The 72,089-nt window shown below is 41.6% G+C and overlaps 2 long non-coding RNA genes and 1 pseudogene across 2 annotated transcripts in view; 1 reads left to right on the top strand and 2 right to left on the bottom strand.

The window, feature by feature from the left end:
- Positions 1 to 17,210: 17,210 nt before the first annotated feature.
- On the bottom strand, positions 17,211 to 24,739 carry LOC131904622 (uncharacterized protein C2orf78 homolog; annotated as a pseudogene).
- A 21,961-nt stretch (positions 24,740 to 46,700) lies between these two features.
- LOC131895086 (uncharacterized) lies at positions 46,701 to 48,293 on the top strand. The gene is made up of 2 exons (XR_009375095.1): positions 46,701 to 46,854; positions 47,642 to 48,293. It is a non-coding gene; the product is annotated as an uncharacterized LOC131895086 (long non-coding RNA).
- Positions 48,294 to 67,732: 19,439 nt separating this feature from the next.
- LOC131895081 (uncharacterized) overlaps positions 67,733 to 72,089 on the bottom strand; it is a 4,778-nt gene continuing 421 nt past the window's right edge. Inside the window, exons 1-3 of the long non-coding RNA XR_009375093.1 lie at positions 71,587 to 72,089; positions 70,395 to 70,447; positions 67,733 to 69,333 (exon numbers count right to left, since the gene is read on the bottom strand). The exon at positions 71,587 to 72,089 is cut by the window's right edge and continues 421 nt beyond it. This is a non-coding gene — a long non-coding RNA (uncharacterized LOC131895081). The remainder of the gene's footprint in view (positions 69,334 to 70,394; positions 70,448 to 71,586) is intronic.

Here is a 72,089-nt window from a genome sequence, read left to right as displayed (position 1 = left end):
AGCCATCCAAAGTCAAGAAATTTAATACAAAGAGGGCATGTGCAAGCAACATCCTTTGGTTTCCCTTGATAGGGAACAAGGTTTCCTGTGAGCTGAGTTTACTAATAGTGTTCTTTAAGGTTTGGTGAGCCCGTTCCACAATGCCTTGTCCCTGCGGGTTATAGGGTATTCCGGTGACATGCTTTATCCCCAATTGCAAGCAGAATTGTTTAAACTTATTGCTGGTGTACCCCGGGCCATTATCTGTTTTTATGCATTTTGGCTGCCCCAGCACAGTGAAGACATGTAGCATATGATTAATGACATCCTTAGTGGCCTCCCTGCTGTGAGCAGAGGCGCTGATAAATCCGCTGAAGGTACCAATGGTGACATGTACATATTTTAATTTTCCAAAGGAAGTGACATGGGTGACATCCATCTGCCAAATTTGTCCTGGAACAAGACCCCTAGGATTTACCCCATAATGGGGCTCGGGCAAAAATATCAGGCAATTTTTGCAGCTTTTGACAATTTCCCTAGCCTGTTCTCTAGTGAGTGAGTACCTTTGTCTCAAGGTTTGGGCATTAAGGTGATGTAATTGATGGGCCTTGCGGGCAGCCGCGACCTGATCTTGTTCTAGAAGCAAGATCAAGGGGGTCCGTGTAGCGGTGTCCGCAAGTTCGTTCCCCAGTGCTAGGGGTCCGGGCAGGCCAGTGTGAGCACGAATGTGCCTGATAAAAAAGGGCTTTGACCTTTGGCGGATCAATCTCTGAATTTTTGAAAACATCTCAAAAGTTGGGGTGTTTGATTGAATTACTGGCACCATTTCCAGGACCTGCAGTGCTCCCACCACATATCTGCTGTCTGAATACAGGTTAAGGGGGCGTGCCTCAAATGCTTTGAACACTGCTAGGGTGGCATAAAGCTCCACCAATTGGGTGGACTTAAAGGGTGTTTTTATAATCCTTTGTTGCTGGTTATAAACATATGCAGCTTGACCATTCTTTGATCCATCTATAAATACTGTGCAGGCATTGGGAACTGGCTTTAACTTAGTACTTTTAAGAAAGAGGAAAGGGAGTGAAAGAAAAATATTGTAACAACTTATCACTAGGCATCTGGGTATCGAATTTTCCCGTGTAAGAACAAACAAGTGTAGCCCATTCCAGGTAATGCATAGATAGCCATTCTAGGTTTTCTTTATCATACAGGATAGTAGTAATGTCAGGTCCCTTCCCAAAATATCTAGTGGAGGTTCTTATTCCCAATATTACTAATTGGCACACTAACAGGGGACATAAAGGAAGGACTTTCCTTTTAGCAACCGGGAGGTGTACCCAAAGCAAGGGTACAGACTCTTGCCACAACAGGCCAGTAAGTGCAAACTTGGTAGAGAAGACCACTAAATGCAGGGGTAAGGCAGGAGAGAAAAACCCGATGTGTTGTCGGGTGATGGCTAATCCTATTTCATCAAGTACCCTTTCTGCCTCCGTGGTAAGGTGTCGGGGAGAGAGGGGGTCAGGATCTCCTTTAAGGATATCTTCGAGAGGACGTATGTCCCCTTTTGTCATTTTGAGGTAAAGTTGTAGCCATTGGATGTCCCCCAAAAGCTTTTGAAAATCATTGAGGCAGAGAGGGTATCTCTTCTGATCTGAATCTTTTGAGTATAGAGGAGCTCAGGGTGAAGTTCAAACCCCAAAAACAGAAAAAGAAATTATGTTTGAATTTTTTCTGGGGCGATATGAAACCCTCTATCTTGTAAGGCCCATACCAACTTCTGTGTTACTAGATGTGTTCTTTCCACTGTCTCAGCAGCGATCAACCAATCATCCATGTAATGGATAATATAAGCCTCAGGAAACTGTATTCTAATTGGGTCAATGGACTGGGCCACATATTTCTGACAAAGAGTGGGTGAATTGGCCATTCCTTGGCACAGAACCTTCCATTGAAAGCGTGGATTTGGTCCAATCTGATTAGTAATGGGAATAGAAAAGGCAAATCTTTTACAATCAGCAGTATGAAGGGGAATAGAAAAAAAGCAATCTTTAATATCAATAATTATTTTGGCATACCCTCTGGGAATGGCTACAGGCGAGTGTAGCCCTGGTTGTAGCGCCCCATTGGTATCATAGTTTTGTTAACTTCTCTAAGATCCTGTAATAACCTCCATTTTCCAGTCCTTTTTTTATGACAAAAATAGGAGTATTCCATGGGGAGATAGAGGGTTCGAGATGCCCTTGGTCTAATTGTTCCTGCACTAACTGAAGGGCAGCTTGGACCTTCTCTTGAGGCAAGGACCACTGGTCTATCCACACTGGGTCATCTGACTTCCATGTTATTTTGTTGGCATGGCGTGCAGAGAGAGCAGTGGTCTTTAGGAAAAAAGGTCCGTAGAACCCGTACCCAGTCCTTTTCTATCTAATTTTTGTTTAGCCATAATAGGTTGTGTGGGCCCTTGCTCATGCCTCCCCAGACCTTTTCCTGGTAAGAAGCCTGTTTTTAACATTATTTGGGTCACTTTGTCATTAGGGCTCATCATGATGACCCCCATCTGAGTCATAATGTCACGGCCCCACAGATTGACCAGTAATCCCTCAACTACAAAAGGTTTTACGGTCCCTGTGTTTCCCTCAGGGTCCTCCCATTGTAATATTTTTGAACTCTGAAGGGTATTTTGTGTTTGTCCTATCCCCTTTAAATGGGTGGCTGTGGGCTCCAAAGGCCATGCAACTGGACAATATCTTTTCGAGATAATGGTAGCATCAGCACCAGTATCCAGAAGGCCAAGGAAGGGTTTCCCGTCTAACAGAAGTTTTATAGTGGGTCGGCTTTCAGTCAGTTGTTGTACCCAGAATATGTCAGATGAGCCGGTATGAGAGGAACCACGGGAGGGATTTTTATGTTGAAATTTCCTGGTTAATGGAAGTGGTAGGGCCTGAGCTATTCGCTGACCCATGGGGATAGTGACTGGGCCTCGAGAGGCTGAACCTAGAAATTTTATTTCTCCATCGTAGTCGCTATCGACTATGGATGGGATGATTGTGAGCCCCTGTATCGAGCTGGAAGCTCGACCGATGACAAGGAAGAACATGCCGGGTGGGGGAGGACCAAAAACCCCGTTTCTATCACTACCGTTCCTTCTTCTGGAGTTACAATCCGGGTGGTGGAGGAACAGAGGTCCAATCCTGCGCTGCCTGGGGTGGCTCTAGATAAGCTTGAGCAAGGTGGGTTAGATTGCCCTGAGGACATGTAGCTTCCTGTTGCTGAGGGTGGACAAAAGAGTTGTTGGTTCCTGACCGGAGAGGGGATGGTCGCTGCGGAGGAGGGCCCTGGACCGGGGCCCTCAGCCCGTTTCCCTGGACCGCAGTCAGGGGCTGGCCCGCACTGTCATAAATGGAGTGACAATCGCTAGCCCAGTGCCGTCCCCGCCTACATTGGGGGCATACCCCAGGGGCTGGGCCGCAAGGGTCAGAGTTGGGCTTGAGGGAAGAAGTCCCGGGATTGGGGTTGGTGGGACAATGGCGGGCAAAGTGGCCTGGGGCTCCGCATCTAAAACAATTTTTTGCTCCTCCTTATTTTCCGGCCAAGGGCTGAAGGACAGCACCTATGGCTAGACTGATGGATTTTGAAATTTTGTGTTCAAAAGAGTCTACTTCACCGCACAGCTTAATCATGCCATTAAGGTCCATTGTTTTAGTTTTGCCCCTCAAGGCGGCTCTGCAGGCTGCATTGGCATTCTCTAAAGCCAGTTGTTTAACCATGATGTTTTCAGCACCATCCTCTCCCAAGATCCGCTCAGCGGCTTCCAATAGTCTAGCTACAAATTGAGCATAAGGCTCATTAGCTCCTTGTATTATCTTGGATAGTGAAGTGCTGGCCGACCCCATGGAGGGGATGGCCCACCATGCCGCTAGAGCTGCCTGGGAGGTTTGTGCCAAGAGTCCTATCGACAAGTCTCTTTGTTTATTTTCCGCGGTGTAACAGCCTCGCCCTGTCAGTTTGTCTATGGACCAAGAGGCCATCTGTGGGCTACGTTTATTTAATGCAGCCTGTGTTTCAGCCCTATCTATAAATTTGGCCTTCCAAGTCAAATGTTGGCTACGAGTCAAGACTGATTGGACAATCTTATTCCATTCATGGGGAAGGAGACTACCCCCTGTCCAAGTCCTTCCAGGACTGAGATGGTAAACGGGGCATTAATGCCATAATTTTTAACAGCCGAATGTAAATCCTTTAGATGTTTAAGTTTTATTTTCTTAAAAATATGGGAGCTCTGTGAGCCACGACCAGTATGTTCTTCTGGTTCTCCCCTGTCATCGGCCGGCTCGTCCTCGGCTTCTTCCTCGGAGCTCGAAGCCGCATTATCAGTCTCCCCATCATTTCTCTCTTTGTCCTTTTCTTCCTGGTCATTGGAGGAGTCTGGCTGTTCCATTGGTTCCTCTGTTTCCCCTGACTGCCCTGCCTCCCCAGTACTTCGAGGCTGGCCAGTCGAGCGAGTCATTACTGGGAAAGAGAGGGATACTGTGGGTGCCCGCCTCTGAGTACCATGCTTTTTTATGCTTACTTTATGAGGTGAGTCTGTATCGGTGAGGTCAGCCTGTAGAGTTTGAATCTGGTGGGTGAGGTCCTTAAGCTCCTTTTTTAATGAGAGGACCTCCTTTAGACTACGGACTTGACTTAAAAGAGATTCCTTAGTGCGAGCAGGCTCCGGACCCCGGGTAGTGCTGAGGGGATCTAAGGGGGCAGAAGGGACAAATTCGGGTGGAAGAGGGGGAGGCCATTGTAAGACATTTGACCCTCTGGTGACCGGGAGGCACCCCGTGTGGGCCATCAAAGTCTGAGATCTAAATGGATCGTATTTCTCTCTCTCATAACGGCTGCCTCCTCCTCTAAGCTGGCCTCTGAGGTGGGGTCTAGCCAATGATCACCCTTGTCTTTGTGGATAACAGGATACAGAGACTTAACGGGAGGGGGAGATTTGATTAAAAGGGGGGCCCAAGTCCTTTTCCAATACAGGCTCATAAATCAGAGAAGGAGCGCGAGAGCCAGTCTCCCCTGTGGCCTCGTTGATGAGGCTGCACTTGCTTTCGCTTTGACCATCGGTTTTGTCTCGTCTGTTTGTGTTGGCTACGGCGTTAACTCTCTCATTTTTTTGACCTGCCTTACCTGAAGCTATTTCACCCCTTTTTTTCTCTGGAACTCTTTCATTATTCTGACCTGCCTTAACCGAAGCTATTGCAACCTTTTTTCCTTCTGGACAGGATACATCATTTAATAGGTCCTCTGCGAGTGCCAGTAAATGTGACACTTTACCATCCTTTTCTGAGTCTTTTAGGATATCTCTTATTACTCCATAGAAACTGAAAAATGCATCAGGGATATTTTCCCCTTCTTTGAGCATCTCATTGATATCTTTTCCTAGTTTATTCCAAGTCAGAGGGTGAATGCCCAGACCGTTGATGACCAGCCAGGGACATTTCTCCTCCACGAAACAGAAAAATTATATTAAGTCTTTCTTTTTTACTCTTATTCCCCTCTCCCTGAGACTATCCTGCATCTCTTTTATGAAGAGAGCTTCTTTAGACAAAACTTTGCCCATGGCTTATGGGACGACAAGTCTTACCTCAAGGTAGCCCGTGTCGCACGAGTGATGCTGTCCGGCGCCTCTACCAAAATATGTATGTCCGGCCGGACCTTCTTTCATCTGTCGTCCGGTGGGTCGCCGTGCCTCGAGTACCACGTTGGGCGCCACTTGACCTGTCCAGCAGGTCGGGTTATTCGAGGGTCTCGATGAGGGAACCACCTGAAAGCCAATGGGGGTGAGAGAAGAAGGAGACCAGGCGCATGAAGAAAGACAGAGTCAGTCTGAGTTGCGTCAAGGTCTCGTTTATTGGCAGGATGTTGCAGCTTATAAGCAGGATTTCAGGCAGGGAAGGGGAGCAGGGAGAGTGGAAAAATTTTTTTGAGAAGAAGTCAGGGTGGTCAGGGTAGGGTGTTTCTTTGGTCCCAGGCTTCTGCAGCTGGCTGATTACAGTTTATGCCAAGTGGTTTATCTAAACGTACATTTTGTGGTTAGGCCAAGGACGCCCTGTTTTTGCAAGACTCCATGAAGCAGAAAACTCAAGACACAACAGTCCTGGGTCAAACAGTCCTGGGTCAGTCTCCAACATGAGTTTTTGCTTCATACATCCACATCTAAATCATGGTGCCTAGTGCAAGTAACTCATCCACCATTCACTTTTAAAGAACTTTGGTATTTAACAAGTTCATTACTGTTGATTTGGGTGGAATTATTTCTTGCTGTATCAATGGTGTTCTATGTCAGGTGAGAAGACCTTTGTTTCTCCCGCTGTAGGAATAGACATGGTTATGGAGACACACATGTGATAATACTTGTGCTGGCTAAATTTTCAGGAAGATATTGACAGAAACCCACATGCCATGCTAGTGAGCTTCCAAAGTCCATAAATCAGAATAGATAGAAAACATGCATGTAAAATGTTGACTTCTGAGAGCAAAGTAAGCACATGCCATGCTGTGTTTAGCAACACATACAGGATAACCTGGGTATATGTTTTTATTAGAGATAATGTGCTAGGGTCAGAGATTGCTTGCTCATTCTGAGCCCTCTCAGTGGCCTGGTTTGTTCAGAAAAAGAGAGTGAGGCACCTGCTTCTTCAGTGTTTTTGTGGTGTGTATCAGATGTGTGCATAAACTCAAGTGAAGGGGAGACAGGGGCCATGCACTTGTATTTGTTTCAGTGAAAAGAGGTTGGGTTAATGTTACCAGACTCCTAAGAGATGTTATGATCCACAATGGCCCCACAAGAGTCATGAAAACTAGGAGTTAAAGAGACTTGTCATAGAAGTCTATAATCTAGAATACCAAGACTTTTTTAATTTTTAAGATAGGACTTTGTATCCATACCTACCCTTATTGTGAATTCTGTTCTAGTGAGGAATATGTAGCTCTAAGGGTTGGGATCTTTTCCAGGTGTAGAGGACTAGACTTGTCCTCCTTCTTAGAGAATCTGGTTAGTGTGTAACTTTGCAAGAAGCCTGTCCCCTGATAGAATAGGCAGTGGTAGGTCTTCACAGACGCTAGGTACCCTGTTAGGAAATCTGTCTTTCCTGGATGGTATCATTATATCCTCCAAGTGCCTGAAGATTTGGGACAGGATCTCCAAGAATAGTAAAAGTAAATTAAGAATTTGAAGATGGTATCCTGCATGGGTGGAAAGTGTCTCCCTGAAGACATATGCCTGCTAAATGTTAAGTGCCAGAGGTGGGCTTAAGCCTCAGGAGGTGTTGGGCAAGAAGGTCCTTAGGACCTTCCAAATTATAAAAGCTATTTCGATCCTGTTGTAAGTTATGAGCCAGAAGTAGAATAGTGCCAATCTGAGTTGCAGGATATGAAGAAGTCTGACTTGCCCTTAGCTGGAACCCACTTTCTGATAGCCAGTTGGCTGGCTTTCATAGACCAAGCAGGCTCTTCCATCATTTTGGGAGAGAATGGTCAGGAAGTGTCCTATTAGGTTGTTGGCTGCCTCCCCCACATAGTAAAATGTCAAGAGAGATGTATACACTAGTACAGAGAAGGTACATTTGTTAGGTATATTCGCAACAACTCTCCAATTTGATATGTGTACACATGCACAGAAGGGAACTTTTTTTTATTTTATTTATTTGGAATACAATTCAGTTCTACATATCAGCCATGCATTCCCTTGTTCTCCCCCCTCCTGCCCCCTCACCTTCCCCCCAGCCCACCTCCATTCCCACCTCCTCCAGGGCAAAGCCTCCCCCGAGGAAGACTGAGATCAACCTGGTAGACTCAGTCCAGGCATGTCCAGTTCCCTCCTCCCAGGCCGAGCCAAGCGACCCTGCATAGGCCCCAGGTTTCAAACAGACAACTCATGCAATGAGCACAGGACATGGTCCCACTGCCTGGATGCCTCCCAAACAGATCAAGCCAATCAACTGTCTCACCCATTCAGAGGGCCTGATCCAGTTGGGGACCCCTCAGCCATTGGTTCATAGTTCATGTGTTTCCATTTGTTTGGCTATTTGTCCCTGTGCTTTATCCAACCTTGGTCTCAACAATTCTTGCTCATATAAACCCTCCTCTTTCTCGCTAATTGGACACCCAGAGCTCCACCAAGGGCCTAGCTGTGGATCTCTGCATCCAGATCCCTCAGTAGTCGGATGGGGTTTCTAGCACGACAATTAGGGTGTTTGGCCATCCCATCACCAGAGTAGGTCAGTTCGGGCTGTCTCTCGACCATTGCCAGCAGTCTGTTGTGGGGGTATCTTTGTGGATTTCTGTGGGCCTCTCTAGCACTTTGCTTCTTCCTATTCTCTTGTGGTCTTCATTTACCATAGTCTCCTATTCCTTGTTCTCCCTCTCTGTTGTTGATCCAGCTGGGATCTCCCACTCCCCCAAGCTCTCTTTCCCTCGACCCTCGCCCTTCATTACCCCCACTCATGTCCAGGCTATTCATGTATATCTCTTCCATTTCTCCATCATTGGGCGTTCCCCGTGTCTTTCTTGGGGTCCTGTTTTCCAGGTGGCCTCCCTGGTGATGTGAGTAGCAGTCCAGTCACTCTTGTTCCACATCTAGTATCCTGCTTTGAGTGAGTACATACCATGTTTGTCTTTCTGAGTCTGGGTTACCTCACTCAGGATGATTTTTTCTAGATCCATCTATTTGTCTGCAAACCTCATGATGTCATTGTTTTTCTCTGCTGAGTAGTATTCCATTGTGTATATGTACCACATTTTGTTTATCCATTCTTCAGTTGAAGGGCATCTAGGTTGTTTCCATGTTGTGGCTATTACAAACAATGCTGATATGAACATAGCTGAACAAGTGCTCTTGTGGTATGATTGAGCATTCCTTGGGTATATGCCCAAGAGTGGTATAGCTGGATCTTGGGGGAGATGGATTCCCAATTTTCTAAGAATGTGCCATATTGATTTTCAAAGTGGTTGTACAAGCTTGCATTCCCATCAGAAGTGGGGGAGAGTTCCCCTAGCTCCACATCCTCTCCAGCATAAGGTGTCTTCAATGTTTTTGATCTTAGCCATTCTGACAGGCGTAAGGTGGTATCTCAGAGTTGTTTTGATTTGCATTTCCCTGATGATTAGGGATGTTGAGCAATTCCTTAAATGTCTTTCAGCCATTTGAGTTTCCTCTGTTGAGAATTCTCTGTTTAGTTCTATAGCCCATTACTTAATTGGACTGTTGAGCATTTTGATGTCTAATTTCTTGAGTTCCTTATATATTCTGGATATCAGTCCTTTGTCAGCTGTGGGGTTGGTAAAGACCTTTTCCCATTCTGTAGGCTGTCGCTTTGCCTTGTTGACCGTATCCTTTGCTCTACAAAAGCTTCTCAGTTTCAAGAGGTCCCATTGATTGATTGTTTCTCTCAGTGTCTGTGCTATTGATGTTATATTTAGGAAGTGATCTCCTGTGCCAATGCGTTCAAGACTCCTTCCTACTTTCTCTTCTAGCAGGTTCAGAGTAGCTGGATTTATGTTGAGGCCCTTGATCCACTTGGACTTAAGTTTTGTACATGGTGATAGATATGGATCTATTTGCAGCCTTCTACATGTTGATATCCAGTTATGCCAGCACTTTTGTTGAAGATGCTTTCTTTTTTCCATTGTGCACTTTTGGCTTCTTTGTCAAAAATTATGTGTTCATAGGTGTGTGGATTAATGTCAGGGTCTTCAATTCGATTCCACTGGTCCACATATCGGTTTTATGTCAGTACCAAGCTGTTTTAATTACTGTAGCTCTATAGTACAGCTTGAAGTCAGGGATCGTGATGCCTCCAGAGGTTGTTTTATTATACAGGATTCTTTTGGCTATCCTGGGTTTTTTTGTTTTTCCATATGAAGTTGAGTATTATTCTTTCCAGGTCTGTGAAGAATTGTGTTGGTATTTTGATGGAGATTGAATTGGATCTGTAGATTGCTTTTGGTAAGATTGCCATTTTTACTATGTTAATCCTGCCTATCCATGAGCATGGGAGATCTTTCCATTTTCTGACATCTTCTTCAATTTCTTTTTTCAGGGACTTAATGTCCTTGTCATATAGGTCCTTCACTTGCTTGGTTAGTGTTACCCCAAGGTATTTTATGTCATTTGTGGCTATAGTAAAGGGTGATGTATCTCTGATTTCTTTCTCGGCTTCTTTGTCCATTGTATATAGGAGGGCTACTGATTTTTTTGAGTTGTTGTTGTATCCTGCTGTGTTGCTGAAGGTGTTTATAAGCTGTATCAGTTCCTTGGTGGAATCTTTGGGGTCACTCAAGTATACTATCATGTCATCTGCAAATAGGGAAAGCTTGACTTCTTCCTTTCCAATTTGTATCCCCTTAATCTCCTTATGTTGTCTTATTGCTCTGGCTAGAACTTCAAGTACTATATTGAGTAAATATGGAGAGAGCAGACAGCCTTGCCTCATTCCTGATTTTAGTGGAATTGCTTTGAGTTTCTCTCCATTTACTTTGATGTTGGCTGTTGGCTTGCTGTAAATTGCCTTTGTTATGTTTAGGTATGTTCTCTGTATTCCTGACCGCTCCAAGACCTTTATCATGAAGGGGTGCTGGATTTTGTCAAATGCCTTTTCTGCATCTAGTGAGATGATCATGTGTTTTTTTCTTTGAGTTTGTTTATATGGTGTATTACATTGATGGACTTTCGAATGTTGAACCACCCTTGCATCCCTGGAATGAAGCCTACTTAATCATGGTGGATAATTGTTTTGATGTGTTCTTGGCGTCTGTTTGCCAGTATTTTATTGAGTATTTTTGCATCAATGTTCATGAGGGAGATCGGTCTGTAGTTCTCTTTCTTTGTTGTATCCTTGTTTGGTTGAGGAATCAGGGTAATTGTAGCCTCATAGAAGGAGTTTGGTAATATTCCTTCTGTTTCTTTTGTGTGGAACAATTTAGAGAGTATTGGTATTAACTCTTCTTTGAAGATCTGGTAGAATTCTGCGCTGAAACCATCTGCTCCTGGGCTTTTTTTGGTTGGGAGACTTTTAATGACTGTTTCTATTTCCTTAGGGGTTATTGGACTATTTAAATAGTTTATCTAGTCTTGATTTAACTTAGGTATGTGGTACCTATTCAGAAAGTTATCCATTTTTTTAGGTTTTCCAGTTTTGTGGAGTAGAGGTGTTTGAAGTATGACCTGATGATTCTCTGGATTTCCTCATTGTTTTTTGTTATGTCCCCCTTTTCATTTCTGATTTTGTTGATTTGAATGCTCTCTCTCTGTCTTTTGGTTAGTTTGGATAAGGGCTTGTCTATCTTGTTGATTTTCTCAAAGAACCACCCCTTATTTCATTAATTTATGTATTGTTCTCTTTGTTTCTATTTTATTGATTTCAGCTCTCACTTTGATAATTTCCTGGTGTCTATTTTTCTTGGGAGACTTTGCTTCTTCTTGTTCTAGAGCTTTCAGGTGTGCTGTTAAGTCACTAGTGTGAGATTTCTCCCACTTATTTATGTGGGCATTTAGTGCTATGAATTTCCCTCTTAGCACTGCTTTCATAGTGTCCCATAGGTTTGGATATGTGGTGTCTTCATTTTTGTTGATCTCTAGGAAGTCTTTAATTTCTTTCTTTATTTCTTCCTTAACCCATTGGTGATTCAGTTGAGTATTATTCAGTTTCCATGAGATTGTAGGGTTTCTGTAGTTTTTGTTATTGTTGAAATCTAACTTTAGACCATGGTTGTCTGATAGAACACAGGAAGTTATTCCAATTTTTTTGTATCTGTTGAGATTTGTTTTGTGGCCAAGTATGTGGTCAATTTTAAAGAAGGTTCCATGGGGCACTGAGAAGAAGGTATATTCTTTTTTGTTAGGATGGAATGTTCTGTAGATATTGATTAAGTCCATTTGAGTCATGACATCAGTTAAATCCTTTATTTCTCTGTTAAGTTTTGATTTCGGAGATTTGTCCATTGGTGAAAGTGGGGTGTTGAGGTCTCCCACTATTAATGTGTGGGGTTTTATATGTGGTTTAAGCTTTAGTAATGTTTCTTTTACATATGTGGGTGCCCTTGTGTTTGGGGCATAAATGTTCAGAATTGAAACTTCATCTTGGTGGATCTTTCCTGTGATGAGTATGTAATGCCCCAGAAGGGAATTCTTATCATGTAGTATAATCCACCTTAAAATCTCTTGTGAGTGAGGAGGTACTAGGTCCCAGTTGGAAGATAATTGCTAATGTTTTGTTCAATGGAGTGTCTGGGTCTCTATATATCCCTTCTGAGCCTTGCCTTTGCAGGAGATTAATGTAGCTTCAGGTGCAGATGTAATTGTTATAGTCTGCTCCTTGCTGTTCTTCCTTTGGCATTTGTTTCTGTTGCTGATGGAAAGAGTTGTTATCGTTTAGGTTGCTGAGTCTCAGTGGCTGCTGTTGTGGTCAGATGGCAGGCTGGTACTCAGAAATGGACCATGCACAAAGCAGTCCATCCAAAGCTCAGGGATTGTCCTGCAAGTAGGAGCCCAATCGAATTGAGAGCTAGAGCAGTGGGGTAGAATAGAGTAGCATGGCTTTCTATTCCAAAATCAAGTGAACATCCCATTGTGATGTCTTAGCAGTGATTACCTCAGATGGATGGAGACCTTAGAAAGTAATTGAACAGATTAATGCAGTGATAGACAGGTCTGTGGCTGTGAAGCTTAACTGTACATAGTAGAAGGAGCCATAGAGAGTCATAATAACTTGACTTGTCATTCTAAATGTTACTTGCATTTGAACACCAGGCCCTGGTGGAAAATGGTGTTTTGGGAAGCTAGAGAATAGAAGAAGTGGAGAGTTAACTGAAAGTAATGGACTTCCATGTATTGCTTCCACAGGAAATACCAATAAGTTGGTGGGTATAATGTGAAGTATTCTACCTTCTATGAATTTCAGTGTGGAGAGCCTTTAAACACCAACACCTGGTCTTCCACATATCTCATCCTTACTATTACAAGAAATTGATCATGTTATTGCTTTGCACATCAGTGTAGTTTGCCGCATTTTTCAGGAATATCTATGTTACGGCCTGATCTTGCTTTAGTAACAGCAATGGATAGGGAATATGTGATGTCTACACACCATGGAACTCATTTCAGCTAAAGTGATGAATGCAGTCAAGGTGATTGCAGGAGAATTCTTTTAACTTGAGATAATCATATTGTACCAAGTGTATCCAGCCCCAGACAAATATCTCCTGATCCTGTCTCTATATATCAATCCTAGATTTTACTTACCTACATGTTTCCATTCATGACATTGGAGGCAATTTTGTGGAGCAGAACAATTGCTAAGATTTGTGTTGAGAGTTAAGGAATGAGTAGGTGTAAGTAACCGAGTTTCTGGGCTCAGTATACAATGTAATGTTTTAAGAAAAACGTGTTCAATGAATAGTACAATGAAAATTAATAGTCACTGAGAAGAATACATAAAAGAAGAGCATTGTATTAATGCTTTAATAAGAAAAATGCTTCCTGATATTTATTTAATAAGGGTTGTTCTATGAGATCCTTAATTTGAAAACAAAATTAAAATAATAATATCAAGATTGGAAGATATCTGTCCAAATGCCTTTCTTTTGTTCCTAAGGTGTAAAGTGAAGCACAGTAGTCTCATGGCAGTGTCCAAATCTCTAGTTAAAGCCACGCAGAGAGAGAGAGAAAACCAGAGGCCTCCCTAAGCCATTGCTATTCATCATTCTGTTAATCGAAAATTGTCCCTGTGAGGATCATTGCATACAGAAGGTGGGATCTTTTCATGCTGTCTTTGTTAGCATTTTCTAATTGGGTGACTCTGGACATAGCCTTTATTAGAATGGACAATTTGGGGCCTACACAGTAGTTGGGGTTTAGATATTTTTAAGATATATACATGATGAAACTCTATGGACAGCTTGAATACAATCGCTCAGCAAAATTGTGATGCCCTACTTCTTAGAAGTAGAAAAGCAATAAAAACTTTACCACAAAAGCAAAAAGTCCTCAACATAGCATAAGCCAACCTCATTAGAGGTCAGTGCTTCACAGACATTGTAGCAAGCACAGCCTACAACTGAAACAAAACAGATTGTCAGAAAAAAATGAATCCAAGTTAAGTTCCAGTTGTAAACACTTGCAGTTAAGTCTCTTTAGATTTTAGGTATGTACAAAAAATGCACCATGGATTACAAATGGTCTCTTCATCGAGCCTTGCTGGGAAACATGGTTATCCACATGTACAGAAAGAACCTTGATTCCACTTGGCTTGTTGGAGAATTCCTTTAGTCCCAGTGCTCTTGAGGCATTTGCTGAGGAGGAGGCAGAAGCAGAGGCAGAGGCAGAGGCAGAGGCAGAGAGGCAGAGAGAGGCAGAGAGGCAGAGAGAGAGGCAGAGAGAGAGGCAGAGAGAGAGAGGCAGAGAGGCAGAGAGGCAGAGAGGCAGAGAGAGAGGCAGAGAGAGGCAGAGAGAGGCAGAGGCAGAGGGAGAGGCAGAGGCAAAGATCTTTGTGAGTTCAATGATTACTTGGTCAGTGCAGCCAGTTCCAGGATATGCTGGGCTATGGAGAAGGTCCCTGTCTCAAGAATCTAAAAGTGAGCTAATAAATAAATGAATTCTGTTTACTATATGTAACCCTGGAAAAAGATAATGCCAAATGCCTCAGAGGCCAAAGTGTAACAAACTCTGTTACTATTAGAGCACAGAGTAGCACAAAGAGTTGAAGGTTCAGGAGATGCCAGTTTTCTTCTCTCCCTGCTTCCACAGTGAGTGACAGACCATCACAGATCCAGCATGTGCATGCTGAGGTTGGTTTGAAGCTTTTTAAAGGTATCATGGCTGAGCTCAGGTAGATCCTGCTTCCTCTTGTTGTTGAGGACAGTGGGCTTGTCTTCTGCCTTGACTCTGTGACTTGATGGCCTCAGCTCTCACAGCTTTCTTGGAGTTGTTTTCTCTAGTTCTCTTGGTCTGGTCTTGCTCATGAACCCTAGGTCTGCTGGGCCTACAGAGTGTGGCTTTCTGAGCTTTGCCCTCTATTTGCTTGGCCATGTTGTCAATAGCCCCTTGTCTGGCCACAACACTGGTCCCAGCCTCTCTCCCTCCACCAGATCCTGACATTGGATTCTGCCCCAAGTAGCTCCATAAAGCAGATTAGAAACTTTCTCTTCCTTCATCCTCAACTGGTTTAAGGGTGTGCTGAGGACACCTTATCTTTACTGGGCCTGATTCCTCCTGATGACTATGGAGCCTTTGCATTGGGTGGCTGTGGGAACCTGGAATTGGTTTAGTTCAGAGAGGGAGTTGATCATTTGGGGAGGTGAACTTCTGCCATCAGTGTAGTCATGTCTGCAAGTCTATGCTGGAGGCCAACACACTGTGCATGTCCCAGGCTCATCCTGACCATGACTGCTGCTTCCCAATGTGGCATTGTCAGAAGCAAGCTTCTGCCCTAGGCTCCCAGCATCAGTGAAGTGCAAGGGATGCTGCATGTTGAGGTGTGCTGAAGGGAGGAGAGATGGGTCTTGTTTCTCTTTCGTGCACTCATAGGCTTCCAGAGGCATTGACAGATTTGCTACCATCTCATGCAGGTTGTCATTCTCTGTTTGTTCTAGGCATGGAGCTTGTGGAAATGTCAGGAATTCTGAAGGCTGAGGGGGTACTTAATGACTTGCCACCATCAACAGGTGGTGTCCTCATCTGGTAATCCAGGGTGCAGGAGAAGCAGAGATATGTTCTGCAGCTGAGGGAGTGTCTGGCTTGAGGTGTGATTCCCAGGGAAGTCTCCCTTTGCACTACTGAAAAAGAGTCAAGGAAGGAGTCAGTCCCTGGTAATTGAGATGTCCCCTCCTCTCAGTGCACCTCTGCACTTAGGCCTCTACAACAGCTGGATGACATTCTTAGGATCTCTGCCAAATCTGCAGATATTTAGAAACAGCAGTCTGTGTTGAGTTCCAGTTGTAAACACATTCAGTTAAATCTCTTCAGGTTTTGGGTAGGTACCAAAAATGCACCTTGGCTTACACATGTCCTCTTCATCCAATCATGCTGGGAAACCTGGATATCCACATAGACAGAAAGAAACTTGATTCCATTTGACTCTTTGGAGCATTACTTTAGTCTCAGCACACTTGAGGCAGGGTCAGTGCCTGGGAAATTGCAGAAGCAGAGGCAGAGTCATAGACAGAGGCAAAGGGAGTGGCATAGGTAGAGGCAGGATGATGATTGTGAGTTCAAGGGTAGCCAGATCAAAATAGTTAGTTCCTGAACATGCAGGGTTATGGAGAGAGAACCTGTCTCAAGAATCTGAAAGCAAATTAGCAAATCAATGCGTTATGTTTCCTATGTGTCACCCTGTCAAAGAAATGCCAAATGCCTCTGAGGCCATAGTCTGAGTAACACTGACAGTATTAGAGCACAGAGTATGCCAAAGTGTTGGATGTTTAGAGACAGCCCAGGATGGAGGAAATCACACGTCAGAAATCTGGGACGTATTTGACAAATGGTCTCTTGGGGAAGTAAAGCATTTGTTGCCAGAAAAAAAAGAAACAGTTATTTGAGAGGGGGTCCTAGAGAACAGGAGGACATCTTTGCTATTGCTACCCCTGTGAGAAGATTAATATTTAGATTATTTAGAATTAGATAAAATACATAAATCATAAGAAAGAAGGCAACCCAGGTAGTAAAGTGCAAAGAGAAAGACAGTCCTCCCCTATTTCATAAAAACGAGAGTTTGGACATACAAAGATTCAGATGGAGGAGGAATCAGGGAAATGCATAGTGACCCTCCTAGATGACATCCAAGGCCAACTAGAAAAGAAATGACAGCCACCACTGAGAGAGTTCACATAAAGGAATGCTATACAATGCTGAGGATGGAAAGATTTCCAGCCTGATTGGATGTCAGTGTGGAGAATCCTCCAAAAGCCTAAACCTGGCCCACCCCATGGATCATATATGTCTTTCCAAAGAACTCAATATATTAGAGAGGTACTTGTCCATCAGTGTTGACTGCAGCACCGTTTCAAGAATATTAGGGAACCAAGCATGGTGTCCAACAGCATTGCCATGGGTGAAGAAAATGAGATGTTCGTAGAACGTGAAGTCTTTTTCAGCCATAGAGAAAATGAAGTTATGTTGTTTGCAGTATGTGGATTCAACTGAGGCTCATGAGATGGCTTAGTAGATAAGAATACTTGCTTTTTTGCAGAGTCCCCAGGCTTGCTTCAGAGCCCCTTATTGTGGCTTTCAATCTCTTAATTACAAACTTCAGAGATCCGATGGCCTCTTCTGACCTCTGTGGGCACTCCACACATTTGTTCCACAGGAATTCAGGTAGACAAACAAACACACAAACACAAAATAAAGTATTAATGGGTGATTTCAAAGATGGATACAACTTGAGACAAAGAGTAAACAAATGAAACCCTTCTCAGGAAATTGTTCAACCTTGTATATTTTCTCTTTAAAGTATGTCCTTGATGGTGCATATATGGAATCCTGTATTTCATGTTATGAAATTTCAGGAGGAGCTCTGCCCAAGACTAGTAATGGTTAAAGGACTGAAGTGAGTGATTCAAAATGGGAGGAAGTGTGGTGAGAACAGGAGTGTGTTTACTATAACAGTATACACTATAGGAAACATACCAAGTTCAAAAACCAGTATAATGAAAATAAAAGTCAAAATAATTTTATAACCAGTCCAGGTTTTAGCTAATTACTTTTACCTTAAATAAAAATACTACCAGTGATTTATAGCATATGATATATTAATATATCACATATTACTACTTTGGCAACACAAATGAATAACAGTAAAGGTACGAAGAAACAATCAAAGTCTTCTATATACTTACTCATGGATGAAATATCCAATTTTAGCATCTCCAGTCACTTTTAGTGTCTTCAAATATTTACAAGTATAGAAACTGTCCGACCATTTATTTAAATATTCTTGGATCTACACATTAACCTGCTTAACTCCATATGTACCTATTTATGTACACATTCACCCAAATCTTTAAGTCCAACGTATACATGTATATCTGGGTCAATGGCTCACCTTGTCTATGTTGAATAGTACTGTGTTCCAAACTCCAGGCCAGCCCATACATGACATAGCCAAAATATCTAGAAATTTCCATATCCTTCTGCCTCTGAAGGAAGAGCTCTGGTTTTCCCAGAGAGGTGTACTTGGCAGCATTCTCTCTCTCCTGTTGAGCCTGCCTCTTCATGGCCTCCCTCTCTGGTCTCTGCTCTTCTGTGATGGGCTGTGAGATGACTGGCCCTGGAATGTGGACTTTCCTCCATGGAATAGGTTGGTGGCTGAAGTCTTGTAGCAGATATTGGATTTGAGGTTTGGGGGTTGATGGGGCCTTGTTCTTGTCAGCAGAGGCAAGCTCCTTCTGGAGTGAAGAGTGAGATGATGCCCTGTAGGGTCCAGGCCTAGAGGCAGCTCGCTGAGGCCCAGTGCAAGACTGGATGGGGTTGGTTATGTTAGCTCGTGTGGCACTGGTAGCAATAGGCAGAACTGGCTTGTCAGAGGCCATCAAAGAAGTGCTGGCAGGAGCTGGTTTAGATGGATTGAGTGTGGTACGCAGAGCCGAGTGTGAATGAGGCCTCACAGGGTGTACTGCGGGGCCCGGGGGGCCCTGCATGAAGCCAGGGAGAGAGGCTTTCTAGAAACCAGTCTGGCTTGCCGCTTGTCCAGGGCTGGAAAAGGCAGAGGTACTAACTTGACATTCCCAGGTGGGGGCAGCTCATACTGGGATGGAGATGGACACTCCCTGTGAGCATTGCTCTCTGGTCTCTGAGCATTGCTCGGGGTTTTACCAGGGCCTCGGCCATCACATGGCACATCCAGAAGGGATGTGGTGACTGGACCTGTCCTGGGATCTTTGTTGCTGCTGAGGTTCAGCTGAGCCTAGGAGGAGGAGATGCCACTTTTCTTCTCACTCTTCTTCCCCAGTGGGTGAAAGACTTGCACAGATTCTAGCATGTGCATGCCGAGGTGAGTTCGAGGCTTTTTAAAGCTGTCATAGCAGAGCTCGGGTGGATTCCTCTTCCTCTGGTTCTTTGGCTTGGTGGTGTTGTCTTCCTCCTTGACTCTGTTCCTTTACTGCTTCAGCTCCTCTGTTTTCTTGGAGTTGTTTTTTCTGGTTCTCTTGGTCTTGTCTTGCCCCTCAGCCCTAGCTCTGCTGGGCATCCTGGGTGTGGCTTTCTGGGCTTTGCCCTCCATGTGCTTGGGCATGTTGTCAATAGCCCCTTCACTGGACATAGCACTGCCCACAGCCTCTTCTCCCTCACCAGGTCCTTGAATGGATTCTGGCCTGAGAAGGTCCATCAAGCATCTCAAGACTTTCTGGCCATTCTTTTTCACGTGGTCCAATTGCACACTGATGATGCTTTCCTGACCCTGATCACTCATGATGTCTTTGGATTGGGTTGCTGTGGGATCTTGGAATTGGTTCATTTCAGTGAGGGAGTTGAAGATTACAGGAAGGTGAATATCTGCCACCAGTGTAGTCATATCTGCAAAGTCCATGCTGGAGACCGTCACACTCTGCAGCATCCCAGGCTCATCCTGACCAAGGCTGCTGCTTCCCAAGGTGGCATTGTCAGGAGAAAGCTTCTGTTTTAGGCTCCCTGAATCAGTGTAGCTCAAGGCCTGCTGCATGTTGGCATGTGCTAAAGGGAGAAGTGATGGGTCTTGGCTTTCTTTTATGCCCTCATAGGCATCCAGAGGAGTTGATAGATCAGCTGTCATCAAATCCAAGTCATTATTCTCTGTTTGTTCCAAGCTCAGAGCAGGAGGCAAGGGCAGGAATTCCAAAAAACTGTCAATGGGGGCAGTTAATAACCAGACCCATGGACAGGCGGTGTCTTTTGGACATCCTGGGTGCAGGCAATGCAGAGGTCTGGACTCTGCAGCATAGTGTCTGGCCTGAAGTTGTGAATCCCAGGGATGTCTCCATTTTCACCACTGAAAAAGAGTCAAGGAAGAAGTCAGTGCCTGGTAAGTGAGGTGCTCCCCAATTTTCAGTGCACCTCAGTACTCAGACGCCTACAGCAGTGGGGAAGGCTTTCCTATGAGTTCTGCTTGAGTAGCACAGGCAGCATATCTGTTGGAAGACTTGTGACCACTGTCTTATTTCTGCTAACCATGTGATATCATGTTTTCTCAGATGTTTGTGTTTTCCTCATTGTTTGTGTGTTGTGTGCATGCATAGTGATCATGGGGAAGTGACAGAATTCCCTTGGGGTGTGGTCCTCCCTTTTCTTTCCCATGTCTCTGTAAGAGTGACCCTCATTTTCGTGAAAGTTTGGTATCAGGCAACTTGTCCGGTCCACAATTTTCAAGAACTTACCCTTGTCTTCCAACTCTTGGCATTACTCAAATGCCCCCAGTTGCCTGACTTCCTAAATGGGTTCAGGTATCCAAACCCAGTTCCTCACTCCTGCAAGGCAATCATTTCTACAACCCTGGATTTCCTCCAGCTCCACATTTCACAGTCTTGTTTTAATGATATGAAAATTGGGTTCAGAAGGTGAAATGTTAGGTTTGTGTGACTCTGTGGTAGAGAACATATCATAATGATCATGCATAGACTTGGCTCACTTCTGAATAACCATTGCAAAAAAAAGAAGTGAGAGAGAGGGACAGAGCCAATGAAAGTGTGAGAGAGAGAGTGTGTGTGTGTGTGTGTGTGTGTGTGTGAGAGAGAGAGAGAGAGAGAGAGAGAGAGAGAGAGAGAGAGAGAGAGAGAGAGAGAGAGAGAAGCTTTGCCCAACTTAGCAGTTGTACACTGGTACACCGGGTATACTGGACTCTCAATGCACTTATGCTTGTAAGAAAGTGGCAGGGCCAGCACTTGGAATCTGCGAGTAATACTTCTTCTAGGACAGATTTGGAGTTGCACTGCTCTAGAGTCAGAATTGAACCCAGAGAAAATAAAGTGTTCCCAAACAGAAAGGCCTTGGTGTCCTCTATAGCACTGAGCAACAGATTAGGAAGTAGGTGATTGACACAGCCATATCTGAATGGAATGGCAGAAGTCATAATGCCAGAACTGCTGCTTGACAAAGATCCAGCAAAGCTGAGCCACATGATGGCTGCCATGCCACCTTTGGTTTTCACCTGTTACACTTTTAATGGGGCACTTTTAATATTTGTACAATTTGGGTATGTTGCATTGATAGAAAATTCCTTATGAATCATTTATGCCTTCTCCCAGGCATGCTGCTTCTAAGCTTACCCAGTAAAGTCCTGAACATACTATTCCCCCCACACACACTTTGAGGGAGATATCCTTATCTACTTGAAGGTCTTCTTTACGCCTTGGATGTTGTGACACATAAAGAAGCCAGAGGTTTCTTCAAGAGGCTATTAGATATTCTTGAAACATCTGTCCCTGTACTTACACAGGGACAAGCTATTCAAAACAAAGTAAAATTAAAAAGGCCAACAAGATTCGGTGGGCTAGAGGAATTGTCCACAGTTCAGATTACAAGGCTCTTCCCACTGTACACTCAGACAATTACATGACATACAACTCTGCCCTACATAGAGACATATTGATAAGTAAAGTATGGAGTGGAAAGATGATGAAAGTATGAGGTGTTACAACCTCCCTGTCTTAGAAGTTAGCTCATGTAGAGCCACTATAATGTCACAATATCAAGGAACAACAGAATGCCAGGATTAAACATACAGACAAATTCTATAAGGAGATAAATGTGAACATTGATTGTATTATGTCAGAATTTGAATAATAACTGCAGCATCTTTAGCCTAAGGATTTCTCCTGGGCACTCTGACCACTAAGAGTTAATAATACATTGCTTGGGACAAGACAAAATGCCCAGGATGGTTGAGGATTTTGTTTTGGTCTAGTGCCCTTGAAGTAACCAAACTAACAGGCCTGAGCACAGACTATCATATGCCTCTAGATTATTAAAAATAGGGCTATGGGGCTAATGAGTGAGAATGATTAATCTGTTTATTAATGATGTCAAAACCTGAGAAAAAATGATTGGAAATAATAACTCTGTTTGATCATAGTTTACAAATGATGACTAAAAGATGAGCAAAAGGAAGTGTCCAAAACCAAAAATGATGATCCATGTTTTGGAACATCATGAATGTCTGCTAAGTAAATTCTGTATAAATAAAGAAAAACACTCTGGCTGCTAGTTAGTCAGGCTACAAGATTCTCCCAACCACCATGGCCTGGCTCACTTCCTTCACCGCTGACTCCTTACATTCTCTGCAGAACCCATCCACTGCCAAGGAAGGCTTCCCGCAGGTGATTGCTGTGTAACGGTGCATGGGACTGATTAGCTAGGTCAGTGACGTGTGTCTGTGGTGGTGTCCTTGGACATGTCTTAATAGAGGATGGGTGCCACTCATTGCCCTGCATTGTTAGTCATTACAGAGACTGAAGATGGGGATGGTGAGCCAGGCCAAGGCTGAGCTCTCAGGACTCCCATCCTTTCTCCCTGAGGACATCCACTGCTGAAAGGTCGAGCTGTGTCTGCTTTGAGTGCTGATCTCACTCCTCCCCTCCTGGCTTTACTCACCTTGAAGACTGGTGTCTGTCATGTCATGAGCAGGTGTGGGATATTAGATGGCAGAGGTGGAGAAGGGTGTTTGGACATTTGTTGGCTGAATCTCCTTTGGCATCATCACAATCCCTGATGCCTGATCCCCAGAATAGGACACAGAGCTACAGGCCTGCAGGCACTGCCTGAGTTCTCCAGCCATCAGAGGACCCAGGCTATTGAGGTCATAGTAATAGACCTGGGTGCCCTCCTGGTAGGAAGGTGCCAGGTTGTATCCTTGATTTGGCACCTGTGGTGGTGTGGCCTGAACAAGGCTGGCAGATAGTGTTGGATAGGAGAGGACTAAGGCAATGGGATCTAAAATAGTATCACCCTGGGCTGTCATAGACAAGGAGGAGAATGTGGTATTCTGGTCAATGACAGTTACAGTGAAGTCCTGGAGTGCAGCTCGCCTCCTGTCAATGCTTCCCGTGGGATCCCACTGGAGAACAACTGCATAGGAGAGTGCTGAGGCAGAGCTCTGGCCCTGGTCAGTCAGTGTAGTCACCATGGTTGTGCCAGCTGGTAAGTAGGGGTGGGCACTGTCCATGAGCTGATGGCAACAAATGCTGGAGTCTGATGTCAGGAGCCATGCTGAACCCACAGCTGGGGTGGAGACTCTGAAGAAGTTGCACACACTTCCTGCTAAAGGTGTGGCATTCCTCAGCACAGGCACAGAGGGCTGCAGAGCACATTCTGTCCCACAGAATGGTGCACTTTGGAAATTTTCTGTAGGAAGCAAGAGGAAAGTGGGAAGAACAGTGAGATGGAATCTGTGTGGCTTCCCATGAGGATCTTTGTTATCTGCAGTTTGTTCTGTCTGGGAGAGTCTGAGACCTATTTTCCCTCACATATCCTAAACAAGTGGTTCAGAATGATTCTTGGTAATGGATAGGATGACACTCATTTGATGAGCTGCCTGTTCTTCCTGTGTGGGCATGCACTTCCTAGTTTATCCACGTTGACCCTTGCTCGGACTAGACAACACCCTTCTTTGCCCTGCTTTGTCTTGTTCTGATACCTGCTGTGGTACTGCCTCACACCTGTGTCCCAGAACAGAAGTGTTTAGTGTAGGAGAACCTTAGACAGCTTCTCATGCCTGTGCCTTTGTCTTGTTCTGTGCAGAGATTCCTCTATGCAGAGAGAGAAAGTCTCTGTACCTAGATCAGTCTGACCTTGAAATCACACAGACTGGCCTGCCTCTGCATCAGAGTGCTGGCATTGTAGGTTCTTTCCATGTCCACCAGGCTTGGCTCTACTCTGAGCTTTCTTAATGAAACGATGTATCAGGGATTTCATAGATAAGAACTGTATTCAGCTAAGAATCCCTTGGTCATCTAGCTCCTTCTGTTCCCCACTACTTTTTTTGTAAGTCATTACCTCTTACTTTTATATAACCATTCAGCTCATATGCATATATGACTACATGAATACAACCTGCTGATAACATTTCATGTTGATTGCCTGTGTTTCATGTGATGTCTTGCGAGTACAAATGTATTATGGAGTTCATCTCTGAATAAGATTATTTCTTAATTTAATAGTTGGTTAAATTGATTCTTCAATGAACACTTCCACAGTAATTGTTAATTTCTTGTAACTCTCCTAGTTGGGAATCCTTGTGAGAATTCTTGCACACACTGGTGTGTCAGTTCTTGTCCAGAGAACAACTGATTGTGGATTACCCAGCCCATGTTGATAATATCCAACACAACCAGTGTTCAAAAAATGTGAAGGATGATGTGGAAGACGGACTGGATAGAGTGTAAGAGCCAGGGATCAGAGCTGGATATTGTTTTCTATATGTGACAGGAAACCTTTACCTAGACTAATCTCAACAGTGTGGCTGAATAATAATGGGTTGGGATGTGACAATGTCTTGTGTCTTTTTATTTAGTCTGTGGTTATCTGTAACATTCAGTTTGCAACTGCCTTTGTGTACATCAGAGTCATCTCTGCAGTGTTTCTTCTTTATTTCCATGTATTCTAACCCCAGTAAGAACCAAATCTAAATGTGACATTCAATTCTAGGTAACTGTATCAGCATCAATGGTATCCCCACTAAACCAAGATTTAAAGTATAGTAAAAATAAGGGGAGAAGTGAACCAAAGAAATGTTTTAAAGTTTCTTTCCTTACCTGCCATGGTCGGAAGGAGAGTATCAGCAATCCACAGTACAATTGAGCAAGAGAAATGGTTGTCCTTGTTTGATCAGCTGACCTGAGTGGCAAGTGTGTCCAGTATCAGACAGCATTTACTGGTCACTGGTCACTGGTCACAGGTGACCTGTGATGATGCAAATTTGTTTACAGGCATCACCATGACAAACCCAAGAACCCACCAGGTGACGGTAGAGTTGGAGGGAGAATGATGTCATAGACAGGGCAGCAGCCAATGGGAAGGTCGGATTCTGAGCTAACAGATGGGATTGGTTAGAGAGAATGCCAGGAATCCAACAGTAGCCACGGAGGCTGAGGTGTGGGCTAGTGAAAGAGGCAATCCTGGCATGGAAGTCCCCCTTTCATGAGGTTTAGTCCAGGGTATTGGCAGAGCTTCTTATAAGGTTTATCGATGAAGCTGTGTCTATTGTTCCCATGAGGTGTCACCTTCTAGCATAGAGTGTCCCATCATCATACACTGTACATACAGTCAGTAGCATTGGGCAAGAAAGAGAGGAACACCTTCGTGAAGGAAATGTGGGTGTGAAACTGTTTCACTTGATCTGATTTATGAGCTGTCATCCTCTGTCCATGACCCAAGGAAGAGATCAAAGGGTTCCTTTCTGACTGTGTTGAAGAACAGGGTATTGATGCACCTTTGATGATGAACTCCAAGAATCTTCTATTTTGGTTTCTTCTCCTAGAGGCCGTCTTTAGTCTGTGTTGACCCATGCAGGACTCACATCTCCCTTCTCTGCTTTTCATCCCTTTTTGGTAGGGTTTGATTCTTGGACTAGGGTGAACCTGTATCCTTAGAGTGGTGGGAAGTATCATGGTGAACTTCCAGAAGCAGTGGTCTTCTGTTCATTGTGAAGATGCTTGTAATTGGAGGCTGCTGGTTGTAGTAAGCACTTGAGGGGTAACCTCTGTTGTTTGGTTCCTCATCTTGTATCTCACTCTGGTCTCGTAACATGGGCATTCTTTGTATCTTGCCTCCCTTCTTTTAGTTTGAAGTTGTTAGACATTGAGGTTGGCTGCCTTCTCTCTTCATCCACAAGTATAATGAGTGTGGCAGTAACTGAAGCTTCTTCCTCCTGACAAAAGTCTCTGCAGAATCCTGGGCTTCTAGCATTCTCTGCCATGCTTTTTTCTGAGAAAAGGCTAAATAGAGATGGAATACCTGGAGCAGGAAGGCATTTGTTGGTATGTGGTGGTAGGTTACATGAAAAGGCAATGTAGGTGTTTTTGTAATTTTTGCAGCTTGTTGGAATGGGATCCTGGCAGTTGAGAGCCAAGCAATAGCACAAAGTCAATTTAAGCTAGCAGCTTACATCTGTTCCAGTTAAAGCTTTCCCCAATGCAACCACTCTGCTTTGTTAGGGAAAGGTTTCCCCAGCAAAAGTTACAGTTCTGCTCTGCTCTTCTCGACTGTGGCTAATGTTCCCTCTCTGCTCTGCTCCCTTCTGACAAAAGAAGGTCTCACCCAAACCTCATTCAAGAGATTTATTGGAAGGGAAGAATCCAGGAAGGTTGATTCCTCTCACAGAGTGGATAAAAGCATTTCCCAACTGAACGTGTACAGGGCTTATGTAGTAGAGCATCTTAGTGGGGGAGCTTTTCAGGGTGAGAATTGCTCAGATTCCATTCCCTGAGTTTGGACAAACTCAGAGATTCGTTACATTTTGTGCTCAGGGATTGGTTGGTTTTCTTTTTAAGGGATTGGTTGGCTTTTGTGCTGAGTGTGTCAGGGGCAGAGTGTGTTTCTTTGACTCTGGTTTCAGGTCCCAAGTGTGTTTTTATTCACTGGCAATTTTTAACCTTTTGGCTCTGGTTTCAGGGCTATAGTCTGTTTCTTTTATTGGCCCTTTTTAAGCTTTTGGCTCTTCTTTTAGAGCCATGGTTTCAGGGCCACTGTGTGTTTCTTTGGCTGTCTCTTTTATCCTACAATTTCCCTTTATATTTGAAAAAAAAAAAAGAACAACCCATTTCCCATCTCAGGGTATCTTCACAGATAGGAATGCAAAATTTTAATGAAATATGGAGAAATCTTCTGTATTCCTCATTTTGGTTTTAATTGTTATCTTTTTTGGTCATTCACTGGTGAATTTATAGACTGTCTTATGGCATGGGTGTAGTGTGCATTTATATACATTTCTTACTCTAACTGCCTCAACAAGCACTACTATGACAGTGTCTGTCAGTCCTCATTGAAAATGACCCTGGAGCCTGTTTAGCTCTCCTCCTGCGTTCACATGAGCTCTCAGAACTTTCCATTAGGACCATTTTTACACTGAGCTACTGCTGTATCATGTAGGAACATGTCCAGCTCAGTAGAACTTTTCCTCCATGTAGATTGTATCATATTTTGGATTGCTTGGCAAAGGTCTGCAATAAGACTGTCCTTTTTCATAGGCCAGTAGGCTGTCTTTGTCGTTCACCCTTGCAGTTTCCTTCATGACTGACCACTTGTCAGATAATGTGACACATTCCAAGTGGCAATGACTGAAAGTTGGAAGGTTCATCCAGACTTCTGGTTGTAGATCCATCAGAAAAAAGTGTCCTCTTGTAGCAGCTTCGAACCAAATGAGTAGAACATGACGGGGCCTGTGTTATTTAAATTCTGACAGTAGAGAGAAAATGAGAGATAGATAAGTAGATAGATAGATAGATAGATAGATAGATAGATAGATAGATAGATAGAACTGTGTTCAGTGTTTAATTCTCATCATTTCTGTGTTTTTTACTTTTTAATATTTGCATATTATTTTTCTTTCAGTGTAACAATGACTTATTTCCACTAACCACATATACCGAACTTAATTACCACACCCTGTACTCCTTTCAATTATTTTCCAAGTCTTCATTTCTCAGTACATACTACCATTCTCTCCCTCTTTACAAAAGAAAAAGCTTTCAAGATATAACAAACAAATATGACAAAATATTTTTTTGAAACAGCATCTCCAAGAAAAGTAAATGTAAGTTTAATAACTTGAAAGATGGTATCCTGTATGTGTGGGAAAATGGTACTCTCTGAAGACAGATGCCTGCTAAATTCTAAGTACCAGAGGTAGGGTTAAGCCTCAGGAGATGATGGCCAAGAAGGTACTTAGTACCTCCTAAAATATGAAATTTATTGTGATCCTGTTGTAAGTTATAAGCAAGAAGTAGAAAAGGGCCAAACTGAATGATTTGCAGAATATGAGAAGTTCAGACTCGCCTGGAGCTGGAACCCCCTTTCTGATAGCCAGCTGGATAGCTTTCATAGACCAAGCAGGCTCTTCCATCATTTTGGGGGAGAATGGTCAGGAATTGTGCTATTAGGTTGTTGGATGGCTCTTCCACATAATAAAATGTCAAAAGAATTATACACTGGTAGGGAGAAGGCACAGTTGTTAGGTATATTTGTAACAATTATCTAATTTGTTATGTGTACACATGCACAGAAGGAAATTCTTATCTTGTACTGCAATCCACCATAAAATGTTCTGTGACTGAGTAGTTCCTACATCCCAGAGGTAAGACAACTGCTATTGTTTTGTTGACTGGAATGGTTGGGTCTCTACATTTCCCTTCTAAACCTTTGCAATTTTGCAGGAGATTAATGTAGTTGCAGATGTAACAGTTACAGTCTGCTTCCTTGCTGGCCCTCCTTTGGCATTTGTTTCTGTTTCTGTTGGAGAGATTTGTCATTGATTCAGCTGCTGAGACTCAGTGGCTGCTGCTGTGGTGAGATGGCTGACTGGTACTCAGAAATGGATCATGCACAAAGCAGTCCATCCCAAGCTCAGGGATTGTCCTACAAGTAGTCCAATCAAATTGAGAACTAGAGCAGTGGGGTAGAATAGTGTAGCATGGCTTTTTATTCCAAAATCAAAGGAACATCCCATTGTGATATGTTAGCAGTGATTATCTCTGATGGATGGAGACTTTAGAAAGTAATTGAAGAGATGGATGCAGTGATAGACAGGTCTTTGGCTGTGAAGCTTTACTGTACATAGTAAAAGGAGCCATGGAGGTTCATGAAAACTTGACTTGTCATTCTAGACATTTCTTGCATTTGAACACCAGGCCCATTAGAAAATGGTCTTTCTTGATGCTAGGGAATAGAAGTGGAGATTTAACTGAAAGTAGGGGGCTTCCAAGTATTTCTTCCACAGGAAACACCAATAAGTTGGTGGGTATAATGTGAAGTATTCTACCCTCTCTCTATTTCAGTATGGGGTCACTTTAAACACCATCACTATGTCTATATCATTTCCCATCTATACTATTCCAAGGAATTGAACATGTTATTGCTTTGCACATCAGCATAGATTGCAGCATTTTTCAGGAATATCTATGTTAGCTGATCTTGCTTTCCAATAAGAGAGCAATGGACAAGTAATATGTGATGTCGTGATGTCTACACACAACAAATCCATTTTGGCTAAAGTAATGAATTCAGTCAAGGTGATTACAGGAGAGTTCTTGTAACTCATAATAATCATACTATACCATATGTATCCAGTCCCAAACAAATATCTCCTGATGCTGTCTCTAGATGTGGATCCTAGATTACACATATCTCCATGGTTCCATTCATGACTTGGGAGGCAATGCTGTCAAGCAGTTGTCAATGCCTAAGATTTTTGGTGACAGTTAAGGAAAGTTACTGGGCTCAGTGTACAATATACAGTTTTAAAAGAATATGTTCAATGAAAAGTACAATGAGAACTAATGTTATTGAGAAGGATTCAATACAAGTACAGCATTATATGAATTGCTTTAATATGAAAAATGCTTCCTGAGCTTTGTTTAATAAGAATTATTCTATAAGACCCTTAGTTTGGAAACATCAAGATTAAATAATATCAAGGTTAGAAGATATCTATTCAAATGCATTTCTATTGCTCCTAAGATGTAAAGTGAAGCACAGTAGTCTCATGGCAGTGCCTAAATCTGTAATTAAAGCCACACAGAGAGCATAACCCAGAGGCCTCCTTAAGCCATTTCTTTTCATTATTCTGTTTTACCCAAATTTGTTCCTGTGAGGATCATCGTTTACAGGTAGTAGGATCTTTTCATGATGGGTTTGTTAATATTTTCTACATGGATGACTTTAGAAATAGCCCTTTTTAGAATGAACAATTTTGGTCCCACAATAGTTGGGGGTTAGATATTGTGAAGACAGATACACCATTTGTGGAGATATTTTATTTGTATATTAATATATAAAGCATGCCTGGAGATCAAGGGGAAAATGGCCAGCCACTTTTAAGTAAACATAGAAGTGATGCAGTAGTAGCACACTTTCTTAATTCAATCATGTGGCATAGGGTCTCTGTGTGTTCAAGGACACACTAGGGAACAGACAAGCATGGTGACACATGCATTTAATCCCAGTACCAACCATAGAGACCTGGTGGTCTGTACAGACAGGCATTGACAAGGAAGTGAGGTAGCTGGGCTAAGAGCCAATGAGAGGGCAGTACAGCAAGGCAATAAAGGCATGGGTAAGACAGGAAGTAGCTCACTTTTGGTAGGTGCAGGACTGGAGAGGTAAAGTTGGTGGCTCTTTCTATTTCTCTGATCTCTAAGGCTTTCACCCCTATATTTGGCTCTGTGTTTCTTATTTAATAAGGCCATTTAGAAATTCATCTACAATTGGTGCTCACATGGCAAGAATTCATTAAAAAACCCCATTGATGGCCTTATAGGCCAGAGTTTACAGGCCCCCTGGCTTGGCTAGAGCTACATGAGATCTGGCTAAATGCAGCTGGAGGTACTTGCAGCCAGATCTCCTACTCATGTTGCTAGAGCTGCAAGGTTGCAGAGCTGCAAGCAGCCGGACTGCTTGTGTGTTTACAGAGCCCCTGGTTCAGGCCAGAGCATGTGGCTGGACTTTTTATTTACTTTTTAGCTTTTAGTAGGTGCTTTCTCTCTCTTTCTCTCTGTCTCTGTCTCCTTGTCTCTGTTTCTGTCTCTGTCTCTGTATCTCTCTCTGTCTCTCTGTCTCTGTCTCTGTCTCTGTCTCTGTCTCTGTCTCTCTCTCTCTCTCTCTCTCTCTCTCTCTCTCTGTCTTTCTGATTCCCATTTTGGACTGCCACCACGCTAGGTGGCTGCTTTGAAAGTCCCTTGGACTTCTACTGTTCTATGCAGACTTGGTAAGTCAATTAAGATATCAGATATCTTAAAGGGAGAAACTAGTTAAAAGAGAACATTTTTTCCATATTAAAAAATAGGAACTTGCCCCGGACTTCCCTTCTGAAGCACAGGCCGGCCCCCAGCTCCCATCTGGCCCCGGACTTCCCTTCTGAAGCACAGCACAGCTCAGCACAGCACAGCACAGCACAGAGAGCTCCCATCTGGACAAGAGAGAAAGACTTCCTGAATCTGTCAGCTCTGTCTGAACCAAGTGTGCGGATAAGGCCAAGAACGAACCACAAGGAGATGGGCAGACATCAAGGCAGAAACACATACAATAAAATGAATAGCAATACACCATCACCAGGCCCTAGCCCTCCTCCAACACCTACACCTGAACATCAGAAATTGGAAGAAGCAGAAGAAAATAGCCTTATGAATGTCATCATGAAGAAGCTAGAGGCTCGTGTAGAGGAAAAGACAAAAAAATGTGAAGAAAGCTGTAAACAACTAGAGGAAAGGGCAAACAAATTAGAAGAAATCAAAAAAGTCCTGAAAGAGAACAATAAAATACTGAAAGAAAATCAAGAAAAATCAATGAAACAAATGAAGGAAACAGTCCAAAACCTGAAAAGGGAAATAGAAAAAATGAAGAAGACACAAACAGAGGGAATGCTGGAAATAGAAAATCTGAGAAAACGATTGGGAACTTCAGATGCAAGTATAATCAACAGAATGCAAGAGATGGAAGAGAGAATCTCTAGCGTTGAAGACACAATAGAAGAAATAGATTCATCAGTCAAAGAAAACACTAAAGTCAACAAAGTCATGAACCAAAATGTCCAAGAAATTTGGGACACCATGAAAAGACCAAACCTACGAATAATAGGGGTAGAAGAAGGAGAAGAATACCAACTCAAGGGCACAGAAAATATATTCAACAAGATCATAGAAGAAAACTTTCCCAACTTAAAGAAGGAAATACCTATGAAGATACAGGAAGCCTATAGAACACCAAACAGACTAGACCCCCAAAAAAAGTCCCCTCGCCACATAATAATTAGACAATTAAACGTACAGAATAAAGAAAGAATGTTAAGAGCAGCAAAGGAAAAAGGCCAAGTGACATATAAAGGCAAACCTATCAGAATAACACCCGATTTCTCAATGGAGACTTTGAAAGCCAGAAGGTCCTGGACAGATGTAATGCAGACACTAAGGGACCATGGATGTCAGCCTAGACTAATATACCCAGCAAAACTTTCAATCAACATAGATGGAGTGAAAAAGACATTCCATGACAAAGCCAGATTTAAACAATATTTATCCCCAAACCCAGCCCTACAGAAAGCACTAGAAGGAAAATTCCAACCTAAGGAAGTCAGATACACCCTTGAAAATGCAGGCAATAGATAAAGCCACAGCAGTAAACCCCAACGAAGAAAAGTACACACACATCACCACCAAAAAATAACAGGAATGAACAATCACTGGACATTAATATCCCTCAATATCAATGGACTTAACTCACCTATAAAAAGACATAGGCTTACAGAATGGATATGAAAGCAGGACCCATCTTTCTGCTGCATACAAGAAACACACCTCAAATTCAAAGATAGACACTACCTAAAAATAAAAGGCTGGGAAAAGCCTTTCCAATCAAACGGTCTTAAGAAACAAGCGGGTGTAGCCATCCTGATATCCAGCAAAATAGACTTCAAACTAAAATCAATCAAAAGAGATCAAGAAGGGCATTACATACTCATCACAGGAAAGATCCACCAAGATGAAGTCTCAATTCTGAACATTTATGCCCCAAACACAAGGGCACCCACATATGTAAAAGAAACATTATTAAAGCTTAAATCACATATAAAACCCCACACATTAATAGTGGGAGACCTCAACACCCCACTTTCACCACTGGACAGATCCCCCAAATCGAAACTTAACAGAGAAATAAAGGACTTAACTGATGTCATGACTCAAATGGACTTAATCGACATCTACAGAACATTCCATCCTAACAAAAAAGAATATACCTTCTTCTCAGCACCCCATGGAACCTTCTCTAAAATCAACCACATACTTGGTCACAAAACAAATCTAAACAGATACAAAACAATTGGAATAACCTCCTGTGTTCTATCAGACCACCATGGTCTAAAGTTGGATTTCAACAACAACAAAAACTACAGAAAACCTACAATCTCGTGGAAACTGAACAATACCCAATGGGTTAAGGAAGAAATAAAGAAAGAAATTAAAGACTTCCTAGAGATCAACGAAAATGAAGACACCACATATCCAAACCTATGGGACACCATGAAAGCAGTACTAAGAGGGAAATTCATAGCACTAAACGCCCACATAAATAAACTGGAGAAATCTCACACTAGTAACTTAACAGCACACCTGAAAGTTCTAGAACAGGAAGAAGCAAAGTCTCCCAGGAAAAATAGATGCCAGGAAATTATCAAAGTGAGAGCTGAAATCAATAAAATAGAAACAAAGAGAACAATACAGAAAATTAATGAAACAAAGAGTTGGTTCTTTGAGAAAATCAACAAGATAGACAAGCCCTTACCCAAACTAACCAAAAGACAGAGAGAGAGCATCCAAATCAACAAAATCAGAAATGAAAAGGGGGACATAACAACAGACATTGAGGAAATCCAGAGAATCATCAGGTCATACTTCAAAAACCTCTATTCCACAAAACTGGAAAACCTAAAAAAATGGATAATTTTCTGGATAGTTACCACATACCTAAATTAAATCAAGACCAGATAAACTATTTAAATAGTCCAATAACCCCTAACGAAATAGAAACAGTCATTAAAAGTCTCCCAACCAAAAAAATCCCAGGACCAGATGGTTTCAGTGCAGAATTCTACCAGATCTTCAAATAAGAGTTAATACCAATACTCTCTAAATTGTTCCATACAATAGAAACAGAAGGAACAATACCAAACTCCTTCTATGAGGCTACAATTACCCTGATTCCCAAACCAAACAAGGATACAACAAAGAAAGAGAACTACAGACCGATCTCCCTCATGAACATTGATGCAAAAATACTCAATAAAATACTGGCAAACAGACTCCAAGAACACATCAAAACAATTATCCACCATGATCAAGTAGGATTCATTCCAGGGATGCAAGGATGGTTCAACATACGAAAGTCTGTCAATGTGATACACCATATAAACAAACTCAAAGAAAAAAACCACATGATCATCTCACTAGATGCTGAAAAGGCATTTGACAAAATCCAACACCCCTTCATGATAAAGGTCTTGGAGCGATCAGTAATACAGGGAACATACCTAAACATAATAAAGGCAATTTACAGCAAGCCAACAGCCAACATCAAATTAAATGGAGAGAAACTCAAAGCAATTCCACTAAAATCAGGAACGAGGCAAGGCTGTCCGTTCTCCCCATACTTATTCAATATAGTACTTGAAGTTCTAGCCAGAGCAATAAGACAACATAAGGAGATTAAGGGGATACAAATTGGAAAGGAAGAAGTCAAGTTTTCCCTATTTGCAGATGACATGATAGTATACTTGAGCAAACCCAAAGATTCCACCAAGGAACTGATACAACTTATAAACACCTTCAGCAACATAGCAGGATACAAGATCAACTCAAAAAAATCAGTAAGCCTCCTATATACAATGGACAAAAAAGCAGAGAAGGAAATCAGAGATACATCACCCTTTACTATAGCCACAAATGACATAAAATACCTTGGGGTAACACTAACCAAGCAAGTGAAGGACCTATATGACAAGAACTTTAAGTCCCTGAAAAAAGAAATTGAAGAAGATGTCAGAAAATGGAAAGATCTCCCATGCTCATGGATAGGCAGAACTAACATAGTAAAAATGGCAATCTTACCAAAAGCTATCTACAGATTCAATGCAATCCCCATCAAAATACCAACACAATTCTTCACAGACCTGGAAAGAATAATACTCAACTTCATATGGAAAAACAAAAAACCCAGGATAGCCAAAAGAATCCTGTACAATAAAACAACCTCTGGAGGCATCACGATCCCTGACTTCAAGCTGTACTATAGAGCTACAGTAATAAAAACCGCTTGGTACTGGCATAAAAACCGACATGTGGACCAATGGAATCGAATTGAAGACCCTGACATTAATCCGCACACCTATGAACAAATAATTTTTGACAAAGAAGCCAAAAGTGCACAATGGAAAAAAGAAAGCATCTTCAACAAATGGTGCTGGCAAAACTGGATATCAACATGTAGAAGGCTGCAAATAGATCCATATCTAGCACCGTGCACAAAACTTAAGTCCAAGTGGATCAAGGACCTCAACATAAACGCAGCTACTCTGAACCTGCTAGAAGAGAAAGTAGGAAGTAGTCTTGAACGCATTGGCATAGGAGAACACTTTCTAAATAGAACACCAGTAGCACAGACACTGAGAGAAACAATCAATCAATGGGACCTCTTGAAACTGAGAAGCTTTTGTAGGGCAAAGGATACGGTCAACAAGGCAAAGCGACAGCCTACAGAATGGGAAAAGATATTCACCAATCCCACATCTGACAGAGGACTGATATCCAGAATATATAAGGAACTCAAGAAATTAGACATCAAAATGCCCAACAGTCCAATTAAGAAATGGGCTATAGAACTAAACAGAGAATTCTCAACAGAGGAAACTCAAATGGCTGAAAGACATTTAAGGAATTGCTCAACATTCCTAATCATCAGGGAAATGCAAATCAAAACAACTCTGAGATACCACCTTACGCCTGTCAGAATGGCTAAGATCAAAAACACTGAAGACACCTTATGCTGGAGAGGATGTGGAGCTAGGGGAACTCTCCTCCACTGCTGGTGGGAATGCAAGCTTGTACAACCACTTTGGAAATCAATATGGCGCTTTCTTAGAAAATTGGGAATCCATCTCCCCCAAGATCCAGCTATACCACTCTTGGGCATATACCCAAGGAATGCTCAACCACACCACAAGAGCACTTGTTCAGCTATGTTCATATCAGCATTGTTTGTAATAGCCAGAACATGGAAACAACCTAGATGCCCTTCAACTGAAGAATGGATAAACAAAATGTGGTACATATACACAATGGAATACTACTCAGCAGAGAAAAACAATGACATCATGAGGTTTGCAGACAAATGGATGGACCTCAAAAAAATCATCCTGAGTGAGGTATCCCAGACTCAGAAAGACAAACATGGTATGTACTCACTCATAACAGGATACTAGATGTGGAACAAGGATGACTGGACTGCTACTCACATCACCAGGGAGGCTACCTGGAAATCAGGACCCCAAGAAAGACACAGGGATCGCCCAATGACAGAGAAAGGGAATGAGATCTACCTGAACAGCCTGGACAGGAGTGGGGGTAGTGAAGGGCGAGGGTCGAGGGAAAGAGAGCTTGGGTGAGTGGGAGATTCCAGCTGGATCAACAACAGAGAGGGAGAACAAGGAATAGGAGACCATGGTAAATGAAGACCACATGAGAATAGGAAGAAACAAAGTGCTAGAGAGGCCCACAGAAATCCACAAAGATACCCCCACAACAGACTGCTGGCAATGGTCGAGAGACAGCCCAAACTGACCTACTCTGGTGATGGGATGGCCAAACACCCTAATTGTCGTGCTAGAAACCTCATCCAACTACTGAGGGATCTGGATGCAGAGATCATGACTAGGCCCCAGGTGGATCTTTGGGAGTCCAATTAGCGAGAATGAGGAGGGTTTATATGAGAGAGAATTGTTGAGACCAAGGTCGGATAAAGCACAGAGACAAATAGCCAAACAAACGGAAACACATGAAATATGAACCAATGGCTGAGGGGTCACCAACTGGATCAGGCCCTCTGAGTGGGTGAGACAGTTGATTGGCCTGATCTGTTTGGGAGGCATCCAGGCACTGGCACCGGGTCCTGTGCTCATTGCATGAGTCGGCTGTTTGAAACCTGGGGCCTATGCAGGGTCGCTTGGCTCGGCCTGGGAGGAGGGGACTGGACCTACCTGGACTGAGTCCACCAGGTTGATCTCAGTCTGTGGGGAAGGCTTTGCCCTGGAGGAGATTGGAATGGGAGGCGGGCTGGGGGGAAGGTGAGGGGGGCGGGAGGGGGGAGAACAAGGGAATCTGTGCCTGTATGTAGAACTTAATTGTATTGCAAAATAAAAATTTAAAAAAAAAAATAGGAAATATTTTTCAATAAAAGGAAATTAGTCTTTGTTTGATAATTCATTAGACAGTCTGAAAACTGTACAGTTAAATGAGAGGATAATTAATGTTGATAGGATGTAGGAAACATCAGTTATAACTATTATTTGTTTAATTATCCTTATTTTAGTATTAAAAAAATTGGTCAACTTAAGTGCCAAGATAAAAGCTTGAGAAAAAAAAGGTTAAAATGAATTATTGAGAAATTCAGACCCAGGCAGAAGACTTTAAAGGTGAAATTATTTCAGGAACGCATTATATGGTTACAGAGAGACAGCCTCTTTTCAAACAATCAAACTTAATTCATTTGGTAGCCTTACAGGAACTACCTGCTCAAGGGCATGTACAAGCGAATTGGACTCCAGTTGAAATGTTAGATTTAAGGAGATTTAAAGAAGCTATAGTATCCTATGGAATGCATTCTCCATTTGTAAAGCAAATGATAAACTCGTGGTCAACTTGTAATAGGATTATTCCTCAGGACTGGAAAGAGTTGGTAACAGATGTTCTAGAATCCAGAGCACAATTACAGTGGTGACAATGGCTTAAGGAGGAGGCTAAGGCAATAGATACCATGTAGAAGTAGAGGTGTGGACATTGCCCAGGATCAAAGACAATGTTTATATGATAATCAAACCTTAATTCTATGCCGCATGGCAGCCATGAATGCATGGGACAGAATTGAGGAAGCAGGAAAAAAAATTGAAAATTTAAGTAAAGTGGTTCAAAGTCATTATAATTCAGTTCAAAAATGGAATTGTATGATATTCTTTGATATTAACGGATTTTTCAGAACCTCTCAACATAGTTACCAACTCTCAGTATGCTGAAAGAGTGGTATTATATATTGAGACTGCAGAATTTATCCCTGATGAGTCAGAATTAACTTCACTATTTATTCAGTTACAAGATATAATCAGGAATAGGAGCATCCCTTATATATAACTCACATCTGATCCCATATGGGTCTGCCAGGCCCTCTAGCACAAGGTAATGACAAGATTGATAAATTATTGATAGGAAATGTGCTAGAGGCCTCAGAATTTCATAAAAAACATCATGTCAATAGTAAAGATTTAAAAAAGAATTTTTCGCCGGCGGTGGTGGCACACGCCTTTAATCCCAGCACCCACCGGGAGGCAGAGACAGGCCTCTGTGAGTCCAAGGCCAGCCTGGGCTACCAAGTGAGTTCCAGGAAAGGCACAAAGCTACACAGAGAAACCCTGTCTCGAAAAAACAAAAAAGTATTTTTCCATAACATGGCAACAAGCTAAGGATATTGTAAGGAAATGTCCTATTTTTTCCTTTTATAACCAGACTCTGCTACCAGCTGGATGTAACTCAAAGGGTACTCAGAGGAATGAAATCTGGCAGATGGACATGTTTCACTTTGCAGAATTTGGAAAATTAAAATATATACACTATACCATTGATACTTATTCAGGATTTCAGTGCGGAAAAGCTTTTGGTTCTGAAAATGCTGATCCTGTAATCATGCATTTGCTAGAAGTTATGGCCATCATGGGTATACCTGCACAAATTAAAACTGACAGTGTTCCAGCATTTGTCTCTCGTAAAATGAAACTTTTTTTGCTTATTACAATATAAAGCATATTACGGTTATACCACATAACCCTACAGGCCAAGCAGTTTTAGAAAGATCAAATAGAACTCTCAAGGATATGCTAAATAAACAGAAAGGGGTAATAACCCCCCCCAGAAATAGATTACATAATGCTCTATTAACTTTGAATTTTCTCAGTGCTAATGAGAAAGGGACAATAGCTGCAGAGAGACATTGGATAACAGAAAAAAACTGCAGAATTAAATCAGTCTATATACTTTAAGGATGTGCTGACCTCTGAATGGGAACGAGGTTTTGCTTTTGTTTCTATAGGAGAGGATAAGCTGTGGATACCATCAAAAATGATATAGGTTCAATTTGAACAAGAGAGACCTGTTAATTAGAAGAGGTGATAGTTCATCAACCAGCATGACCATCCAATTTAAACTAACTTATACCACTAACAAATGCCTTTTTGTTTAATCAGATATAACTTGCCAAAAGGGAACCTCTCCAAAGTTAGGTTTGGGGAAGCGTTTTTGCTTTTGTCTTTCAGGAGAGTGAAGGCCAAGGAATCTGAAGAACACTGGACAAATGAGACATTTGAAGAAAAAGGACAAATCATCTAGAAAAATGTCCCAAGAAAAAGAGTAATTTGGCCTATTGGTGTATCACATGTAAAATTTCTTAAGTCTTCCTAAATGTTTGTTTCTTTTCTTCTCTACAGACAACTAACACAAATGGTCTTTTTGTAGTCCTAGTTCAATTAACAATTAAAGCTGGCTTTGAAGTTGGAGAATGGCTCTTTCCTTCTCTAAACCCACGTATGTTGTTAAAAGGAAAATGGAAAATCTCTGTATCATGTCAGATGAAAAAGCCATCTTCTGATATAGAACAGAAGAAAACCAAAAAACTAAGGAACTGGTTTTTTTGCCACTAATCTCAATTCTTTGGTCTTATTTTGAGTCTTTAAACTTTTCTTAAGTTATGAATTTTATATCAAAATTTACAAGATATATATGTATATAACTTTGTCATGATATTATTGGTCATATAGAGTACTAACTAATTCTAGAAAAAGGCTTAATTTAGCTGCCTATACATGTTTTTGTGTTGGAGTCTCTATCAGTTTTCTGCAGGGAATCATGACCAGGCCTAACCTCGAATTTGAAGTCTCCAGAAAGATGATGGGGTCCCATAACAATGATTCCATATGGACGATAATAATACCACTAAGCTGACAAACATCACCCAAAGATCAGCTTTGGACTACAAACTGCTCAGAACAATTTTGAGATGGCTAGCTGAGATGATCCTGTTTCACAGACTACTTGAACAAGGACTTGAGATAAGCCCTGCACTTTGGCATTATGCCAAGACTGGACAACAAATGATATAGCTACCTCTCCTGGAACTTGACAATTAACCCAAAAATTTTCTTTTCAGAATCTTCTAAAGATGCTACCACCCACAAACTGCAGAAAGCAATTTTTCGAAGCACAATGCCCACATTCCCAAGAGGTGGGACGGGTAGTTTTTGTTTTTTCAGTGGGTTTTGGGTTTGGGGTAGTTGTCATTGTTTAGGAGGCTTGGTTACAAGTTGTTGTAGTTAATGGTCAGGAAAAGGGCTAAACAAAGGAGATTAGATTTAAGATTCTTGTTTGGAAAAAAAGATGATATAGATAAGACGTAGATTATTGAATCTACTCTAAAAAAAAGATATAGAAATGATAGAATAAAAGGTAGATTATTGAATCTACTCTGAAAAAATGAGAGGATATAGATATGATATAGATAAAAAAGTAGATGATTGAATCTATTTTTAAAAGACAACTACTAGTTTTAAATACTTTACATTGGATTGGATTTTTATATTGTATACAAATTATATATATTGAGATTGATATTGTTAGAAAATGCTGTATGTATATTGCTAATCTTGTTCAGGATATTGTACCTATACAGTTCATTTAACAATTTGCTAATACTTGAAAGTTATTATTATCAACTATTAGGATATAGAGAAATGAGAATTAGTAGTTAGTCTTTACAGTTGAACTTGTCATCATATTAGGTGTTTTCAAGGTTAAGCAGAGATATATTTTAGATAGACAAGTCATCTTCAAATCCTTCAGAGATCTACAGAATATGGCATTTAAATGTTTTAATAACTTACATTTGCTGTGGGATGTTCTGTATGGCAAATGTGTTGCTGATTAGTCAATAAATAAAACACTGATTGGCCATTGGCTAGGCAGGAAGTGTAGGCGGGACAAGTAGGAGAATAAAGCTGGGAAGTGGAAGGCTGAGTCAGAGAGACACTGCCAGCCGCCACAATGAGAAACAGCGTGTGAAGATGCCGGTAAGCTACAAGCCATGTGGCAAGGTATAGATTTATAGAGATGGATTAATTTGAGCTGTAGGAACAGTTAGCAAGAAGCCTGCCATGGCCATACAGTTTGTAACCAATATAAGTCTCTGTGTTTACTTGGTCGGGTCTGAGACTGTGGGACTGGCAGGTAATAGAGATTTATTATCAACTATTAGGATATAGAGAAATGAGAATTAGTAGTTAGTCATTACAGTTGAACTTGTCATCATATTAGGTGTTTTCAAGGTTAAGCAGAGATATATTTTAGATAGACAGGTCATCTTCAAATCCTTCAGAGATCTACAGAATATGGCATTTAAATGTTTTAATAACTTACAATTTTTTCTTTTTTTATGATTATGAGACATGTTGGCTCCTGGCAGCATCAATCTACTTCAGAGAAGATATGGGCATTGAAGAAACTGCATATGGAGTTAACTTTCATTATGGCAAGGTACCCACTGGGCAACAAAGTGCCCTCGTATCAACTGCTGAGAGTATGCTATTCAAAATGGACCAAGAGGACACAAAGCAAAGGACTACCGATCCTTGCCAAAACAAGTGTGGTTGTGGCTTTAGCAGCAGGCATCCTCTGATGCCAAGACTATATGGCACCATCGCTAAAGTGGCCTTTGCAATCTGGAAAAGGTACAGGGCCCCCTTCTAAGAAGGCAACTCAACAGGCAATGGACTGATGTCTTCTGGTATGCAGTGGAACAGTAGCTGAAACAGTTATTCTTGAAAGAATAACTAGGCTGATAGAGCCTAACCTCTCAATGGTAGAATGACATTTAATAAAGGAGATGAAGCCACCCACAAGCCGAGAAGAGTGGGATGTGGAGAAGAACAGGATGCCAAGATGAAGCCATCCACAAGCTGAGAAGAATAAGCAGATGAATTCCAGAAACACCAGCAATTTCCAGGATTTAAAATCCTGAATCATGACAGGACACTGGTAGAATTCAATTTTATCTGGTACATGGAACACTCATGCCGATTGTGAGGTCGAGCTGTAGGCCTTGTGTATATCCTACTTCACAAATGAGTCTGTCAGATATGCTAAGCCTGCAGGCTGAAGATGATGCCCCAACATTGCAGAAAACCTCAGGTGACTGTCCAGACAGCTGGCTGTTTCTGTCAACTCAAAATTTTCCACAAGTTGCTTGTTTGCAATTCCTGTTTTACTCGGTAATATTATTTCCTTCTTGGTCTCTGAGGGAGTTGAAAATTAGATAGCCATAGTTACATTTTTCCTTCTTAAGAAATTTCAAAAAAAAAAAAAGAAACTAAGAGATGAAAAGTATATAAGTTTGTAGGAATATTACAAGACAATTTTCTGTTGGTAATACAAGATCAGGTAGAAAGTGAATTTGGTACATTTTAAAGTCACAAAAATAGAGTAGATAATGTAATATTTTGTCTAAATTTGTCAAATTGCTGATGTATTTATTGCTGGTATATATTGTATATAGTTGTTGTACTTATTGTATATAGTTTTTCTTATATTATTTATAAATTTTATTCTTTATTTTTAATAGACCAAAAAGGGGGAATGTGGTGATGTTTTATTTGTGCTGAATTGTGGTGATATTTTATTTGCATTTTAATAAATAGAGCATGCCTGGAGATCAAAAGGAAAATGGCCAGCCACTTTTAAGTAAACCCAGGAATCAGGCAGTGGTAGCACATACCTTAATCCCGTCAAAAGGCAGACAGGGTCACTATGTGTTCAAGGAGGCACCAGGGAACAGCCTAGTGTGGCGCCTTTAAACCCAGCACCAACTATAGAAACCTGGAGGTCTGTACAGACAGGCATTGACAAGGAAGTGTGGTAGCAGGGCTAAGAGCCAATGAGAAGACAGAACAGCAAGGCAATAAATGTGAGGGTAAGAAAGAAAGTAGGTCACTTTTGGTAGCTGCAGGGCTGGAGAGGTAAGATTGGTGGCTATCACTATTTCCCTGATCTCTAAGGCTTTCACCCCTATATTTGGCTTTGTGTTTTTTATTTATTTAAGACTGTTTAGAAATTTGTTTACAACCATGAAACACTATGAAGAGGGTGAATACAATTCCTCAGTAAAATTCAGATGCCCCACTTCCTAGAAGTAGAAAAACAATCATAACATTAGCACAAAAGCAGAAAATACCCAGGATAGCATGAGCACACCTCATTAGAGGTCAGTGCTTCACAGGTATTGTGGCAAGTACAGCCTACAACTGAAACAAGGCACATTGTCAGGAAAAGATGAATCTGAGTTAAGTTACAGTTGTAAACACATGTGGTTTAGTCTCTTTGGATTTTAGGTATGTACCAAAAATGCACCCTGGAGTACACATGGCCTCTTCATCAAGACATGCATGGAAATGTTATTCACATGTACAGAAAGAATCTGGATTCCACCTGGCTTCTTGGAGTATGCCTTTAGTCCCAGCACTCTAAAGGCAGGAGAGGACGAGGAGGCAGAAGTGGAGATAGAAGGGGAGGCAAAGGCTGAGATGGAGGTGAAGGCAGAGGGGGAGGCAGGCAGATCTTTGTGAGTTCAATGTTGCCTGTTCGATGTAGTCAGTTCTAGGACATGCTGGGCTATGGAGAGGGTCCCTGTCTCAAGAATCTAAAAGTGAGTTAATAAATAAATTATTTTGTTTAGTATATGTAACCCTGGAAAAAGATAATGACAAATGTCTCAGAGGCCAAAGTGTAACAAACTCTGATACTATTAGAGCACAGAGTAGCACAAAGAGTTGAAGGTTCAGGAGATGCCAGTTTTCTTCTCTCCCTTCTTCCACAGTGAGTGACAGACCTTCACAGACTCCAGCATGTGCATGCTGAGGTGTGTTTGAGGCTTTTTAAAGCTATGATGGCTATGCTCAAGTGGATTCCACTTCCTCTTGTTGTGGAGGACAGTGGGCTTCTCTTCTGCCATGACTGACTTGATGGCTTCAGCTCCTTCAGCTTTCGTGGAGTTGATTTGTCTAGCTCTTTTTGGTCTCATCTTGCCCATGAACCCTAGGTCTACTGAGCCTACAGAGTGTGACCTTCTGAGCTTTCCCTCCATTTGCTTGTCTGTGTTGTCAATATCTCCTTCTGGCCTCAGCACTAGCCACAGCTTCTCTCCTTCCACAAGGTCCTGATACTGGATTCTGGCTAGAGATTCTCCATGAAGCAGATTAGAGCGTCTCTCTTCCTTCATCCTCAACTGGTTTAAGGGTGTGCTGATGACACCTTACCTTTACTGGGCCTGATTGCTCCTGAAGACTATGGAGTCTTGGCATTGGGTGGCTGTGTGAACCTGGAATTAGTTTAGTTCAGAGAGGTAGTTAAGCAGTTGGGAAGGTGAACTTCTGCCATCAGTGTAGTCATGTCTGCAAGTCTATGCTGGAGGCCAACACACTGCGCATGTCCCAGGATCATCTTGACCATGACTGCTGCTTTCCCTGGTGGCATTGTCAGAAGCAAGCTTCTGCCCTAGGCTCCCAGCATCAGTGAAGTGCAAGGGATGCTGCATGTCGGGGTGTGCTAAAGGGAGGAGAGATGGGTCTTGTTTCTCTTTCGTGCACTCATAGGCATCCAGAGGCATTGACAGATTTGCTGCCATCTCATGCAGGTTGTCATTCTATATTCCAGGGATAGAGCTTGTGGCAATACCAGGAATTCTGAAGATTGAGGATGGGGACTGTTAATGACTTGTCCCCATCAATAGTTGGTGTCCTTATCTGGGAATGCAGGGTGTAGGAGTAGCAGAGATCTATTCTGCAGCTGAGGGAGTGTCTGGTTTGAGGTGTGATTCCCAGGGAAGTCTCCCTTTGCACCACTGAAAAAGAGTCAAGGAAGAAGTCAGTCCCTGGTAAGTGGGATGCCCCCTCCTTTCAGTGCACATCTGTACTTAGGCCCCTACAACAGCTGGATGACATTAGTAGGATCTCTGCCACAGCTGCAGATATTCAGAAACATAAGTCAAAGTTGAGTTCCAGTTTTAAACACATTCAGTTAAGTCTCTTGGGATTTGGGGTAGGTACCAAAAATGTACCTTGGCTTACACATGTCCTCTTCATCCAATTATGCTTGGAAATCTGGATATTCATATAAACAGAAAGAAACTTGATTCCATTTACTTTGTGCAAGCATTCTGTTAGTCTCAGCACTCTTCAGGCAGGGCCAGGGTCAGGGCAGTTGCAAAGGCAGAGATAGTGGCAGAGGTAGAGGCAGGCTGATGTTAGTCATTTCAAAGCTAGTCTGTTAAACATATTTATGAACATGCAAGGTTATGGAGAGAAAACCTGTCTCAAGAATCTAAAAGCAAACCAATAAACAAATGAGTTATATTTCCTATGTGTCACACTGTAAAATGAAATGCCAAATGCCTCAGAGGCCATAGTGTGAGTAACCCTGATGTTATTAGAGTACAAAGTATGTCAAGGTGTTGAATGTTCAGAGACAGGCCAGGATGGAGCAACACACCAGCTACTCAAGAATTCCTGGTTGTAGTTAACAGATGGTTTCTCAGGGAAGTAAAGCATTTGTTACTAGAAAAAGAAACAGATATTTGAGAGGGGGTCCTAGAGAACAGGAGGACATCTTTTCTATTGCTACCTCAGTAAGTGTGTTAATATCTAGATTATATAAAATTAGATAAAATACATAAATCATAAGAAATCAGGCAACCCAGGTAGTAAAGGACAAAGAAAAAGACATTCTACTCTGATATAATAAAAAGATAATAAGCACATACAGATGTTCTGATTGAAGAGGAATCAGGGAAGTACATAGTGATGGATGACACACAAAAACACACACACAAAAATTAAAGTATTAAAAGGATGATTTCAAAGATGGATACAACTTCAGACATACATCATTATGAATGAATCCCTTCTCAGCAAGATGTTCAACCTTGTATATTTTCTCTTTAAGGTGGGTGCTTGATAGTATATACATGGAATCCTGTATTTCATTTAATGAAATTTTAGGAGGATATCTGTCCCAGACCAGTAATGATTAAAGGACTAGGGTAAGTGGTTCAAAATGGGAGGAAGTGTTGGAAGAACAGGAGTGTGTTCACTATACAGTATACACTATAGGAAACATACCAAGTTCAAAGACTTTTATTTGAAAATAAAAGTCAAAGAGAATAATTACTTTTACCTTAAATAAACACTACCAGTAATTTATAGTATATGATATATTTATGTAACACATATTTCTAGTTTGGCAACATGAATAGTAGCAAAGGTATGAAGAAACCATCAAAGCCTTCTATATATATACTTATTCATGGATGATATAACTGACTTTAGTTTCTTCAGTCACTTTTAGTGTCTTCAAATATTTACAGGTATAGAAACTATGTCAGACATTTTTATGGGGTGGCTTGAGTATGGTAGGCTGAGCCGAGTGGGAATGAGGCCTCACAGGGCATACTGCAGGGGGCCTGCATGAAGCCAGGGAGAGAGGCTTTCTAGAAACCAGTCTGGCTTGCGGCTTGTCCAGGGCTGGGAAAGGCAGAGGTACTAACTTGACCTTCCCAGGTGGGGGCAGCTCATAGTGGGATGGAGAGAGCTACTTACAAACACTGCTCTCTCTCTGGTCTTTGAGCATCCCAGCGTTTTAACAGGGCCTCGGCCATCACATGGCACATCCTGTAGTGATGTGGTGCTTGGGTCTGTTCTGGGATCTTTGTTGCACTTGAAATTTAGCAGAGCCTGGGTGGATGAATTGCCATTTTTTTTCTCACTCTTCTTTTCCAGTGTGTGAAGGACCTGCATGGAGCATGTGCTTTCTGAGGTGAGTTCGAGGCTTTTTAAAGCTGTCTTATATTTTCTTCCTCTTGGTCTTGGGGATGGTGGGCTTCTCTTGTGTCTTGACTCTGTAACTTGATGGCTTCAGCTGCTGTATTTTGCTGAAATTGTTTTTCCTAGTTCTCTTAGTTCCGTCTTGCCCCTGCACCCTAGTTACCCTGGGCCGGCTGGGTGTGGCTTCCTGACCTTTGCCTTCCAAATGTTTGTTGTTCATGTTGTCAATAACCCCTTCACTAGCCGCAGCATTGGCCCCAGCCTCTCTACCCTCCACCAGGTCCTGGTGCTGGATTTGGGCCTGAAGAGCTCCATGAAGCAGATAAGATAATTTCTTTCTTGCTCCCCTATTCAGAGAGTCCTATGATCCTGGAGCATTCCTGAACCTGATCCCTCCTGATGACTGTGGAGTCTTTGGAATGGATTGCTGTAGGATTTTCCCAGTAGTCTAGGTCAGTGAGGGAGTTTAAGAGTTGAGGAAGGTGAATATCTGACAGCACTGTAGTCATGTCTTCCAAGTCAATGCTTGAGACCTTGACAATCTACAAAGACCCAGGCTCTCCTAGACCAAGGCTATTTCTTCCCAAGATGGCATTATCAGAAGCTGGGTTCTGCCTTAGTCTCCCATCATCAATGTAGTTCAGGAGCTGCTGCATGTCAGGGTGTGCTAAAGGGAGGAGGGCTGAGCCTTGGTTTTCTGTACTGCCCTCATAGGCATTCAGCAGCTTTGATTGCTCAGCAGTCATCTCTTCCACATTGCTATTCTCTGTTTGTTCCAGGCTTGGAGCTGGAGGCAAAGAAGGAATTCTGAAGGACTGTGAATGAGGGCAGTTAATGACTTGTCCCCATCAACAGGTGGTATCTTCATCTGGGTATCCTGGGTGCAGACATTGCAGCAGTCAGGACTCTGTAGCAGACAGAGTGTCAGGCCTGAAGGTGTCAATCTTCAGGCTGTCTCCATTTCCACCACTGGAAGAGTCAAGGAAGGAGTCAGTGCCTGGTAAGTGAGATGATCCCCTCCTTTCAGTGCACCTCAGCACTCAGGTTCCTTCAGTAGTGGGCCAGGCATTCCTATGAGCTATGCTTGAGTAGCAATGGTACCGCCTCGGTTTACAGACACTTAGTAACTACTCAGTTGTTCCTGGTGAACATTCCCTGTCCTGTTTTCGGAGGAGTGTTAATCTGAGTATTTCATTGTTGTAATAGATCACGGCCCCAAAAATTCATAGCTATATTAGCCACATATGGTTTTAATTTTCCTCTCTTCCCTTCTGGACATATACATTCAAGCGATCTTGTGCTTTGTTTCACTTGAGATAAGGTTCCAATCTCTAACAGCTGAATGTTTACCTCCTGAAGCAGCCAATTTGGATGCCAAAATTCTGGTGCAATTATTGTCACACGTGTCTACCAAACCATCCAAAAATGTCATTTATTCGTATTTTTAATATTGGTCTTTGTTCATTTATAAAATTTTGTCAAAAAATTTGCTTCATGGTTTCTCCTGAATTTTCTATTCTCTCTGCCTCAACTGTTCTATCACCCCAAGCAGCCTGGTTTATTCCAATAGGCATCTGGTTATTTAATTGCTCTGAGAAGGGGTTTCTTCTATGATGGCAGGAAAGGTCAGAAGTGAATTTTCTGTGGGGGCCTGCATGAGGCCCTTCTGGGAGTTTCCCAAGGACTGAGGCAAAGGATTAGCTTGTCTGTCCCTTGTTGATCTGCATTCATTGGTCCAATGTTTACCCTTACCACACCTTCTGCATAATCCTGAATGGAGGGGTATTCTGTTGCCATTGTTCCTTGAATAAACCTTCTTTCTAGGAATGCCTTGTTTACATTCCCTTTTCAAATGACCTTCTTTTCCACACCCAAAACATATGACATATTTCCTCAAAACTTTTGTAATTGCTTCTCCTATCCACATATGATCATGGTCATGAGACTCAACATGGCCACACGTTGGGTGCCAAATGTAGACAAATTTCTAAACAGTTTTATTAAATAAGAAACACAGTGCCAAATACAGGGGTAAAATCCATAGAGATCAGAGTGATAGCCACCAACTAACCTTAGCTCACCACGTCGCCATAGCTTCCCAAGAGATCCTTTTCCTGTGTAACCTGTACCTTTATTGCCTTGCTGTTTTGCCTTTTCATTGGCTCTTAACCCAGCCACCTCACTTCCTCATCACTGCCTCTATATACAGACCTCCAGGTCTCTATGGTTGGTAGTGGGATTAAAGGCATGTGCCACCATGCTTGGCTATGTCCTTGAACACATAGAGACTGTCTGCTTGTGATCAGATTAAGGTCATGTGCCACCACTGCCTGACTTCTGTTTATGGCTGTCTATGACCTCTGATCTCCAGGCAAACTTCATTTATTAACATACAAATAAAATATCACATTTCAGCACAAATACAATATCACCACACAGCTCCCCTCCTGTCAGTGCTTCCCATGGGATCCCACTGGAGAACACCTGGATAGGAGAGTGCCAATGTAGGCTTCTGTCCCTGGTCAGTCAATGCAGTCACCATGGTCATTCCAGCTGGTAGGTAGGGGTAGGCACTGTCCATGAGCTGATGGCAACAAGTGCTGGAGTCTGATGGCAGGAGCCATGCTGAACTCAGAGCTGGGGTGGAGACCCTGGAGAAGTTGCACACACTTCCTGCTAAGGGCGTGGCATTCCTCAGCACAGGCACAGGGGGCTGCAGAGCACATTCTGTCCCAAAGAAAGGCAGGCGCAGTTTGGAAATTTTCTGTAGGAAGCAAGAGGACAATGGGAAAAAAATGATGAGATGGCAGCTTTGTAGTTTCCTGTGGGGAGCCATGTAAGGAAATGGGACCAAATAAAGAAACCCATTCTAACCTGGAAATCAGAGCTAGTGAGAGAAACACACCCTGGCCCTGGGACACATGCCAGTGAAAGAAACACTTTAGCCCTCAACATAGAACCTAAGAAGCATACCCTGACCCTGATACCAGAGCAAAAGAAACACACTTTGTCCCTCAATTCAAATCCAGTGAAAGAATATGCCCTGGCCCCAAAATTAGATCCAAAATGCTAAAAAGAATTAATGAGAAATCCCACCCACCCTCTGAGACTGCAACTGTTCCCTGAGACAGAGCCTGCCAGCACCCAATTGGACTAAAAAGTTAGTCTTTATCCTCATACCTGAACACCCCAGCCCCTAGGCTTTGGGCCCTGGGGGCACAACCCTACACCCCCACACCACCACCCATTGCAGTCCCAGTTACAGTTCAGTGGGCAGACAGACCTCCTGCAGGCAGGTCAGACTACCACCATTCCCCATCAGGCCCTGTAACCCACAAGCCCCACCTCCCTCAAATCCCACCCACCCTCCGAGACTGCAAGTGTTCCCTGAGACAGAACCTGCTGGTGCCAGATTGGGCTAAGAGCTACTCCCTGACATAGAGCCCACAAGCACCAATTGGACTAAGAGCTGCTCCTTGAGACAAAGAGTCCACCGGCCCCAATTAGACCAAGAACTCCCACTGTACCAAGAGAGGCTCCCTCAAACACAGACACCACTTTCACCAAGTGGAGAAAGAGATGGGTAGATGCCAGTGCAAAAATACAGTCAACAACATAAAAACCAATATGGCACCATCAGAACCTACTTCAGCAAGACCTGTACATCTGAACACAGAAGAAAGAGAAGGAATTGACCTTAAAATGACCTTAAGAAGATGATCAGGATCTTTAAAGAGAAAATGAAAAATTCCCTTAAAGAATTTGAGGAAAAGTCAAACAAAAAATGGGAAGAAATCAGTAAATCCCTTGAAAGCCAAGAGAAAGCAATTAAACAAATGAGGGAAACAGTTCAAGATATAAAAACTGAAATTGAGACAATAGAGAAGACACAAACTGAGACAATGGTGGAAGTGGAACATATGAGTAAATGAACAGGAACTACAGATGCAAGCACAACCAACAGAATGCAAGAGATGGAAGAGCAGATCTCTGGCGTTGAAGATAGAGGAAATAGAATAATCAGTCAAAGAAAACACTAAAGCCAACAAAGTCATCACCCAAAATGTCCAGGAAATTTGGGACATCATGAAAAGACCAAACCTACAAATAATAGGGATAGAAGAAGGAGAAGAACACCAACTCAAAGGCACAGAAATTATATTCAACAAAATCATAGAAGAAAACTTTCCCAACTTAAAGAAGGAAATGCCTATAAAGATTACAGAACACCAAATAAACTGGATCCAAAAAAATTTCCCCTCACCACATAATAATCAAACCACTAAACATACAGAATAAAGAAAAATATTAAGAGCTGCAAAGGAAAAAGGCCAAGTAACATATAAAAGCAGACCTATAAGAATAACACCTGACATCTCAATAAAGACCCTAAAAGCCAGAAGGTCCTGGACACACATTATGCAGAAACTAAGAGACCATGGATGCCAACCCAGACTATTATACCCAGCAAAACTCTCAATCAACATAGACAGAGTAAACAAAATATTCCATGATAAAACCAGATTTAAACAATATCTTTCCACCAATCCAGCCCTATAGAAAGCACTAGAAGGAAAAATCCAACCTAAGGAAGTTAGATACACCCATGAAAACACAGGCAATAGATAGTTCCACTCCAACAAATACTAAAGAAGGGAAATATACAACACTATCTCCAAAAATAACAAAAATTAGCAATAACTCGTCATTAATATCCATTAATATCAATGGTCTCAATTCACCTATAAAAAGACACAGGCTAACAGAATGGATACAAAACCAAGATCCATCCATTTGCTGCATACAAGAAACACACCTCAACTTCAAAGACAAACACTACCTCAGAATAAAAGGCTGGGAAGACTTTCCAGTCAAATGGATTTAAGAAGCAAGCTGGTGTAGCTATCCTAATATCTAATAAAATAGACTTCAAACTAAAATCAATCGAAAGAGATTGGGAAGGACATTTCATATTTATCCCAGGGAAAATCCGACAAGATGAAATCTCAATTCTGCATATTTATGCCCCAAATAAAAGGGCACCTATATTTGTGAAAGAAACATTACTAAAGCTTAAATCACATATCAAACCCCATACACTAGTAGTGGGAGACTTCAACACCCCACTCTCACCAATGGACAAGTCTGCCAGACAGAAACTTAACAGAGAAATAAGGGAACTAACAGACATTATGGCTCAAATGGACTTAATAGATATCTATAGAATATTCCACCCTAACACAGAAGAATATACCTTCTTCTCAGTACCCCATGGAACCTTCTCCAAACCAAGCACATTCTTGGTCACAAAGCAAATCTCAACAGATACAAAAACATGAAATAACCTCCTGTGTCTTAATTGACCACCATGGCCTAAAGTTAGATTTCAACAACAACAAAAATTACAAAAAGCCTACAATCTCATGGAAACTGAATAATGTCCAATTGAATCACCAATGGGTCAAGGAAGAAAGAAAGAAAGAAAGAAAGAAAGAAAGAAAGAAAGAAAGAAAGAAAGAAAGAAAGAAAGAAAGAAAGAAAGAAAGAAAGAAAGAAAGAAATTAAAGACTTCCTAGGATTCTACGAAAGTGAATATACAACATACCCAAACTTATGGGACACTATGAAATCAGTACTAAGAGGAAAATTCATAGCACTAAATGCCCACATAAAGAAGTTGGAAAAATCTCACACTAGTGAGTAGTTAACAGTACATCTGAAAGCTCTAGAACAAAAAGAAGCAAATTCATCCAAAAGAAACAGATGCCAGGAAGACAACAGCCAACATCAAATTAAATTGAGAGAAACTCAAAGAATTCACTAAAATCAGGAACAAGACAAGGCTGCCAATCTCTCCATAATTATTCAACATAGTACTTGAAGTTCTAGCTAGAGCAATAAGACAACAAAAGGAGATCAAGGGGATACAAATTGGAAGAAAAAAGTCAAACTTTCACTATTTGCAGATGGTATGATAGTATACATAAGTGACCCCAAAAATTCTAACAGGGAACTCCTACAGCTGATAAACTCCTTCAGTAATGTGGCAGGATACAAGATTAACTCAAAAAATATCAGTAGCCTTCCTATATACAAATGATAAATGGGCTGAGAAAGAAATAAGAGAAACATCACTCTTTAAAATAATAGCCAGAGAGAAGAAGCATGATGCTTGCTCTGACCTAGACAACACCCTTCTTTGCCCTGCATTGTCTTGTTCTTGTACCTGCTGTGGCACTGCCTCACACCTGTGTCCCAGAACAGAAGTGTTTAAAGTAGGAGAACCTTAGACAGCTTCTCATGCCTGTGCCTTTGTTCTGTTTTGTGCATATCTTACTCTACTTATCCCTACTCAAGGAAGATATAGATTCTATCTAGATCAGTCTGGCCTTGAAATCACACAGGTAGGCCTGACTCTGCATCCAGAGTGCTGGATCATAGGTACTTGCCATGTCCACCAAGCTTATCTCTACTCTGAGCTTTCTTTTTTATTTTAATTTCATTTTACATACCAACCACAGTTAACCTCCATACCCTCTTCCTGCTACTTACTCCCCCACCCCCATCCACACTTCAGAGAGTTTAAACAACCTTGGTGCAGTGAGGAGGGGCTTGGACCTGCCTAGGCTCAGTGTGCCGGGCTCTGCTGACTTCAGAGAGGTTAAATAAAGCCTCCCTTGGGGAGTCAGCAAAATCTAGCATATCAAGTTGAGGCTTGCCTGTGTTTTGTGTGACATCTTGGGATTACTAATGTAGTACAGGGTTCATCTCTGAATAAGATTGTTTCTTAATTTAATAACTGGTTAAATTGATTCTTAAGTGAATACTTCCTCAGTAACTGTTAATTTCTTGTTACTGTTTAGTTGGAAATTATTGTGAGAATTTCCCTACACATTGGTGTGTCACTTCTTGTCCAGAGAACTACTCACTATGGAGTACCCAGCCTCAGCTGATAAGATCCAACACAACCAGTGCTCATAAGATGTAAGAAATGCTGTGTAAGATGGGCTGGACAGATTTTAAGAGCCAGGGATCAGAAGAGGATATGGTTTCCTATATTTGACAGGGAACCTTTACCTAGACTGATCTCAACAGTGTGGTGTCTAAAAATGGCTTGGGATATGATGTCTTGTATCTTTTTATTTAAAATCTGTGGTTATCTGAAACATTCAGTTTCAAACTACCTCCAGAGTCATCTCTTCCATTTGTCTTCTTTTATTTCCATATTTTCTAACCACAGCTAAGAAAAAAATCTAAATATAACAATCAACTGGAGATATCAACATCAATAGAATCCCCATTAAACAAAGATTTAAAAGCATAGTTAAAAATAAGGGAGAAGTGATCAAAAGAAGTGTGTTAAAGTTTTTTTCCTTACCTGCCATGGTTGGAGAGAGAGTATCAGCAATCCACAGTACAATGGAGCAAGAGAATTGGTTATTCTTGTCTGATCAGCTGACCTGAGTGGCAAGTGTGTCCGGTATCAGACAGCACTTACTGGTCACTGGGCACAGGTGACCTGTGATGATCCAAATTTGTTTACAGGCATCACCATGGAAATCCCAAGAAGTACCAGGTGGTGGTGGGGTTGGAGGGGAAATGATGTCATAAATGGGGCAGCAGCCAATGGGAAGGTTGGATTCTGAGCTAAAAGTTGGAATTGGTTGGAGAGGATGCCAGGAGACCAACAGTAGTCATGGAAGCTGAGGTGTGGACTAGTGAATGGAGGCAATCCTGGTATGAAAGTACCCCTTCCCATGAGGTCTGTCCAGGGTATTGGCATTGCTACTTATAATAAGCTGTATCTAGTGATCCTATGAGGTGTCATCTTCCAGCTGAAAGTGTCCTATCAGCATTCACTGTATATAGAGTCAGTAGCCTTGGACAGGAAGGAGAGGAACACCTAGGTGGAGGAAACTTGGATGAGAAACCATTTCAGTTGATCTTTTTTATGAGCTGTCAGCATCTGTCCATGACCCAAGGAAGAGATAAAGGGCTCCTTTGTGACTGTGTTGAAACACAGGGCTGAATGTGATGCGTTCACCTTGGGTGATGAACTCCAAGAATCTTTTCTTTTGGTGTCTTCTCCTAGAGGCCTTCCTTAGTCTGTGTTTCCCCAGGCAGGACTCATATCTCCCTTCTCTGCTTGTCATCCCTTTTTGGTAGGGTTTGATTCTTGGGCCAACATGGCCCTGTATCCTTAAAGTGGTGGGCAGTATCATGGTGAACTTGCAGAAGCAGTGGTCTTCTGTTCATCGTGAAGATGCTTGTAATTGGATGCTGCTGGTTGAAGCAAGTACTTGAGGGGCTGATGGTGAGCCTTGCTGCACATGTTACCTCTTTCAAACTTTTTGCTATTTGCTGCCCAGACTTGTCTACCTCTGGATGTTTTCTCTCCTTCTTGTTTTTTGTTTTCCTGAGACAGGCAAGTCTCTGTAGCCCCTGTTTTTCAGAAGCTCACGATGTATCTCATGCTGGCTTCAGACACATGGGCATTTATTTTATCTTGCCTCCCTTCTTATAGTATTGAGGTTGTTTTGAGGTATTTCCCCTTAGTTGCTAACCCTCTCTAGGTGGGGTCAGCTTATAGCTTTTCCTGGATCCAGGTGATGCCTGCCAGTAAACTCAGGCTTACTTTTTAGCTGGTTTTTATTAAGCTTGTCATGGCAACTGCCCCAGGCCCCATAGCCCCCCTTCACAAGTACCAATGACAGGACTCAATCGTGAGTCCTATCTGTCCTGGGGCTCAAGTGTATTGGGAACTAAGAACTATTAGCTAACAGATTTTTTCTAGGGCAGTGACATTTTCATCTATTACCATTCTTAATTCCCTGTAGTTCTAATCTTTGCATACAACCAGATTATAATCCTGAATGATTTATATAGAAATAATCATTTCATAAGGCCATATAATACCGCTTTGTTTCTGCATAAAGAAGGTCTGTGGCTAACTGGGAATTGACTGGTCCCTTTGAGGTTGTCTTCTTTGGTGATGGTCTTGAAGACATGCCTTGTCTCCTGCAGAAGGATTCCTGTGACCCCCCCCCCCAATAAGAGGGTCACTTGGATTTTATGACTGCAAAGGAGAAAAAAATTGAGGGTAAGGCCTGGGTAATTCTGGCAGTCACAGCCTGGCCTTAGGGACTGGTAGCCGGGTCCTTCACAGCTGAGGAAGAGAGTCTCCAGAGGATAGTGCCTTTGTAGCCTGGCAATGATCAAGCCAGCAAGAGCCAAGGCACCCCAACTCCTTGTCCTGGGCTTTGCAATCTCCGGGCTGTTCTTAAGTGTCCTTTGGGCTTTAGCCAGGGTTCTGGAGCCAACAGGTCATATACAGAACCAACAAAGCCCAGTCTTGTTGCCTTGGTGGAGCAATTGCCATTGGTAGGACACCCATCATTCATTTTTGGGCCTCTTGAACTGTTCCTGGATTGTAGTTCTTTTATAGAGCTGCCCAGCACTAAAGGGTGAGGCTCCTCACAGACAGGCCCCTGCCCACTTCCATGTAGTAAACATTTGGAGCAAACTATGTGCCTAGTGTGCTAAGTGGGTGCTGAGGTAGGACACTGAATGATATGACCTATATCCTGCTCCTGTGGAGCTGAAGTTCTCATGAAGGACAGTGCATAACAACACCTGGGCAATTCTATTTCTTGATACTGATAATGGCTGTAAGGAAAATAGTAACAGAATAATTTGAGTAGAGGGGAAAACTTTAGGAGTGGTAGACTCTCAGGAAGTGACATCAGAAAGGTGACCTAAGTTACAGCAGGAATCAATATGCAAACCTGCAGAGTACCCTTATTAAGAGAAGGACCTAAGCAAAGGCACCTGATGTGCAAGTCACACAGAGGCCAGCCACGGACACTGAAAATTTTTACTCTGACTGGATGGGGAAGCTGCTAAAGAAGAGGCAAATGGCAGTTGGTAGTCTGATGTCTGATAACAGCCTTCATTTTGGGAATTTAATCTGGTGTGTATGTGGAAAAAAACAGTATGTGAGCTGCGGGAGGGGGAGGGAAAGCTTCTATACCAACTTGAGGGAGCTGGAGGTAAGTTAGATTCAAAAACAAGGTGTTAATTGACTTGAGGTGGAGGATTAGGAAAGAGGTGATGTGTGTGATTCTAGGTTTCTAGGCTGCACAAATTGTATACAGAGATGTGTCATTTTCAGAGATGAGGAATTCAGGTCAGAGAGAGCTGACGTAAATGGAGACCAAGAGTTCTGTGTTAGATAGGTAATTTGAGGTACCTCCTGGATGTCCAGGTAGCTGTTGGGTGCAATGAGGTAAATGAGTCTGGCAATAACAGGAAAGATCTGCACTGGTGATGGCACCCTGGAACCCATGATGAGAGAGAATCTGCCCCCAAGAGTCTCAGATAGAGGCTAGGTTCCAACAGTATGAGCCAATGACATGCAGAGAGCACTTAGTGTGTTTAACAAGGTTCCAGGATGGCTCAGGTCACAACCATCTTAGATCTTCACTGTTTGTAACTTAGAGATACCTCAGGGATACCAAGTGACAGATGACAAGCAGAATACTGCCACTGAGTAACAGTCCCCAGATGAACATATGCTCTCATAGAAATCACCTGAGATAATAGCACCATGAAGATTTGCCTTTACATGCTTGGCCTGAATCATCTGCAGCTGCGTAGGTGGTGAAAAGAGCCCTCAAAGACGTGTTGGTAACAAAGCAAACAGGATCACAAACACCCACAGCCAGATGGTTTCTCAGGCTGCATCTCTAGTGCTCTCAAGACTTGAGGGTCTAATCCCATGGCAGGCTTCAGAAACAAAACTCATGTGTCTGGCTTGAGCTCACTGCATAGATCACAGATGTACTGCTTCCAGAGTTCATGCAGAGGGAGGAAGAGACTGTATCTGTCATAAAGGCAGAAATAGGTACAAAGTCAGAAACATGAGCTTGGGATTTCCAGTGTTCAGGAAGACAGCTGGGCTCAGGGCTGAGAATGAGCATGAGGGAGCACTTGAGACTTCGTGTAAGCCCTAGGATCCCCAATGACAATGTGGCCAAAGCTGAGTGCATTCCCCTCCTTGAACCTCAATTTCTTCCCTGGCAGAACCTTCTCAAGGCTAAATTTCTGCTTTTGAGAAGGGAAGAGGGAGCCCTTTGCTTTGATTCTCTTCATGCTGGCCAGTTGTAGATGTGATGGTGGAGCCCCTGGCTCAGACTAGGAATAGGATCTGAAGGTGGAGATATAACATCAGCCATAACAATCCAGGTGCTGTTCACTCAATGTCCTTTGCCCAAGAGAAACTGTGGGATATTGGATGTGTGTTCATGGGGGATCAAAGAAAGAAGGCACAGAGCACTCTAAGAATGACTTTAGACTTTATCACCTTCAGAGGGGGGTCCATCTCTCTGGACTGAAACACTGTAGATAAGCAAAGGACCCTTTTATTGTTATGCAATTCACAACTTTAGCAAGTCAATTCCATATACCTCTTATCTAAGCCCCTCAATGGGACAATGCCAAATGCAAATTCTCAGTAAAGGAATACCACAGTTTTCTGGGTTGTCCCTAAACCAAGTTTTCATAGGCTTTGAACTCCTAGCAAACTCTCAGATAAGACTTCAAACAGGAGATAATGGAGACAGGAGGTAGCAATCACAAAAGGCAGATCAAAGCTAGGCGCTAACACTCAGGAATCAAACCAGCTGCAGTTCTGCAGAAATTCTCCCAACATATGCCCCTTTTTACATGCAACAATTAATTATTTTGGAGGTTATGTAGCTTCACAGCAAATACAGCCTTTTCTCTATCTTTCTGTTTTACAATCTTATATAAGTAAATCAAAACACATCTTAAAGCCAATAAGGTTACTGTTGCTAGCAAAAGAGTAACACTTGCTCAAACAAGAAATCTATTAAAGTGATGTACAGGGTTGAATGAGGTTATAGTATCTGCAAGGCTTTCCATAACATCCATTCTTGTCATATCAGGTAACTTTAAAAAAATTCTTACTTTCTTGCTGTAAATCATAAATCATTTGAGAAGAGTTAGGGTGACCCATCAAATGCATCTTAATCTTTTCCCAACCATACTTGCTTTCATTAAACTTTAAAGGAGTAATACAATAACATTCCAATCACATTTTAACTTTATTTGCTCCTTTGATAGTTCTAACTGATCTCTCAACAATATACCAGCTTGTCTCAAATCAGCTAATTCATTAACTATCTCATTATCTATTTTATTTTGTTCAGTCCAAAGTTCTGTAGAATGCTTATGCCAGTTTCTAACAAACCCAGTAGTTGGAATTTCTTTATGAAGCACCACTCTGGCTGTTGCACCAGTAGCAGTCAATGCAATAATTCTCATAATAACTGCAAAAATCAATCCAACCATTTGATGTATTCCTCTTAATATTCTTTCAGCTAGCTTCTGTACCAGGTTCATCAAATGTGTGTGCCTTGACATGGCATCGACAACTTCACTGGTATCCAGATTGTTGTCCTTGCTCTAAGAATATATAAACTTTGAAATAGTAAGTTTAAAGACATACTAGAATTAACACAGGTATGAAGGGTACAGCATTCACAAGTGATGCAATAGTTATTACGGCACAATTGTACAGGCCCATTTAGTAGCTAGTAAGGTAATGGTACACAAGCCATAAAAGGATGGCTTTCAATCAGTCTAAAAGACAAAGCATACTTACCATCCTTAATGTGTAACTTTTCTTCCCATACTTTAAGAGGATGGGAGGTGACCAGGCCTGTACGCCCACCCTGCACCAATTGGGAACAGGTGAGGCCCCAGTCTCCAGACTGCTCAGCCCCCTTAGGCCCTGAGGGCACATTCAGTGCCACTCCCCGCACCAGTGCAGCTCCAGAGACTGGGCATCAGCCTCCTCCTACCCCCACCTCTGGCCAACCATCCTGTTAGGCACCAGTGACCACCAGAGCCATATGCTTTATCCTGGACCAATTGGGAAGAAGAGCAACCACAGGACCCAGAGGGTCCCCCTGTACCAATTGGAAGAAGACTGATCTGGAGCTCCATCTGTTTATATTAAAGGAAGAAATGGGTAGACTGCAGTGTAAGAACACATTAAACAACATAAAGAGCAATGCAGTACCATCAGAACCTAGTAATCCTACAACAGCCAAACCTGAACATCCCAAAGCAGATGTTCCAGAAGAAAATGACCTTAAAACCAACTTTATAAAGACGATAGAGGCCCTAAAAGAGGAAATGAAAAATTCCCTTAAAGAAATGGAGGAAAAGACAAACAAAAAGTTGGAGAAAATCAATAAATCTCTTAAAATCAATAGACCCAAGAAATAACAACCAAACAAGTGAAGGAAACAGTTCAAGACTTGAAAACTGAAATAGAAGCAATAAAGAAACTCAAACTTAGGGAATTCAGGAAAAGGAAAAATCTGAATAAATGAACAGAAACTACAGAGGCAAGCATTACCAACAGAATAAAAGAAATGGAAGAGAGAATATCAGATTGAGGATACTATAGAGGAAATAGATTCATTGGTCAAAGAAAATGTTGAAATCCAGCAAATTTTTAACACAAAACAACCAGGAAATCTTGGACACCATGAAAAGACCAAACTTAAGAATAATAGGGATAGAAGAAGGAGAAGAATTCCAGCTCAAAGGTACAGAAAATATATTCAACAAAATTATAGAAAAAAAACTTTCCCAACCTAAAGACAGACATGCCTATGAAGGTACAAGAAGCATATAGAAAATCTAATAAACTGGAACACAAAAAAAGTCCCATTGTCACATAATAGTCAAAACACTACACATACAGATTAAAAAAAGAATATTAAGAGCAACAAAGGAAAAAAAGTCAAATAACATATACAGGCAGACGTATCAGAATTACACTTGAGTTCTCAATGGAAAATCTGGAAGCCAGAAGGTCCTGGACAGGTGTGATGCAGATACTAAGAGAGCACAGATTCCAGCCCAGACTATTATACCCAGCAAAGCTTTCAATCACTGTAGATGGAGAAAACAAGATATTCCGTGATAAAACAAGATTTAAACATTACATATCCACAAATCCAGCCCCACAGAAAGTACTAGAAGAAAAACTCCAACCCAGGGCAGTTACTGCAACTAACAAAACACTGGCAATAGATAAAGTTACACCAGCAAATCCCAAAGAAGGGAAACACACACACTACCACCACCAAAACAAACAACAAACAAAAAAACAGGAATTAACAGTCACTGGTCATTAATATGCCTTAATATTAATGGATTCAATTCACCTGTAAAAAGACAAAGGCTAACAGAATGGATACAAAAACAGGATCCATCTTCCCGCTGCATACAAGAAACATACCTCAACCTCAAAGACAGACACTACCTCAGAGTAAAAAAAGGCTAGGAAAAAATATCCAATCAAATGGACCTAAGGAACAAGTGGGTGTAGTTATCCTAATATCTAACACAATAGACTTCAAATGAAAATCAAACAAAACAGATGAAAAAGGGCATTTCATATTCATCACAGGAAAAATTCATTAAGATGAAGTCTCAATTTTGAACATTTATGCGCCTATTACAAGGGCACCTACATTTGTAAAAGAAACATTACTAAAGTGCAGCTGGAGTTATCTCCAGTCCCACCTGGACCTGGAGCCACTCAGACCCAAATAAACACACATAGACTTATATTACTTATAAACTGTATGGCCATGACAGGTTTCTTGCTATCTAGTTCTTATATCTTAAATTAACCCATTTCTATTAATCTATACCTTGCCACATGGCTCATGACTTACTGGTATCTTTACATGTTGCTTCTTCTTCTGGCGGCTAGCAGTGTTTCCTGACTCAGCCTTCCACTTCTCACAATTCTCCTTGTCTGTTTATCCTGCCTATACTTCCTGCCTGGCTACTGGTCAATCAGTGTTTTATTTATCAACCATCAGAGCAACACATTCACAGCATACAGAACATCCCACAGCACTAAAGCTCAAATCACACATCAAACACCACACCCTAATAGTGGGAGACTTCAATACCCTACTCTCACCACTGGACAGGTCAGCCATACAGAAATTTAACAGAGAAATAAGGAAACTAATAGATGTTATGACTCAAATGAACATAACAGACATCTATAGAACATTTCACCCAAACACAAAAGAATATACATTCTTTTAAGCACCCCATGGAACCTTCTCCAAAATTGACCACATACTTGGTAACAAAACAAATTTCAACAGATACAAAAAAATTGGAGAAACCCCCTCTATCTTATCAGACCACCATGGCTTAAAGTTAGAAATCAACAACAATACAAAATGCAGAAAGCTACAAACTCATGGAAACTGAACAATGCTCAAATGAATCACCAATGGGTCAAGGAAGAAAGAAAGAAAGAAATTAAAGACTTCCACAAATTCAATAAAAATGAATGCACAACATACCCAAACTTATGGGACACTATGAAAGCAGTGCTAAGAGAAAAATTCATAACACCAAATGCCCACATAAAGAAGCTGGAGAAATCTCACAGTAGTGATTTAACAGCACACCTGAAAGCTCTAGAACAAAAAGAAGCAAACTCACCCAGGAGGAGTAGAAGACAAGAAATAATCAAACTGAGGGCTGAAATCAATAAAATAGAAACAAAGAGAATAAGATAAAGAATCAATTAAACAAAAAGTTAGTTCGTTGAGAAAATCAACAAGATAGACAAACCCTTATCCAAACTAACCAAAAAGCAGGGAGAGAATATCCAAATTAACAAAATTAGAAATGAAAAAGGGAACATAATAAGAGACGCTGAAGAAATTGAGAGAATCATTAGATTATACTTTGAAAACCTGTACTCCAAAAATTGGAAAATGTAAAAGAAATGGACAATTTTTTGGACAGGTACCATATATCAAAATTAAAACAAGATCAGATAAACAATTTAAATAGACCTATAACCCCTAAGGAAATAGAAGCAGCCATCAAAAGTCTCCCAACCAAAAAAAGCCCAAGGCAAGATGGTTTCAGCACAGAACTCTACCAGAATTCAAAAAGAGCTGATATCAATACTCCTAAAACTGTTCCAAATGATAGAAACAGAAGGAATATTGCCAAACTCTTTTTACGAAGCTACAGTTACCCTCATACCCAAACCACACTACTACGAAAGAGAATTACAGACCAATCTCCCTCATGAATATTGATGCAAAAATCCCCAATAAAATATTAGCAAACCAAATTCAAGAACACATCAAAAAATCATCCATCATGATCAAGTAGGCTTTATCCCCAAGATGCAGGGATGGTTCAACATATGAAAATCTGTCAATGTAATATACCATATAAACAAACTGAAAGGAAAAAAAACCACATCATCATCTCATTAGATGCTAAAAAAAAAGCCTTGACAAAATCCAACACCTCTTCATAATAAAGGTCTTGGAGAGATCAGGAATACAACGAACATACCTAAACATAATAAAGGCAATATACAGCAAGTCAACAGCCAACATCAAACTAAATGGTGAGAAATTCAAAGCAATTCCACTAAAATCAAGAATAAGACAAGGATGTCCACTCTTCCCATATCTATTCAATATAGCACTTGAAGTTCTAGCTAGAACAATAAGACAACAAAAGGAGATCAAGGGGATACAAATTGGAAAAGAAGTCAAACTTCCACTATCTGCAGATGATATAATAGTATGCAGCTGATAAACAGCTTCAATACCAGTAACGTGGCAGGATATAAGATTAACTCCAAAAAATCAGTAGCCCTCCTATATACAAATGATAGATGGGCTTAGAAAGAAATCAGAGAAACATCACCCTTTACAATAGCCACAAATAACATAAAATATCTTTGGGTAACTCTAAGCAAACAAATGAAAGACCTGTATGACAAGAACTTTAAGTCTTCGAAGAAAGAAACTGAAGAAGGTATCAGAAAATGGAAAGATCCCCCATGTTATGGCATATGTAGGATCAACATAATAAAAGTGGCAATCTTATGAAAAGCAATCTATAGATTCAATGCAATCCCCATCAAATCCCAATGCAATTCTTCACAGACCTTAAAACAAAAATACTCAACATCACATGGAAAAGCAAAAAACCCAGGATAGCCAAAACAATCCTATACAATAAAGGAACTTCCAGAGGCATCACCATCCCTGACTTCAAGCTCTACTATATAGTTATAATAATAAAGACAGCTTGATATTTGCATAAAAACAGACACATTGATCAATGGAATCAAATTGAAGACCCTGACATTAATCCACACACCTGTGAACACCTCAATTTTGCCAAAGAAGCCAAAATTATACAGTGCAAAAAAAAAAAAGAAAGTGTCTTCAACAAATGCTGCTGGCATAACTAGGTATCTACATATAGAAGAATGCAAATAGATCCATATCTATTACCATGTACAAAACTCAAATCCAAGGGAATTAATAAATCCAGTTACACTGAACCTGATAGAAGAGAAAGTAGGAAATAGTCTTGAATGCATTGGCACAGGAGACCACTTCCTAAATATAACACCAGTAGCATAGACACTGAGTGCAAATATTAATAAATGGAACCTACTCAAACTGAGAAGTTTCTTTAATGTAAAGGACACTGTCAATAAGACAAAAAGCAGCATACAGAATGGGAAAAGATCTTTACCAACCCCACATCTGACAGAGGGCTGATTTCCAAAACATATAAAGAATTCAAGAAACTAGACAGCAAAATATCAAACAATCCAAAAAAAAAAAATGGGCTACAGAGCTAACAGGGAATTCTCAAGAGAAGAATCTCAAATGGCCAAAAGACATTTAAGGAAATGTTCAACATGCTTACCCATCAGGGAAATGCAAATTAAAACAACTCTGAGATACCATCTTACACCTGTCACAATGGTTAAGATAAAAAAACAATGATGACAGCTTGTGTTGGAGAGGATGTGGAGAAAGGGGAACACTCCTCCAGTGTTGGTGGAAATGCAATCTTGTACAGCCACTCTGGAAATCAGTATGGCAGTATCTCAGAAAATTGGGAATCAACCTACTTCAAGATCCAGCAATACCACTTCTGGGCATATACCCAGAAAGATGTTCAACCACACCACAAGGACATTTGTTCCACTATGTTCATAGCAGCATTATTTATAATAGCTAGAACCCGGAAACAACCTAGATGCCTTTCAACTGAAGAATGGATAAAGAAAACATGGTACATTTACACAATGGAGTATTACGCAGTGGCAAAAGAAAAAAAAAGTCATCATGAAATTTGTAGGCAAATGGATGGAACAAGAAAAAATAATCCTGAGTGAGGTAACCCAGACCCAGAAAGACCAACACAGTAATATCTCACTCATAAGTGAATATTAGGTGCAAAGCAAAGGATAACCTGGCTACAATCCACAACCCTAAAGAAGCTATGTAAAGAGGAGGACACCAAGAGGGACACATGTGGATTACCCCAGGAATGGAAAGAGTCAAGATCTCCTGGGTAAACTGGGAGTGGGAAATAGAGGGAGGGGATGGAAGGTGGGAACATGAGTACTTGAGATGGCCGAGTTTGGGGAGAGATAGGGAGGGAGAGCAATGAAAGCACAGAAAGTTCCATGAAGGGGATGGGGAGAAATCTGCAGCTATGGAAAACCCCAGAAACTCACAAGATTGTCCCCAGCTAAGACTCGTAGCATTGGTGGAAAGGGTGCTTGAACTAGCTTTCCCCTGCACTGAGATTGGTGTCTACACTAACTGTCATCATTGAACCTATGTCTGAACCTACATCCAGTGACTGATGGAGACAGATGCAGAGACCGATAGCCAAGCAATTGGCCAAGATCATGGATTTCAGTTGACTAGAGGGAGGAAGGATTATAGGAGCAAGGGGGGTGTGTGTCAGGATTATGATGGGAAAAATCTCAGAGATAGCTGACCAAAGCTAGTGGGAGCTCATGGACTCTGGACTGACAACCGGGGAGCCTACACTGGACTACACTAAGCCCTCTGAATGGGGGTGAAAGTTGTGTGGCTTGATGTCTTTGTGTGTCCCCTGGCAATGGGACCAGGACTTATCCTGGTACATGAACTGGCTTTTAGAGCATATTGCCTGTGGTGAGATATCTTACTCAGCCCTTATGCAGTGGGGAGGGGCTAGGTCCAGCCCCAACTTGGTATGCTAGCCTGTGTTGATTACCCAAGGGAGGCCTTACTCTCTATGAGGAGATGGGGTGGGATGGGGGCAGGAAGGTGGGAAGAAGTAGGAAAAGGGGAGGAAGGGGAAACAGGTTGGTATGTAAAATGAAAGAAAAAAATTTTTAAGTGAAAAAATTTATAAAAAAAGAGAGTGGGAGGCACTTGATAACTTTCACAAGTTAGTACAAATTGAATTGTCAAATTGCAGGAGACAACTTGACATTCCAATTCCATGTCATTGGATAGGTTCATTAACATAAGAACTAATTTCTACAGTTCCACTCAAACTATACCACTTCAATTTTAATTCTAAGTGAGAATATTTTCCTTGAGGTTTCTCAATCTTGCGTTGTTGCCAATGTATCCAGTCAGATTCCTTGTTGGTAACCCTCATCTCACAGAATGGCAGATTTATGGATCTAGTAGCATTAATCGCCTGTCCTTTAAAACCAGATGCATGAAGTATATAAAACTTACTATGATAATCTTAGGTAGCACTGTGGATAGTCATACTTGAGAGGTTATATTTAGACACTGAATTGCATTTCCCATATGAATAGGAATTCCTTATGCTCCCACAGTATAATTTTTAATCTCTTTACCCTCCTGCATTGGCTAAGTAGGGCCTCAGTAATCATAAGGACCAGATAGCCAAGAAGATTTATTAACCACCACAGGAATATCCATATTTCCCCACCTTACTGCTAAATTAATTGGAGGATTAGGAGTAAAGTCCAAGTAACTATGATCAGTCCCTTTTACTTGTAAAGTTACCATAGGTAGCATGAAAAGTAATAGATTTGTAGAATTCAGAGGTTTCTGAGTCATAGGAATTACTACCTCCCTTTGTCATATAAATTCTTAAGCTGTCCCCAAGTAGGAGGATTAGCTGTCTGCTCCAAAGGCATTCCTGTGTTTTTTCCTTCCCAGATGCATCTCAGTAACAGGAAGCATCCAGGAGACTTCTCTTGCTCATGTCTAAGCTTTATTAATTTTGATGGTATCCACAACTTCTAATCTCCTCCAGAAACATAAGCATAACCTCAACCCCATCATAACACCTTTCCCATTTTCCATACTGATGTAAAGGCAACCTTTCAGTACACAGAAGTTTTTTTGTATCATCCAATGTCTGTCAGTAGCTGTTGTTACTGTTTCATTAGCAATTAAAAAATTTAAGGTAAGTAAAGCATTGTGCAGTCTATCCCAAGGGGTCCTCATATCATCCTTCTGTTTGACAAGCATCTCCTTTAGAGTGTTATTAGGTCTTTCAACAATTGCTTGTACGGTAGGATTATATAGCATCTCTGTAATGTGTTTTATGTTGTAACCTGTAAAAAAAAAGTGTCATTTTGCAGGAGATATATGCTGAGGTGTTATCATTTTTATTTTGTATTGGTATGTCCATTACAGCCTTTGTTTCTAATAAAAGTGTAATTATAGAATCAGCCTTTTCAGAACTTAATGCAGGTGCCAATTAAAATCCAGAGTATGTAACAAAGATATGATGAATGTGTTTTAATTTTCCAAAATCTGCTAAATGAAATACATCAATTTGCCAAATTACATTTCTTTGTGTATGTACCTTTAAGATTAGTTCCTGCAGGTAAAGGAACTTGCTTATACAAAGAACAAGAAGGACAGTTTTTTTTTCTAATTTCCTTAGCTTGTTGCCAAGTAATGAAAATTTTTTTCTTTGAGGTGATATTTTATTTGTGCTGAAATATGGTGATATTTTATTTGTGCTTTAATAAATAAAGCTTCCCTGGAGATCAGATGAAATAGCAAGCCATTTTAAGTAACAAAGAAGTCAGACAATGCCTTTAATCCTATCACTTGGTAGGCAGGATCTTTGTGTGTTCAAGGCCATACTGGAAACAGAGCCAGGTGTAGTGGCACACGCCATAAATTCTAAAACTAGATAACTGTGGAGGCCTGTACAGACAGAGAGGAAGTTGACAGAGCTGGGTAGGATGAGAAAATGATGTAGTTGAATGGAGAGAGCAAATCAGATGGCAGAACAGCAAGGTGTGGGTAGACAGGAAGTAACTCGCATTTGGAAGCTGTCAAGTTGGTGAGTAAGGTTAGCAGTGACTTTTCCTATTTCCCTGATCTCTCCCGGGCTTTCACCCCTATATCTGGCTTTGTGTTTTATTTAATAAGACCATTTAGAAATTCATCTACATTTCTTTAAGCTCCGACTGTTAACATGATGTTTCTTGTGAAATTCTGAGGCTTCCAATACATTTCCTACCAGTAATTGATCAATTTCTTCATTTCCTTTTGCTAATGGTCCAGGCAACCCAGTATGAGTGGGTAATATAAAGTGGGCAAGTCCTTTCTTGGATTGCCTATTGTGGTTGTACAAATAATAAAGTTAATTCTGAATTATCAGGAATAAGTTTAGCAGACTTGCAAAGCAGGTCCTCATGTAAAGTAGTGGGATTGTCCAGAAAGTGAAGGGAGAGTACCAAAAGATTTTCCCTGGGACTATTACCATTTGTCTTGGTGCCTGTTCACACAAAGCCAGGGTCAGAGAGTCAAGAACACCAGGCTCAAACTTGAAACAAGAACTCCAAGACCACAGCCTTGTGTTGCAGATGGCTCTCACAGTCTTGCTGGCTCCAGTGAGGGATGCTCTGCTTCAGGAAGGCCCTCACAAAGGCCTCAGCCCACTGGCTTCCCAGCTCCTGCTCGGAAACATGGTGGTGTGGTTTACTGTTCTGTTCTCTGACTCCAGGGCCCTCATACCCCGTTCCTGAGAGCCACCATTTTTGCTGATCTAGGTTACAAATCCCTTGTCTTCCAAGTGTTTTCTATACACAACTGCCAAGATATGAAAGTAACACTCACATGCTAACTGTGACACTGTCCTACACTGTAGCCAGGTCAAACACTGACTTCCTGTCCTGTTCTCTGAGGTAACTCTATTGAGCATTCAAAATCCTTTGTAATGCAAGGCTTCTCTAATCCTTGTAGGGAAGCAAGCTTGAGAAATGGATGATACAGGTTATTTAATAAGTCATGACCACAAGACTAGCTTGAAGTGGAAGGGAGCTGGGGTTGTTAGGGAAATGAGCCATTCCAGAACTAGGGGAAATTGCCTGGTGGTTCCAGGCAGGTCAAGGAGGAGGAAATCTGATACTGAGCACCACAATCTTCTTTCCTTGCTTTTCAGCCTTGTGGCCTCCATGTAGCTGCTGTTGGAGAGGTCTGCTCCAGTCCTCCTTGAGGCAGAAAGCGTGAAGTGCATCTCAGGCACTACTCACTCTCATCCACAGGACTGTAATACCCTAGGGAAGAGCAGGTGAAACCACTTCATTGTTGCACCCAGTCCTGAGACACTCTAGTGTCACCACCTCTCAAGTTGGGGCAGCAACAGTCTATTCTTCACTGGGCAGCAGGCATCTCACTTGGCCTTCATCTGCTGCAACCCGGGCAGTGCTCTTTCCTGAGGACCTACCTCTTGGCTGGACCATTTGCTGGGCTCTTTTTGCACTAACCAGACAGTAAAAACAAGTCTGAGGCTAACTGCCAGCTTTATTTAGGTCAACATGTCAACAGTGGCTGATACCCTCTCTCTGCTAAAGCAGGGGGTAAAAAGATAGAACGCACAATCTTTGAGGTAGTTCAAAGTCAGGATGGCTAAAAAATACATCATTGATATTAGGACAATTTGGTTATTTTTAATACATACATAGTCTCTCTTTCATGGAGATATAAAATTAAAGGTTTACTGGCCTTTTAAAATCTTGATATCAAGAATATTCTCTCTCTCTTTCTCTCTCTCTCTCTCTCTCTCTCTCTCTCTCTCTCTCTCTCTCTCTCTCTCTTAGTTTTTTAAGACAGGGTTTCTCTGTGTAGCCCTGGCTTTCCTTGAACTCATGGAACCACCTGCATCTGCCTCCCAAGTGCTGAAATTAAAGGCATGCGCTACACAGCCTGGCAGGATATACTCTCTTTATGAACCACAGATGAAGCTTCTGCCCAACTGACAAAGCATGCTGAAGCACCCAGATAGAATTTATAACATCCACTTATGAAGTGCGCTGAGCACTCAATAGGGCACAGAAGCAAAATCAGCATAGGTTTCCAGGTAGGTACAGGCTGTCATTCCCTACAATGTGAGAGATGACGTGAAATCAAGGAGTCCAAGTCCCTCAGAGCTAGCTCTGGTACCCTAAGAAAGGAGCTGCGTACATAAAGACAGCAAAAGACCTTGATGGGGTCTAATATACTGACTATAAAGATGAGGAGGAATCCATGGGAAAGGACAGCTGGACCAATCTTGGAAGACACTGAGCTATCTTTGCTATCAAGTCTACCCTCCCAGCCTACCTTTGAAAGACTGTACCTGTACATCATGCTCTTTGGCTTCTTTATGAGAAAAGGCATGGTAAATCACAGCTGGGGGATGAAAGACAAAAATAGAAGATTACTTCCTGTTAGGAATGAGTATAATATCCAAGGCTTTTCTAACTATGGCAATAACTACACTTATTTAGAGACGGAATACTTGGTTAGTATGAAAAGGCAAAGCTTTCTTGGATGATACTTCTGTTTTATTCTGCAGTGCTGGGGGATTAAACTCAGTGGGGTTTAATGCATGCCAGGCAAATGCTTCACCATGGATCCATGTCCCTGGTCCTACTGAATGCTGCTTATTTGCATATTTATTTAAAGATAATGTCTCACTTTGTATCCTAGGCTGGCTTAGAATTTGCTCTGTAGTGCACAGTGGCCTTAAACCTCCAATACCCCTGTCTCAGGCTCCCAAGTGCTAGTTGCTTAGATTATAGACATGTACCACCACAACTTACTCTTCCCTCTGGCCAGATTTGTCCTAGAAATACCCAGAATGAGGTTTAAAAAGAGCACCTCTCAAAGCTTAATGTGTTTAAGAATCTCTGGGATCTTATTAAAACATGGGGTTTTAGTTCCTACTCCAGACTCTGCATGTCCAGAAAAACTCTTCATTGGATCACATTTAGAGTAGTTCTGATTTAAAATACAGGTTATAATTATGCTGGGGCAGTGAGCTTAGTTGCTCACTAAGGAACGAAGACACTAAAACTGAGGTGATGTTAACGGTTAGGGGGTGGTTGGTTGAAACACTGTATTTTGCTAACTACAAGAAATTTAAAACATATTTTTTGCTGTTTAGAATCTATAAAACTGGAATGTATCCTGACAGACAAAATACAACAGTCTTTCTGCAAATTCTAAATATGACCAGCATGATGCCAAAATCTCTCTAAACCTCCATGCTTCTGTTTCTTATTTGTTTGGAGGAAACCATCACGGTGGCATTGGGGGACAGAGTACAGTTGTAAATGTGGTAGGAAAGGGCAAATGACCAGAAAATGTAGCTCACACTACACTCTATACATTTAGTCTCTGAGCTGAGTGTGGTAGCGCACACAGTTGATCCAATCACTTCAGAAGGAGAGGCCAGCCTCCTTTACAGTCTGTTTCCAGCTCAGTCAGAACTATATAGCAGACCTTATCCTAACAGCAACAATAATAACAAAGAAACAAAAACCCACCTCTGTTCTCCTGTGCTTCCCTGAGTACATGTTTGACCAAGGAAACAAACCAAGGTAGTTACCAGTTTTACATACAGAATCGAGTTCTCCGTTGAATTGCAGATTGAGACTCCAGTTTGTTTATTGAGATTAATGTGCAGAGCCTGGGACCCTAGGAATAACTTTGTTTTACCTACCCCAGATGCCTAGCAACAGAGTTGGAATCTTTCTGCAGCAGTACACATGTAATAGCTCTGGTACACTCACTGCTTGTCAAGTAGTTGATTTAAAACAACACATATATACACTGGTAGGTGTGTGTATACATTTATTTTAATCTCATTAATCTTTCTAAGCAATTTTAAACATAGCTATTCCTAGTTATGTACAAAATAATATTGAAGTTGAGATATGCCAAGGCACTTGATCTCTGATAAAAGGACATGGCATGAGTGTAAATCAACAGATCAGAGGCTTAATCTTTACAGTATCCTCTCTCCCTCTTATACTGCTCCAGTGCTTGC

Source organism: Peromyscus eremicus, chromosome 1, assembly GCF_949786415.1.
Source record: "Peromyscus eremicus chromosome 1, PerEre_H2_v1, whole genome shotgun sequence".
NCBI classification, from domain to species: Eukaryota; Metazoa; Chordata; class Mammalia; order Rodentia; family Cricetidae; genus Peromyscus; species Peromyscus eremicus.
This window is presented reverse-complemented; position numbering and strand designations above follow the sequence as displayed.